Source organism: Bufo gargarizans, chromosome 2, assembly GCF_014858855.1.
Source record: "Bufo gargarizans isolate SCDJY-AF-19 chromosome 2, ASM1485885v1, whole genome shotgun sequence".
In the NCBI taxonomy this organism is placed as follows: domain Eukaryota; kingdom Metazoa; phylum Chordata; class Amphibia; order Anura; family Bufonidae; genus Bufo; species Bufo gargarizans.
Genome location: NC_058081.1, coordinates 453686063 through 453758151, shown reverse-complemented (window position 1 = coordinate 453758151; position 72089 = coordinate 453686063).

Below are 72089 nucleotides of genomic sequence, written 5' to 3'. Positions count from 1 at the left end.
AGAGCTAGCCTTTTATGCCTTGGAGGTGCTGGCCTGCCCGGCGGCCAGCGTTTTGTCTGAACGTGTATTCAGCACGGCAGGGGGCGTCATTACAGACAAACGCAGCCGCCTGTCTACAGCCAATGTGGACAAGCTGACGTTCATAAAAATGAACCAGGCATGGATCCCACAGGACCTGTCCGTCCCTTGTCCAGATTAGACATTAACTACCTCCCCTTAACCATATATTATTGGACTCCAGGGCACTTCCTCATTCAATCCTATTTTTATTTTCATTTTACCATTATATTGCGAGGCTACCCAAAGTTGAATGAACCTCTCCTCTGTCTGGGTGCCAGGGCCTAAATATATGCCAATGGACTGTTCCAATGTTGGGTGACGTGAAGCCTGATTCTCTGCTATGACATGCAGACTAATTCTCTGCTGACATGAAGCCAGATCCTCTGTTACGGGACCTCTCTCCTCTGCCTGGGTGCTGGGCCTAAATATCTGACAATGGACTGTTGCAGTGGTGGCTGACGTGAAGCCTGATTTTCTGCTATGACATGCAGACTGATTCTCTGCTGACATGAAGCCAGATTGTCTGTTACGGGACCTCTCTCCTCTGCCTGGGTGCTGGGCCTAAATTATGACAATGGACTGTTGCAGTGGTGGGCTGACGTGAAGCCTGATTCTCTGCTATGACATGCAGACTAATTCTCTGCTGACATGAAGCCAGATTGTCTGTTACGGGACCTCTCTCCTCTGCCTGGGTGCTGGGCCTAAATTTATGAAAATGGACTGTTGCAGTGGTGGGTGACGTGAAGCCTGATTCTCTGCTATGACATGAAGACTGATTCTCTGCTGACATGAAGCCAGATTGTCTGTTACGGGACCTCTCTCCTCTGCCTGGGTGCTGGGCCTAAATTATGAAAATGGACTCTTACAGTGGTGGGTGACGTGAAGCCTGATTCTCTGCTATGACATGCAGACTAATTCTCTGCTGACATGAAGCCAGATTGTCTGTTACGGGACCTCTCTCCTCTGCCTGGGTGCTGGGCCTAAATTTATGAAAATGGACTGTTGCAGTGGTGGGTGACGTGAAGCCTGATTCTCTGCTATGATATGAAGACTGATTCTCTGCTGACATGAAGCCAGATCCTCTGTTACGGGACCTCTCTCCTCTGCCTGGGTGCTGGGCCTAAATATCTGACAATGGACTATTGCATTGGTGGCTGACGTGAAGCCTGATTCTCTGCTATGACATGAAGACTGAATCTCTGCTGACATGAAGCCAGATTGTCTGTTACGGGACCTCTCTCCTCTGCCTGGGTGCTGGGCCTAAATTTATGAAAATGGACTCTTACAGTGGTGGGTGACGTGAAGCCTGATTCTCTGCTATGACATGAAGACTGATTCTCTGCTGACATGAAGCCAGATTGTCTGTTACAGGACCTCTCTCCTCTGCCTGGATGCTGGGCCTAAATTTATGAAAATGGACTGTTGCAGTGGTGGGTGACGTGAAGCCTGATTCTCTGCTATGATATGAAGACTGATTCTTTGCTGACATGAAGCCAGATCCTCTGTTACGGGACCTCTCTCCTCTGCCTGGGTACTGGGCCTAAAAATCTGACAATGGACTGTTGCATTGGTGGCTGACGTGAAGCCTGATTCTCTGCTATGACATGCAGACTAATTCTCTGCTGACATGAAGCCAGATTGTCTGTTACGGGACCTCTCTCCTCTGCCTGGGTGCTGGGCCTAAATTTATGACAATGGACTGTTGCAGTGGTGGCTGACTGTGAAGCCTGATTCTCTGCTATGACATGCAGACTGATTCTCTGCTGACATGAAGCCAGATCCTCTGTTACGGGACCTCTCTCCTCTGCCTGGGTGCTGGGCCTAAATTTATGAAAATGGACTGTTGCAGTGGTGGGTGACGTGAAGCCTGATTCTCTGCTATGACATGAAGACTGATTCTCTGCTGACATGAAGCCAGATTCTCTGTTACGGGACCTCTCTCCTCTGCCTGGGTGCCGGGGCCTAAATATCTGAGAATGGACTGTTCCAGTGGTGGGTGATGGGAAGCCAGATTCTCTGCTATGGGACCTCTCTCCAATTGATTTTGGTTAATTTTTATTTATTTAATTTTTATTTTAATTCATTTCCCTATCCACATTTGTTTGCAGGGGATTTACCTACATGTTGCTGCCTTTTGTAGCCCTCTAGCCCGTTCCTGGGCTGTTTTACAGCCGTTTTAGTGCCGAAAAGTTCGGGTCCCCATTGACTTCAATGGGGTTCGGGTTGAAGTTCGGATCGGGTTCGGATCCTGAACCCGAACATTTTCGGGAAGTTCGGCCGAACTTCTCGAACCCGAACATCCAGGTGTTCGCTCAACTCTATTTATAAGTACTATCATGCATTGTACACATGAATTAGCATATACTCTGTGTTCAATGCATGATTCTATGTACATATGCATGTGCATCTGACCTTCTGCACCCATATTGCTGTACACTTGCTATGATATAGTATTCATGTACACATTGTTGTTTATATACTTATTTACTGCATTGTGTCTCTATACTTTATTACTTATTGTTTGTGCCCATGCATGTTTAAATATCATCTGGCTGTAGTGCATGCACAAACAGATACACACATTTATTTAGATCTTGCCCTTTAATACTACACTGCTCCCACTTTCTAAGACCTCCCCCACCCCCTCAAATTTGCTGCTGTGCCTCCAGCCCCTTTGGCCGTATGCTGGGCGCATCGTCTGCTTCACTATTCTCTGTGGAGCGCACTATGCGTTCCACCATGCGTTCCATTGCGGCACCTGACTTCCGGTCACGTGCCTCCCACTTCCGGTTATCCAATATCGTCCTCACTGCTCACCAGATGGTCTGGGACTGCCATTGTGGCCCTATAGAATTGTATTACTATACATCCTTTCAACAGAGCTTTGCCCCCCTCCTCCTATCATGCCAGAAGGCTGTGATTTGGCTGGTGGAACGCATATGCATTCCACCCGCCGATCATGTGACGTCCACACTTCCGGTTTCCGGTTTTAACTACTGGACTCGCCTCCACACCGCCCACAGCATCCTGACTGCACAGGTGAACAAAATTATACTTTGATTAATACCCTATATAATGTGACACTTTAACACACAGCTCTTTACCCCTGAGGAAGCCGGATTGCTCCGGCGATACGCGTTGGGCGCTTCTCATGTTTCCAGGTCCACTGTACCAGCAGGCTATGTAGGTTTGGCTCTTGATATTTGACCTTATTTTGGTCTGTCTTTATCCTCATCTCTAGTGGTCTTACCTTACCTTACATTTGCTTTATGGGATTCATTGTATTGCTATTTATGCTGGTTGATAACACATATATTTATTTGTGGTAACCCAGTGGACCTGTGTGTGTTACATTGATCTTATTGCATACCGCACTTTGTTCTATATTGTATACAATTTTTTAATGCGTGTCTGTTGTTGTGTCTAATAAACTTTATATATATTTTTAATATTCTCTTATTGTTGGATGTGCATCTATGGGGTGGTTCTTTTCGACTCTCTCTCGGGTCAGGTTATGTGTTACATGCAGTTGCACTACCCCTTGCACTCCCTGAACTATTTGGTGTGCCCCCTATCTCTTTAAATCAACTGTTGTGCGACGTGAGCACACGCTGGAACTCTACGTTCTATACATTGGCCAGGCTTTGTGAGCAGCAGAGTGCCACTATTCACAAGCGAGGAGTGGGCAGTGGGCATTGATGTCAGACCCGTGTGAGGTTTTAAAAAACTGTGGCGATAACGCTATTATCAGCGTAACCATCCCACTGCTGTGTCTACTCAAACGATCGCTGCTCACAATTAAGGATGACGCTCTGAATGTGGCAGACGAGAAACTGGAGGAGGACATCTCACAGGATGATACCGAGACCACCCACAGTTCGTCTTCTCAGCATGAATTGGACCATGAAGAGGAGGAGGAGGAGGAGGAGGAGGAGATGGAGACTGTTACCTCTGCTACTGAGGCTAGTACCCATGTAACTTTAATTCCATCTGTTCAGCGTGGATGGGTCGAAGAGGGGGAGGAAGAGGAGATGGAGAGTCATCCTGATGTCGACATCATGCCTGTTGGTACTCTGGCACACATGGCTGAATTTATGTTAGGCTGCCTTACCCGCGACCCTCGCGTTATACACATTTTAGATAACACAGATTACTGGGTGGTCACCCTTCTCCTGGCGGCAGAGTCCGTACTTCCTTAGGCAACCGGTGAAGGGAGACAATGGGAACACACAGCAGTTCCAACAAAGGCAGGGCCAGCTTCCTAAATGATCCCTCTGTGCCTTACAACTACTGGGTGTCCAAGCTGGACACGTTGCACGAACTTGTGCTCTACGCTTTGGAGGTGCTGGCCTGCCCTGCCGCCAGCGTTTTGTCTGAGCGTGTATTTAGTGCTGCTGGTGGCATCATAACATATAAGCGTATCCGCTTGTCCACTGGCAATGCTGACAGGTTGACTCAGATAAAAATGAACAAGGCCTGGAATGCCCCTGACTTCTCCACTCCACCAGAGGAACGCTGATCTAATGAGGAACAAACACACAATTTAAATGTATGCTTTACAATGTACTCAATCCACAAGATTCAGATGCACCCTTTTCACCTCCAAAAAAGGGTATATGTTGGAATCTTGTTTACTCATCCTCCTCCTGTTCCATACAGTATATATGCCCTCAGTACAATGTTTCATATAAATATATAGTTTTATAGGAAAAGATTCAGTATAAATTTTAGTTCATTCATTTAAATTGCTGCTCATTCTGGGCTTTGATGTCAAGGAGGCGGTCCTGTCAGTGATTGACAGCCTTCCCTCTATGGATGTGTATACAGAGATGGCTGTCAATCACTGATAGGACCACCAACTTGACCTCAAATCCCAGAATGAGCAGGAATTTCAATGAATGAAATACAAGATATTCTATTCTGGCCAACATGTCAGATTGGAACAATAGTGACAGCGAATTTCAGAGAGCAATTTTGACATTGCATTATTTTGGTTCCACTATCAAGTTAAGTTTTCTGACGTACAGTACAGACCAAAAGTTTGGACACACCTTCTCATTCAAAGAGTTTTCTTTATTTTCATGACTATGAAAATTGTAGATTCACACTAAAAGCATCAAAACTATGAATTAACACATGTGGAATTATATACATAACAAAAAAGTGTGAAACAACTGAAAATATGTCATATTCTAGGTTCTTCAAAGTAGCCACCTTTTGCTTTGATTACTGCTTTACACACTCTTGGCATTCTCATGATGAGCTTCAAGAGGTAGTCACCTGAAATGGTCTTCCAACAGTCTTGAAGGAGTTCCCAGAGATGCTTAGCACTTGTTGGCCCTTTTGCCTTCACTCTGCGGTCCAGCTCACCCCAAACCATCTTGATTGGGTTCAGGTCCGGTGACTGTGGAGGCCAGGTCATCTGGCGCAGCACCCCATCACTCTCCTTCATGGTCAAATAGCCCTTACATGGCCTGGAGGGGTGTTTGGGGTCATTGTCCTGTTTAAAAATAAATGATGGTTCAACTAAATTCAAACCGGATGGAATAGCATGCCGCTGCAAGATGCTGTGGTAGCAATGCTGGTTCAGTATGCCTTCAATTTTGAATAAATCCCCAACAGTGTCACCAGCAAAGCACCCCCACACCATCACACCTCCTCCTCCATGCTTCACGGTGGGAACCAGGCATGTAGAGTCCATCCATTCACCTTTTCTGCGTCGCACAAAGACACAGTGGTTGGAACCAAAGATCTCAAATTTGGACTCATCAGACTAAAGCACAGATTTCCACTGGTCTAAAGTCCATTCCTTGTGTTCTTTAGCACAAACAAGTCTCTTCTGCTTGTTGCCTGTCCTTATCAGTGGTTTCCTAGCACTGATTCACACAGTCTCCTCTTAACAGTTGTTCTAGAGATGTGTCTGCTGCTAGAACTCTGTGTGGCATGTTAACCTGCGATTTCTGAGGCTGGTGACTCAGGCTTATCCTCCGCAGCAGAGGTGAGCCAGTTTCTTTGTAGCGCTTGATGGTTTTTGTGACTCCGGAATGGCATAGAGAAGTGAAGACAGCTATCTGTGTAGGAATATCTAGCTCACCAATCCCTTGGCCCTAAACATTCACTGGTAAATGACGTAGGTCTAAAGGAGCATTTATTCCATGTGTTTATCATTAGAGAGTAGAGCACTAATACAATGCAATATACAATACAATATAACACAAATGGAACAATAAATCACCGCCATGATTTTGCTCCATACAAATGATTATTCTTAAGTGTTTGCAAGCTGTCATTTTAGTCAATGAGAATCAGAGTTGCTTGTGCCGCTATAGCTTTCTTTATTCAGCTAGAAAATGAGTTTTTTTTTTTCTATTCTCTTATTCGCATGTGTTTGTTTGTGTTCGCATTGAGCAGAAGCTCAAATTTGCCATAGAGCTCTACAGAGAGGGTGCAACACACTGTGATGCATTTGCTGTGTGAATGCGCATTGAAAAAACAATAACATTTGGCAGAATAATAGGAAAGTGTCCTCACAGAATTGATCTAAATTACGACTTGATTGGAAACAGATGTGAGACCTGAATTCCATAGTACAAACTACCTGAGACGCAGGATGGAAATGCCTCTAGTATCATCATAGAGGTGCAGATTTCACAGTGACCTCTTTATGTAGATAGGGTTTGCTTCTAACATAGTGATTTATAGGCATACCAATTTTGTTGTACTTGTAAAGGCACATTTAGGCGCTCGGAGAGAATCTGCATTTACTTGGATGGGACTGTTCCTTCCTGATAAATGCCTGCTCTTCAGTGGAGGTGAAAAGCTGCTTTTACATGCAGCAATCTCCTCCACTCTATGGGGACGAGTAATTGCTGCTGCAATGGCTCATCTTTAGAGATAAGCAAATTTCTAAAAAATTTTACTCACCAGTTTGCCAAATTTTCTGAAAAGTTTTGATCCAAATTTATTTGCGGCAAATTACGTTAAAAAACAGCTATTTCCTGGCTGCAGAGAGCCTTTCTAGTGGTGTAGAACACTGTGCCTTGCAATAACACGCATAAGGAGTATGATTTGGTAGTGAAACAATACTGTCAGTCAGTATGACATGCACATGACAGGCGTCACTCTTATAATCACTGCACATTTCACTTATTTGGGAAGTTACAGGGCCAAAAATGACTAAATGAACTCAGCCTTACAGGTCAATGTTAGAGCCAGGTATAAAGAACCATGCAGAGGCCCAAGATCCTACTATAGTGTCAAAGAGAGCACTCCTTTTACACAGTCGGTAGCTGATTCCTCATAGATGTCTACAGAACCTGTTCTATTAAAACACTTATACAAGTAGAGCCCCCTACAGTGGAGAGGGTGTCAGCAGTAAGTTTGTGTTGATGTCACTGATTATTTTGCCCTTCCTTTGATCCGTCAGAACAACAACCCCCAAAAAACGGATCTTGTCTGTTGAGTATCAGCATTCACTCGGTCAGCATTTGGTCAGTAATCCATCAGTATTGCTAAAGCAAAAAAAAAAAACAGTAGTGGATCCAAAACAGAGATGACAAGTGAATGGAATATTTGCATGTATTCTGTGTTTTGTATCCACTCCTGCTTTTGGCTACCAAATCATAAGCCAATTCTGATGGGATCATAAAGATCTTACAGCTGCTACATAGACAGGATCCATTTTATGTCTCCTTTTTCCTTCCTTCTGACATTTCAGAAGAAAGGTCAAATAAATGATGATGTCAACAAAGCCAAACAGGGACATTAGTGGCCCAGTCACAGAGTGAGGAGGGTGGGAACAGCATGAGAAGTCCACAGAGTGGCTCAATGACATAGTGCTGAGGTGGCAGCAGCATAAAGAGACCACAGAGTGACCCAGTGACATAGTGGTAAGGTGGCAGCAGCATGAGGAGACCACAGAGTTGCCCAGTGACATAGTGTTGAGGTAGCAGCAGCATGAGGAGACCACAGAGTGGTGAAGTGGCAGCAACATGAGGACACCACAGAGTGGAGGTGGCAGCAGCAGCATGAGGAGACCACAGTGACACAATGACAAAGTGTAGAGGTGGCAGCAGCAGAATGAGGAGACCATAGAGTGGTCCAGAGACAGAGTTGGGAGTTGGTAGCAGCAGCATGAGGAGACCACCGAGTAGTGATGTGGCAGCAGCATGAGGAGACTACAGAGTAGTGATGTGGCAGCAGCATGAGGAGACCACAGAGTGGTGATGTGGTAGCAGCATAAGGAAACCAGAGTGGTGAAGTGGCAGCTGTATGAGGAGACCACAGAGTGGTGAAGTGGCAGCAGTATGAGGAGATCACAGAGTAGCACAATAACAGAGTGTAGAGGTGGCAGCAGCAGCATGAGGAGGCCACACAGGGGTGGGATTCAAAGTTTTAACAACAGGTTCCATACTCAATGGCAGACACGCATCGTCATGACACATGTTTACATATATATATACACCATATACAGTACAGACCAAAAGTTTGGACACACCTTCTCATTCAAAGAGTTTTCTTTATTTTCATGACTATGAAAATTGTAGATTCACACTGAAGGCATCAAAACGAAGTAAAGAAAACCGAGTGGCCATCATTACTTTAATAAATGAAGGTCAGTCAGTCCGAAAAATTGGGAAAACTTTGAAAGTGTCCCCAAGTGCAGTCACAAAAACCATCAAGCGCTACAAAGAAACTGGCTCACATGCAGACCGCCCCAGGAAAGGAAGACCAAGAGTCACCTCTGCTGCGGAGGATAAGTTCACTTGAGTCACCAGCCTCAGAAATCGTAGGTTAACAGCAGCTCAGATTAGAGACCAGGTCAATGCCACACAGAGTTCTAGCAGCAGACACATCTCTAGAACAACTGTTAAGAGGAGACTGTGTGAATCAGGCCTTCATGGTAGAATATCTGCTAGGAAACCACTGATAAGGACAGGCAACGAGCAGAAGAGACTTGTTTGGGCTAAAGAACACAAGGAATGGACATTAGACCAGTGGAAATCTGTGCTTTGGTCTGATGAGTCCAAATTGGGGATCTTTGGTTCCAACCAATGTGTCTTTGTGCGACGCAGAAAAGGTGAACGGATGGACTCTACATGCCTGGTTCCCACCGTGAAGCATGGAGGAGGAGGTGTGATGGTGTGGGGGTGCTTTGCTGGTGACACTGTTTGGGATTTATTCAAAATTGAAGACATACTGCGTTTGCGTTTAGTTTGACCATCATTCATTTTTCAACAGGACAATGACCCCAAACACACCTCCAGCCTGTGTAAGGGCTATTTGACCATGAAGGAGAGTGATGGAGTGCTGCGCCAGATGACCTGGCCTTCACATTCACTGGACCTGAACCCAATCGAGATGGTTTGGGGTGAGCTGGACCGCAGAGTGAAGGCAAAAGGGCCAACAAGTGCTAAGCATCTCTGGGAACTCATTCAAGACTGTTAAAAGACTATTTCAGGTGACTACCTCTTGAAGTTCATCAAGAGAATGCCAAGAGTGTGCAAAGTAGTAATCAAAGCAAAAGGTGGCTAGCGCTTGATGGTTTTTGTGACTGCACTTGGGGACACTTTCAAAGTTTTCCCAATTTTTCGGACTGACTGACTGTCTTAAAGTAATGATGGCCACTTGTTTTTCTTTACTTAGCTGCTTTTTTCTTGCCATAATACAAATTCCAACAGTCTATTCCATGGATGTCAAACTCATGACCCTCCAGATGTTGCAAAACTACAACTCCCATCATTCCCTGATAGCTGTAGTATGCCCAGGCATGATGGGAGTTGTAGTTTTGCAACAGCTGGAGGGCCACGAGTTTGACTTCCCTGGTCTATTCAGTAGGACTATCAGCTGTGTATCCACCTGACTTCTCCACAACGCAACTGATGGTCCCAACCCCATTTATAAGGCAAGAAATCCCACTTATTAAACCTGACAGGGCACACCTGTGAAGTGAAAACCATTTCAGGTGACTACCTCTTGAAGCTCATCAAGAGAATGTCAAGAGTGTGCAAAGCAGTAATCAAAGTAAAAGGTGGCTACTTTGAAGAACCTAGAATATGACATATTTTCAGTTGTTTCACACTTTTTTGTTATGTATATAATTCCACATGTGTTAATTCATAGTTTTGATGCCTTCAGTGAGAATCTACAATTTTCATAGTCATGAAAATAAAGAAAACTCTTTTAATGAGAAGGTGTGTCCAAACTTTTGGTACTGTACTGTATATGCCACACACATACACATAAATACACTAAATACATGGTATACATACATACATACATAAATACACCATATATACGCTACACACACATACCACCCAACTTTTAAAAAGCCTAAGGACCCAAACAAGTTTTTTAAGATGCTGACCCACATCTCTAACTCCACCCAATGTTTATCTGCACATGTCCAAACCCTGCCTAGTCTCTATTGTGTCCCCCACACAGTAGCTATGCCAGATCTGGGATGGTTGGAAGGTATGCATACATACATAAACAGAGTATATAGACACTACACTCACATAGTCACATATACAATATACACCCATACATGATAGATACAGTATATAAATTACACATAGGCTACACTTACAGTAGATTTACCTACTCCATATACATTTTATACACATTTGTACCTGTCACACTTCGGCGTGGGAGGGAAACACCACACCAAGCATAGGAGGGAAGGAAGGGAATAGGGAATCAAGCCTGAGAACTAGGGAATTAAGATGGATACCTCCTAGAGAAAACCCTTACCAAAATCCTGACTGACTACCAGTATGAACAGACCCCAAAGGTAGGCGAGTTCATACGCAGGAATACCTACAGTCCTATCTAGCTGTTCCTCAAAAAGGAAGAACGAACAGGAGTCTTCTACAGGCCTAATACAAACAATAGAGAAAAGCAACACACAGAACCAAAGCAAAATACAAACGGGAAAGTAAAGACCTAACTTCAAAGGGGCTATGGAAGCACCAGGAAATCAGCCAAGATCCAACCAAAAACTATCCACAGGCACAGAAGCTATAAACTGGACAGCATTGTGGGAAAAGAAACTATAAATAAGGAAGGTTTAATGACCACATTAGGAACACCTAGAGGCAAGGGGTGTGGCCATTACCAGAAACAACACAGATGCTTATTGATCCACAAGGAAAGCCCATCAGATCAAACCACGTGTTGCCAGTCTCACAGATCTTCTGCCAATCACTATCGCCGGTACGTCCGTACAGTACCTAGCATTAAAGACTTATTTGCATACATATATTCAGTGCTATCCAGAATACAGTGTCACATACCTCTTACATCCAGTGACGTCGCCTCTGATGTAGATGTTCTCTTTCCTCATCTTCTCCTTTCAGACCAGACCCCCATGATGATTTTTCACCCATATCTTGTCTCTGCAGTTTGACAAAAAGACATCTTAGGTTCCTACTTTTCCATCATCCTATCTTCTGAACAACTCATCCTGCCACCTCCAATACTGTGCCCGCTGTGCTGCCCAATACTATACTACAGAAACAGATAATCTTTGTGATAATACTAGTACCACACAGATAGTGCCCCAATACTGTGCCCGCTGTGCTCCCAGTACTATATTATAGAAACAGATAATCCCCCTGATAACACTAGTAACACACAGATTGTGCCACTTCAATAATTATTGGCACACACTGTCCTAAAGTAACTGCAACTAGAAAATAGTGCCACTCACACTAATAGTGTAAACATTATGTCCCCCAATTACTACTGGGGGACTATGGGGAACATAATTACTATTATGGGCACTATGGGAGCATTTTTACCTATTTGGCACAGCGGGAACATTAATACTGTTGGGGGCACTGTAGGGGCACTATTACTACTAAGTGCACTCTGGCATATAACTACCGTACAACTATTGGTGGGACTTTGGGGAGCACTATTACTGCGAGGGGCAAACTGGACACTTAAAATGAGCACCAGTACAAAGAACTTTTCTTATAATGTGCGCCAGTAGAAAAAATGCCCTCTAATAATGTGCACAAGTTCAAAAATGCTCCCTTTTTGTGTGCCAGTACAAAAAAAACTCCCCCTCTTAGTGCCCCCATATTGTGTGCAAGTATAAAATACCCCTATAGTAAATGTCCACATAGTGCTCCTCTCCCCTTCCCAATAGTGTCCCCATAATGTGCCAGTATAAAATACCCTCATAGCTCTCCTTCCTCTTCACCATAGTACCCACATAATGTGCCTATATAATATGCCCCCATTGTGTTCTCCCCCCAACTCCATAGTGCCCCAATAATGTGCCAGAATAAGATTCCGCCATAGTGTCCCCCATAATGCGCCAGTATAAATGCCCCTTCATAGTGCCCCATAATGTGCCTATATAATATGCTCCCATAGTGTTCTTTCCCCCCTCCAACACCATAGTGCCCCATAGAGTGCCAGTAAAGGATGTCCCCATAGTGCCCCCACTGATGTGCCAGTATAAATGCCCCCATAGTGTCCCCATGATGTGCCAGTGTAAATGCCCCAGATATGCCAGTATAAATGCCCCCATAGTCCCCCACGATGTGCCAGTAGATGCCACATAGTGCACAGAGTGTCCCCATGATGTTCCAGTAATGCACCCAGTAGATGCCCCCATAGAGTCCCCCATGATGTGCCAGTAGATGCGCACATTGTGCCCCCATAATGTGCTAATAATTCCCCTAGTAGATGTCCCCGTAGATGTCCCCCATGATGTGCCTGTTGATGCCCTCCTAGTGTCCCCCATGATGTGCCAGCAATGCCCCCAGTAGATGCCCCTACAGTGTCCATAATGTGCCAGAAATGCCCCCCAGGTAGATGCCCCCATAGTGACCCCCATGATGTGCCAGTAGAAACCCCATAGTGCCCCCCATGATGTGCCAGTAATTCCCCCAGTAAATGCCCCTATAGTGACCCCTATGATGTGTCAGTAATGCCCCTATAGTGTCCCCCATGATGTGCCAGTAGATGCCCCAATAGTTTCCCCCATTATGTGCCAGTAATGCTCCCATAGTGTCCTCCATGATGTGCCAGTAATGCCCCCATAGTGTCCCCATGATGTGCCAATAGATACCCCTATAGTGTCCCCCATGATGTGCCAGTAATGCCCCAGTAGATGTTCCCATAGTGTCCCCATGATGTGCCAGTAGATGCCCCCGTAGTGTCCCCCATGATGTGCTTTTAATGCCCCCATAGTGTCCTCCATGATGTGCCAGTAATGCCCCTATAGTGTCCTCATGATGTGCCAGTAGATGCCCCCATAGTGTCCCCCATGATGTGCCAGTAATGCCCCAGTAGATGCCGAAATAGTGTCCCCCATGATGTGCCAGTAGATGCCCCCATAGTGTCCCCCATGATGTGCCAGTAATGCCCCCAGTAGATGCCCCCATAGTGTCCCCATGATGTGCCAGTAATGCTCCAATAGTGTCCTACATGATGTGACAGTAATGCCCCCATAGTGTCCCCCATAATGTGCCAATAGATGCCCCCATAGTGTCCCCCATGATGTGCCAGTAATGCCCCAGTAGATGCCCTCATAGTGTCCCCATTATGTGCCAGTAATGCCCCCAGTAGATGCCCCCACAGTGTCCTCATGATGTGCAAGTAGATGCCCCCATAGTGTTCCCCATGATGTGCCAGAAATGCCCCAGTAGATGCCCCCATAGTGTCCCCCATGATGTGCCAGTAGATGCCCCATAGTGTCCCCATGATGTGCTAGTACTGCCCCAGTAGATGCCCCCATAGTGTCCCCATGATGTGCCAGAAATGCTCCCATAGTGTCCTACATGATGTGCCAGTAATGCCCCCATAGTGTCCCCCATGATGTGCCAATAGATGCCCCCGTAGTGTCCCCCATGATGTGCCAGTAATGCCCCAGTAGATTCCCTCATAGTGTCCCCCATTATGTGCCAGTAATGCCCCCAGTAGATGCCCCACAGTGTCCCCCATGATGTGCCAGTAATGCCCCCCAGGAAGATGCCCCCATAGTGTTCCCCAAGATATGCCAGTAGATGCCCCCATAGTGTGCCCAATGATGTGCCAGTAATGCCCCTATAGTGTCCCCCATGATGTGCCAGTATCGCCCCAGTAGATGTTCCCATAGTGTCCCCCATGATGTACCAGTAATGCCCCCAGTAGATGCCCCTATAGTGTCCCCCATGATGTGCCAGTAATGCTCCCATAGTGTCCTCCATGATGTGCCAGTAATGCCCCCATAGTGTCCCCATGATGTGCCAGTAGATGCCCCATAGTGTCCCCCATGATGTGCCAGTAATGCCCCAGTAATGCTCCCATAGTGTCCTACATGATGTGCCAGTAATGCCCCCTTAGTGTCCCCCATGATGTCCTAGTAATACCCCAATAGATGCCCTCATAGTGTCCCCCATGATGTGCCAGTAATGCCCTCAGTAGATGCCCCCACAGTGTCCCCCATGATGTGCCAGTAATGCCCCCCAGGAAGATGCCCCCATAGTGTTCCCCAAGATTTGCCAGTAGATGCCCCCATAGTGTGCCCCATGATGTGCCAGTCATGCCCCTATAGTGTCCCCCATGCTGTGCCAGTAGATGCCCCCATAGTGTCCCCTATGATGTGCCAGTAGATGTTCCTATAGTGTCCCCCATGATGTGCCAATAATGCCCCAGTAGATGCCCCCATAGAGTCCCCCATGATGTGCCAGTAATGCCCCAATAGTGCCCTCCTTCATGTACCAGTAATGCCCCATAGAGTTCCCCATCATGTGCCAGTAATGGCCCCATAGTATTCCTCATCATGTGTCAGTAATGCCCCCATAGTATCCCCCATCATGTGCTGGTAATGCCCCATCATGTGCCAGTAATGCCCCTATAGTGTCCACCATCATGTACCAGTAAAGCTCCCATAGTATCCCCCATCCTGTGCCAGTAATGCTCCCCATAGTGTCCCCTATCATGTGCCAGTAATGCCCCTATATTGTCCCCCATCATGTGCCAGTAAAGTGCCAGTGCCTGTGTCCCGTGCAGTACAAATGCTACACTACTGGTTGGCAGGACAGCTTTTCCACGGCAAACTTGGCCAGTTGCTGCCACAAATCCAGTTTGGCTGCCCAGTAGTTCAGCAGATTTTCAATGTGGGGTAGCAAAGTATGCCACCACCTGCTGGTTCAGGTTCTTCTCTAGGTCTAGCTGCTGGTGAGTAGTTTCTTTACTAAGCGGGTGAAGAAAGCTGCTCATTAGCAACTCTAGACTCAAGTTGCATCTGATGGAGCTGGAAATGTTTTCTGAAATATTACCTGTACCACGAGCCACACAAAAAAGACAGCGGCAGATTCAGGAGGTTAACAAGTGGCTCAAGAACTGGTGTAGGAAGGAAAGGTTTGGGTTCCTGGAGAACTGGGCTGACTTCTCTGTCGGCTACAGGCTCTATCGTAGGGATTGGCTGCATCTCAATAGGGAAGTGGCAGCTCTGTTGGGGGAGAAGATGGCTAGAAGGTTGGAGGAGTGTTTAACCTAGGGACTGAAGGAGAGGGAAATTACATTATAGGAGGGAAAGATAGTGCAGATAGAGACCGGGGGCAAGGTAAAGGGACTGGGGGAAGAATGAAAGGAGGAACTAGAACAATTCAGAAGGAAAGGTGTAGGGTAAAAAATATACATAAACCTCTTAATTGTATGTATACTAATGCCAGAAGCCTGGCCAATAAAACTGGTGAACTGGAATTAGTGATATGTGAGGAGGACTATGACTTAGTGGGAATAACTGAGATATGGCTGGATGATAGCTTTGACTGGGCAGTTAGCATACAGCATTACAATCTGTTTAGAAATGATTCCAAAAAAAGGAGAGGGGGAGGGGTCTGACTTTATGTAAAGTCCTGTCTAAAGCCCATAGTCCGAGAAGATATAAAGAGGGAAATGAACATGTGGAGTCACTGTGGGTAGAAATACATGGAGGCAAAAGCAATAATAAAATACTAATAGGAGTTTATTATAAATCACCTAATATACCAGAGACCACAGAAAATCTGCTACGAAACAAGGTGGCAGATCATAATGAGGTCATTATTATGGGGGACTTTAACTACCCAGATATAGACTGGGAAACTGAAGTCTATATCTCATAAAGGAAACAGGTTCTTGACAATAACCAAATACAATAACCTTTCCCAACTGGTTCAGGACCCGAATAGAGGGACAGCCATACTGGACTTATTATTAACCAATAACCAATAAACCTGACAGAACAACAAATGTGCAGGTTGGGGGACGCCTGGGAAATAGTCAGCATAAAGTAATAACCTTCCAATTGTCATTCAAAAGAATGTTTCTTCAGGGAGAAAAAAAAATACCAAACTTCAAAAAAGCTACATTTAGCCAACTAAGAGAGGCCATAGGCCTAATTAACTGGGACAAAGTTCTCAAAAATCAAAATATAGCCACAAAATGGGATATTTATAAAAGCATCCTAAAATCTAATTGTGAGAGGTACATACCTTAAGGGAATAAAAGGTTAAAGAACAAGAAAAAACCGAGAGATTAATTGCCAAAGAGAGCAAAACTAACCCTAATATGTTCTACAATTATATAAATGGTAAAAAGTATAAATCTGAAGGTGTCAGCCCTCTAAAGAGCAATGAGGGGGGAGTTGCAGAGAGCAACGAGGAGAAAGCAAAGCTAATAAATATTTTTTTTTCTCCACTGTATTCACTGAGGAAAATAAACTGTCAGATGAAATGCAGAACACAAAAGTAAATTCCCCATTAAAAGTTCTCTGTTTGACCCAGGAATAAGTACAGCGGCATCTTATAAAGATTAAAATAGACAAATCGCCAGGACCAGATGGCATAAACCCCCATGCTAAGTAATGTCATAGCCAGACCCTTATTTCTGATATTTATGGACTCTATACTGACAGGGATTGTTCCACATGATTGACACATAGCAAATGTGGTGCCAATATTCAAAAAGGGTCCAAAAACAGAGCCTGGAAACTATAGGCCGGTAAGTTTAAAATCTGTTGTGGGTAAACAGTTTGAAGGTTTTCTAAGAGTTGCTATTTTGGAGTACCTCAATGAAAATAAGCAAATAACAGCATGGCTTCATGAGAGACCAGTCATGTCAAACTAATTTAATCAGTTTCTATGAGGAGGTAAGTTCTAGACTTGACAGCGGCGAATCAATGGATGTCATATATCTTGAATTCTCCAAAGCATTTGACACTGTACAGCATGAAAGGTTAGTATATAAAATGAGAATGCTTGGATTGGGAGAAAATGTCTGTATGTGGGTAAGTAACTGGCTCAGTGAAAACAAAGATTGGGTCACTGTCACTAGTGGAGTATCTCAGGGGTCAGTATTGGGCCCTATTCTCTTCAATATATTTATTAATTATCTTGTAGAAGGCTTGCACAGTAAAATATCATTTTTTGCAGATGACTCTAAACTGTGTAAAGTAATTAACATAAAAGAAGACAATATACTGCTACAGAGGGATCTGGATAGATTGGAGGCTTGGGCAGATAAGTGGCAGATGAGGTTTAACACTGACAAATGTACATAAGCTTATGCACATGGGAAGGAATAATGCAAGTCACCCGTACATACTAAATGGTAAAACACTGTGGATCACTGACATGGAAAAGGACCTAGGAATTTTAGTGAACAGCAAACTAAGCTGTAGAAACCAGTGTCAGGCAGCTGCTGCCAAGGCCAATAAGATAATGGGTTGCATCAAAGGGCATAGATGTCCGTCATGAGAACATAGTCCTGTCACTTTACAAATCACTAGTCAGTCCACACATGAAGTACTGTGTACAATTCTGGGCTCCTGTGAACAAGGCAGACAAAGCAGAGCTGGAGAAGGTTCAGAGGAGGGCAACTAAAGTAATAACTGGAATGGGGGGAATACAGTACCCTGAAAGATTATCACAATTTGGGTTATTCACTTTAGAAAAAAATCGACTGAGGGGAGATCTAATAACTATGTATAAATATATCAGGGGTCAGTACAGAGATCTCTCCCATCATCTATTTATCCCCAGGACTGTTACTGTGACTAGGGGACACCCTCTGCATCTGGAGGAAAGAAGGTTTGTACACAAACATAGAAAAGGATTCTTTATGGTAAGAGCAGTGAGACTATGGAACTCTCTGCCTGAGGAGGTGGTGATGGTGAGTTTGCTAAAAGAGTTCAAAAGGGGCCTGGATGTATTTCTGGAGCGTAATAATATTACATATTATAGCTACTAGAGAGGAGTCGTTGATCCAGGAAGACATTCTAATTGCCTGATTGGAGTCAGGAAGGAATTTTTTTCCCCTTAAGTGGGGAAAATTGGCTTCTACCTCACATGTTTTTTTTTTTTTTGCCTTCCTCTGGATCAATTTGCAGGATAACAAGCCGAAATGGGTGGACAGGTGTCTTCTTTTGGCCTTATAAATGATGTTACTATGTTACTGCTTCTACCCCCCCCCCCACCCCACCACAGCAGCCATGGCAGTGGAACATGAGCGCAGAGGGCCCCCCGGTCAGACCTGCACACCGGTTGCGAGGGTCAAACAACAAACAAGGTGGAGAGCCATCCCTCTGCCAAATGGTGACAATTCGGCTGTCACTACGCAAGCAAGTGAGCATGCAGTGGGCCATTTGCGCAAGTGACTCGGAGGGACTCCCTGCCTCCATCTCCACTGTATACTAGTGATGAGCGGCATAGGCAATATTTGTTTTCATGATATTTCAAAAGAAATTCGCATAATATTCACAATAAATTCGCAAATTTTAGAATTCGTAATCTCCAGCAATTATTTTCCCAATTGCGCAAATCGGCACTAATAATGGGCATATTTTTTGCACAATACATGCAACTTCACATTTTATCAGGTCTGAGTAGATATTACTGGTCGGTGCACTAAGTATTGTTGTGACATCACAGCACTCTGTCACTATCTAACCTACTGACTATTTCCCACTAACTATCTGTACTATATATATGAGCTAACTAACTAACTATCTAGTGTAATTGGATAAGGGATATGATCCAGATGAAAGCACAGAGCACAGCAATGTCACTGCTTTCTCTCTTAGAACTGCAAAAAAACTGCAGAAAATGGCTGCTGGGGAGTTTCTTATATAGTAAAGGGGGCAACTTTCCGATTAATTGCTAGGGATGTTGCAAAGCTCTGACAAAGATATTGCAGCCTTCTCATTGGCCCACAAGCAAGAAGGGAGGTTACTGATAAAAAAAAAATCTAGAATACTCTCGATTACGTATATATAGCACTATATTCTACATCTTCGCAAATTCTCGAAGTGCAGATATTCACAATAAAAATTAGTGATTAGAATATTTGTGCTCCATGTTTAAAAGAACTAAAAATATAAAATGTGATTAAAAACATGGCTAACAAAATCCCCCCTCTTGAATAAACCCCAAATGATAACAGGTTGCATTCGATAACACGTGGTCGTCACAGGTGTTGAATTCCTCCGAGGCCCCAACAATTAGGCATTCACCGTACAGAACAAATCAAGTGATTATGTGGCTGGAGGTATATTAGACGGTCAATGGATATCAATTTTATAGCAGGCCAGTGGATTACAGGTCCCAAAAATTATTTATTCACTGTACAGAAGAAAACAATTGATGATGTGGCTGGAGGTACATTAGGCGTTCACAGTATAACAATTTTACTGTTGGCAAGTTAGATTACAGGCCCCAAAAATGATGCATTCACCGTACATAAAAGATCAAGTAATTATGTGGCCGAATGTATATTAGACGGTCAATGGATATCAATTTTACTACAGGCCAGTGGACTTCAGGCCCCAAAAACTAGGCATTCAGCGTACATAAAAGAACAAGTAAGTATGTATCTGTAGGTCTATTAGACGGTCAATGGATATCAATTTTACTGAAAGCCAGTACAAATACAGGTCAAATACATATGTTTAAAATAACTAAAAATAAAAAAAATGGTATGAAAACATGGCTAGCGAAATCCCCCCTCTTGAAAAAAACCCTAATGATAATATTTGAAACACTTGGTCGTCACAGGTGTTGAATTCCTGAGAGGCCCAAAACATTAGGCATTCACCAGACAGAAAAGGCTTTTTATGTCGCTGTATTAACCTAAGACAGGGACCAATATTTGTTCTGGGTGGTGGCGGATAGTTGTGGGCTGGCATGAGGAAATTCAATTAAATGTGGTCGTCACAGGTGTTGAATTCCTCCGAGATCCATGCCTCATTCATTTTTAGAAATGTGAGGTAGTTCACACTGTCGTGAGCTAGGCGAGTGCGCTTATTGGTCACAATCCCCCCTGCTGCGCTGAACATCCTTTCGGACAGGACACTGGACGAAGGGCAAGCCAACAGTTCTATGGCAAATTGTGCCAGCTCTGGCCATAGGTCAAACCTGCACACCCAGTAGTCCAGGAGTTCCTTGCTTCTCAGAGCGTCCACATCGGCTGTTAACCCGATCTAGTCGGACAACTGTCGGTCTAGGCGTTCCGGGAGGCTGGATCTGGAAGGCGGCTATTGATGGTTGGCTTCAAGAGTGATCTCATCTCCGAAGTGACCAACACATCTTCAAACCGCCCTCTTCTTGCATGCATTGTTGGATTGGTACCTGTTTCTCTGTGAGTGGAAATTCCTCTGCCAGCACCTGCAAAAGCAGAATGCAGCATTTCTCAAAGCAAGGCATGGAAATTCTACATTCTGACAGCCCTCTGTTATGCTGGTAGCATGTCCGCCATTTTCTGTTTGTACCGTGGGTCTAAGTACGTTGCCACCTAGTACTGGTCCTTGCCCTTTATGCTTTTTATACGGGGGTCCCTCTTCAAACACTGAACCATGAAGGCCCCCATTTGCACTAAACTGGAAGTGGCCTGGCTCCTGCTCATCGTCTAGGAGAATGTCGTCTTCAGTCTCCACCCCCCAGCCACGGACAACACCAGGGATCCCAGAAACGTTTAAAGCCTGCTCTTCTTGCTCCTCCTCCCCCCATGCACCATCCTCCTCAGACTCCTCTTCAGACTCCTGTTTACTTGTCTCAGATGGAGTAGCACCCACTGGTAATTCATCCAGCATTGCGACTCCCTCATCTTCCAGCTCCTGCTTCTCGACAGCTTGATCAATGACACGACGCAATGCACGATCCAGGCGTAATGTACGATGTCACTGATGGAGCCCTGCTGCGACTGATCAGTTTGGTGATCTCATCAAATGGCCGCAGAAGTCTGCATGGGTCGCGCATGAGCAGCCACTGGCGCGGTGAAAAAAAACAAACTCCCGAGAACCTGTCCTGCAGCAGAGTTCGTAGAGGTAGTCATTAACTGCCCGTTACTGCTGGAGCAGCCTATTAAGCATATACAAGGTGGAGTTCGGAGTTCCATCACGTCGGGTAGTCAAAAATCAGACGTCTGACGGGCAGGTGGTCTGAACATCAGAAAGGCGAGCCAAGGCCGTGTAAGATCTTCTAAAATGGCCATAGATTTTCCTGGCCTGCCGCAAGACGTCCTGGACTCCGGGGTATTTGGCAACAAATTGCTGCATGATGCGTGCCATATCATTTAGCCCTTTTTCAGCACGCTCAGCAGATTGGCACAGTTGTCGCACACCGCTTTACCAACTGTCAAATTGAGCGGGGTTAGCCACTGATAAGCCTGTGACAGCAGAGCTGAAATAAGTGCAGGACCGGTGTGGCTCTTGGCTTCCAGGCACAACAGCCACAGCACAGCATGGCAATGTCTCACCTGGCACGTCAGATAGGTTCTGAGGAGCTTGGGGGGTGCAGCGGAAGAGGCGGTAGCAGTGGAAAAGGAGGAGTCAGCCAAGGAGGAGACGGAGGAACGAGTAACATAGTAACATAGTACATAAGGCCGAAAAAATACATTTGTCCATCCAGTTCGGCCTGTTATCCTGCAAGTTAAACCAGAGGAAGGCAAAAAAAAAACCTGTGAGGTAGAAGCCAATTTTCTCCACTTTAGGGGAATAAAAAATTCCTTCCCGACTCCAATCAGGCAATCAGAATAACTCCCTGGATCAAAGACCCCTCTCTAGTAGCTATAGCCTGTAATATTATTAAGCTCCAGAAATACGTCCAGGCCCCTCTTGAATTCCTTTATTGTACTCACCATCACCACCTCCTCAGGCAGAGAGTTCCAGAGTCTCACTGCTCTTACCGTAAAGAATCCTTTTCTATGTTTGTGTACAAACCTTCTTTCCTCCAGACGCAGAGGATGTCCGCTTGTCACAGTCACAGTCCTGGGGATAAATAGCTGATGGGATAGATCTCTGTACTGACCCCCGATATATTTATACATATAAATTAGATCTCCCCTCAGTCGTCTTTTTTCTAAAGTGAATAACCCTAATTTTGATAATCTTTCAGGGTACTGTAGTTGCCCCATTCCAGTTATTACTTTAGATGCCCTCCTCTGGACCTTCTCCAGCTCTGCTATGTCTGCCTTGTTTACAGGAGACCAGAACTGTACACAGTACTCCATGTGTGGTCTGACTAGCGATTTGTAAAGTGGTAGGACTATGTTCTTATCACGGGAATCTATGCCCCTTCTGATGCAACCCATTATCTTGTTGGCCTTGGCAGCAGCTGCCTGACACAGGTTTTTGCAGCTTAGTTTGCTGTTTATTAAAATTCCTAGATCCTTTTCCATGTCAGTGTTACTGAGTGTTTTACCATTTAGTATGTACGGGTGACTTGCATTTTTCCTTCCCATGTGCATAACTTTACATTTATCAGTGTTAAACCTCATCTGCCACTTATCTGCCCAAGCCTCCAATCTATCCAGATCCCTCTGTAGTAGTATACTGTCCTCATCAGTGTAAATTACTTTACACAGTTTAGTGTCATCTGCGAAAATTTATACTTTACTATGCAAGCCTTCTACAAGATCATTAATAAATATATTGAAGAGAATAGGGCCCAATACTGACCCCTGAGGTACCCCACTAGTGACAGTGACCCAATCTGAGTGTGTACCATTAATAACCACCCTCTGTTTTCTATCACTGAGCCAGTTACTTACCCACTTACAGACGTTTTCTCCCAGTCCGAGCATTCTCATTTTATATACTAACCTTTTATGTGGTACAGTGTCAAATGCTTTGGAGAAGTCCAGATATACGACATCCATTGATTCGCCGCTGTCAAGTCTAGAACTTACCTCCTTATAGAAACTGATTAAATTAGTCTGACATGACCGATCCCTCACAAAGCCATGGTGATATGGCGTTATTTGCTTATTTCCGTTGAGATGCTGTAATATAGAATCTCTCAGAAAACCTTCAAACAGTTTACCCACAACAGATGTTAAACTTACCGGCCTATAGTTTCCAGGCTCTGTTTTTGGACCCTTTTTGAATATTGGCACCACATTTGCCATGCGCCAATCCTGTGGGACATTCCCTGTCAGTATAGAGTCTGCAAATATCAGAAATAAGGGTCTGGCTATGACATTACTTAATTCCTTTAGGATACGGGGTGTATGTCATCAGGTCCTGGCGATTTGTCTATTTTAATCTTTTTATGTCGCTGATGTACTTCTTCCTGGGTCAGACAGGACACTTTTAATGGGGGATTTATTTTTGCATTCTGCATATCATCTGACAATTTATTTTCCTCAGTGAATACATTGGAGAAAAAAATATTTAACAGCTTTGCTTTCTCCTCGTCGCTCTCTGCGACTTCCCCCTCATTACTCTTTAAAGGGCCGACACCTTCAGATTTATACTTTTTAACATTTATATAATTGAAGAACATTTTAGGGTTAGTTTTACTCTCTTTGGCAATTAATCTCTCGGTCTCTAGTTTGGCCGCTTTTATTTGTTTTTTACATGTTCTATTTTTTTCCTTATAGTTTTTCAGTGCTTCCGTGCTCCCCTCCTGTTTCAGTGAATTATATGCTTTTTGTCATTTATTGCTTTCTTTACAGTTCTATTTATCCACATTGGTAGGAGGAGAAGAAGAGGCAGGCCTGCATTCAATCCGTGGTGGTAACATCAAATCCACACGGGTGCCACGGGTTACATGCTTGATGGCCGTCAGAAGGTTCCCCCAGCGTGCAGTAAAAGTTATGTACCTTCCCTGTTCGTGTTTGCTAGAACATGTGTCTGTGATCAGATGTATCTGAGCACCGACACTGCGTGCCAGAGATATATTAACTTGCCGCTGAATGTGGCCATATAGTTCAGGGATGCCTTTCTGGGAGAAATATTTCCTTCTGGGGACCTTTAATTGCAGTGTTCCAATGGCCACAAACGGCCTCCGAGTCCACCAGTTTATATGGCGGTAGTTGGCAGGTTAGCAGTTCCGACAAGCCAGCAGTCAGCCTTTGGGCAGGAGGATTATATGGCGTCATCATTTTTTACGCTCAAACATTTGGGCCAACGAAGCCTGCCTTGTGCCAGATGAACGTGACGACGGTACGGTGGAAGGTGGAGTGGAGTACAAATGGGAGGAGAGAGGAGAAGTAGAAGAGGCAGAAAGTGGAGTGCCGGGAGTTAGGCTTTGTAGGTTCTGACAGCGTTTCTCCCAATGGGCTCGGTGATGGGAGGCCAGGTGCCTTCTTAAGGCGGTTGTCCCTAGGTGAGTGTTGGGCTTAGCGCGACTTATTCGTTGACAGCACAGGCTGCATATGGCAGCACTATTGTCAGGAGCTGACACGTTAAAAAAAGCCCACACTGTGGAGCCATGTGCCGGCATCCTGGGAGCGCCGGATGTGACCGTGCATGGTGGATGGCTCGCTCCAGTTACATTTGCAGTCTGCTTTTTGCCTCCTGTGCACAGTGAGTTCTACCTGATTCTCCTTCTCCTCCCTATCTGCTGCTCCATCTACTCACATTAGAGATTAGGCAGCGACAGCGGGGACCACCCAGCTTGGGCTGATCTGGGTACTGTTATCAGACAGCTGGGTGATGGCCGTTGCTACCTCTTCTTCCTCATCCGATGCCAAAAATGGCTGCACATCGGTAAGGTCTGGGAATGGATGGGAAAATAATTCCTCTGACTCGAGTGGAGGGTCTATGGTGATGGTGGTGGTTGTTTTGGTGGTGTCTTTGGGGGTGTCCACAGCAGAGAGTGAGAAGGGTGCAGATACAGAGGATGAGGAGGGTGCAGAAGAAGGCTGAGTGAGCCACTCAGCCAACTCTCGTGCATCCTTTGTCATAATCGCATGCACCTTCTCCAACTTCTCACTTAGGCTCCGGCCTGGTGCACCTGCCCGACCTCTACCAACCCTGTGGAACGGACTGCCTCTTCCTCTGCCTGTCATTTTCAAAATGACCCCGTTGCCAAAGTCCCTAGAGAAGAGTAGTATTTGTGAAAGCTGATATATGTCAGGTCTCAATCAGTTATTAGGTGAAGCAGGTATATGGAAAAACTCTATCACTATTTTGTGGAAGCTGATATGTGGAAGGCCTCAATCAGTTGTTAGTTGAAGCTGGTGTATCACCCTCAAGCAGTAATTTTGTGGATGTATGTATATGGAAAACCTCTATCACTATTTTGTGGAAGCTGATATATGGCAGTCCTCAGTCAGTTGTTAGTTGATGCAGGTATATCAAAACCTGCAATCTGTATTTTGTGGATGCAGGTATATGGAAAACATCTATCACTATTTTGTGGAAGCTGATATATAGCAGGCCTCAATCAGTTGTTAGTTGAAGCTGGTATATCACCCTCAAGCAGTAATTTTGTGGACGCAGGTATATGAAAAACCTCTATCATTATTTTGTGGAAGCTGATATATGGGAGGCCTCAATCAGTTGTTAGTTGAGCTGGTATATCACCCTCAAGCAGTAATTTTGTGGATGCAGGTATATGGAAAACCTCAATCACTATTTTGTGGAAGCTGATAGATTGCAGCCCTCAATCAGTATTTTCTGGAAGCATACAAATGCAGTATAATATACTTTCTATGTTAGAAAGTACAGTCGTGGCCAAAAGTTTTGAGAATTACACAAATATTAGTTTTCACAAAGTTTGCTGCTAAACTGCTTTTAGATCTTTGTTTCAGTTGTTTCTGTGATGTAGTGAAATATAATTACACGCACTTCATACATTTCAAAGGCTTTTATCGACAATTACATGACATTTATGCAAAGAGTCAGTATTTGCAGTGTTGGTCCTTCTTTTTCAGGACCTCTGCAATTCGACTGGGCATGCTCAATCAATTTCTGGGCCAATTCCTGACTGATAGCAACCCATTCTTTCATAATCACTTCTTGGAGTCAGAATTAGTGGGTTTTTGTTTGTCCACCCGCCTCTTGAGGATCGACCACAAGTTCTCAATGGGATTAAGATCTGGGGAGTTTCCAGGCCATGGACCCAAAATGTCAACGTTTTGGTCCCCGAGCCACTTAGTTATCACTTTTGCCTTATGGCACGGTGCTCCATCGTGCTGGAAAATGCATTGTTTTCACCAAACTGTTGTTGGATTGTTGGAAGAAGTTGCTGTTGGAGGGTGTTTTGGTACCATTCTTTATTCATGGCTGTGTTTTGGGGAAAAATTGTGAGTGAGCCCACTCCCTTGGATGAGAAGCAACACCACACATGAATGGTCTCGGGATGCTTTACTGTTGGCATGATACAGGGCTGATGGTAGCGCTTACCTTTTCTTCTCCGGACAAGCTTTTTTCCTGATGCCCCAAACAATTGGAAAAAGGGTTCATTGGAGAATATGACTTTGCCCCAGTCCTCAGCAGTCCATTCACCATATTTTCTGCAGAGATCAATCTGTACCTGATGTTTTTTTTTTTTTTTTTTAGAGAAGTGGCTTCTTTGCTGTCCTTCTTGACACCAGGCCATCTTCCAAAAGCCTTCGCCTCACTGTGCGTGCAGATGCGCTCACACCTTCCTGCTGCCATTTCTGAGCAAGCTCTGCACTGGTGGCACTCCGATCCCGCAGCTGAATCCTCTTTAGGAGACGATCCTGGCGCTTGCTGGACTTCCCTTAACAAGAATTGAACCTCTTTCCTTGAAGTTCTTGATGATCCTATAAATTGTTGATTGAGGTGCAATCTTAGTAGCCACAATATCCTTGCCTGTGAAGCCATTTTTATGCAACGCAATGATGGCTGCACGCGTTTCTTTGCAGGTCACCATGGTTAACAATGGAAGAACAATGATTTCAAGCATCACCCTCCTTTTAACAGGTCAAGTCTGCCATTTTAACCCAATCAGCCTGACATAATGATCTCCAGCCTTGTGCTCGTCAACATTCTCACCTGAGTTAACAAGACAATTACTGAAATGATCTCAGCAGGTCCTTTAATGATAGCAATGAAATGCAGTGGAAAGGTTTTTTGGGGATTAAGTTAATTTCCATGGCAAAGAAGGACTATGCAATTCATCTGATCACTCTTCATAACATTTTGGAGTATATGCAAATTGCTACTATAAAAACTTAAGCAGCAACTTTTCCAATTTCCAATATTTATGTAATTCTCAAAACTTTTGGCCACGACTGTATATTATAAGTTTATCACACCCTTCTGTGTATCGCAACTATTGATAGCACAATGTTACCAGTCCTTTAAAGGACTTTTGTGGCCCTATTAGCTAGCGTTTGGTGTCCCTAAGTTCCTAACAGCCTGTCCCTGCTCCAAAATGCAACCTCTCCCTACACTGGCAAAACACATAATATAAAATGGCTGATAGATCGGGTTCCGTTATAGGATTTGGGGGTGTGTCCATGTGCTGAAATGTCTCAATTGACTGTCCTGTCCCACCTGATGGATGTGTCATGGGTCAAAGTTCGGCGCAATGCAAAAGAATATGGCGCGCGCGGAAATTGCCATATGTTCGCATGTTCGGAAGATCGCAAATGAGCAAAGTTCGCCGCGAACCTGACCGCAGGACAAACCGCAAGGCCATCACTATTGTCAATGTCATCTCCTCTTGGTGACGGCTTAATATGTTCCATCTATTGAAAACTTATGCAATTAGACCTTCCTGCATGATCTTTCAGTGCATGTTGTGCTACCGGAGTATCATCCTGTTTGGTAATGTTGGACAGGCTTTCCCCTATCCGTCTTCTAAATTCCCTCTTGGTTTTCCCTACATATTGCTTTTAACAAATGCATGTGGCCACATACACCACACCTACCATTTTACAGTTCATAAAAGATCTAATACTGTAGTTGTGTCCCGTCACAGAACTGGTAACTGTATTGCCTTTTTTAGTAACTTTACATGCAATACAGCTGCCACACCTAAAGGTGCCACATGTTTTTTTCGGCTAGCTAGGTGTCATTGGTGGGGGTTCTGAATGTACTATGGACCAATCTGTCCCTCAGATTGCCCCCTCTCCGGTAGGTGATTTGTGGCTAGTCACCCACCAAATCTCCCACAACTGGGTCAGATTTCAGGATGCCCGATGAGTCCTGAAGTATCTCACGTGCCTCTTTATGTGCCAAGTCGAATGTTCCAATAATTCTCATTTGCTCAACCTCAGTGTCCCGTTTTTGGGGGTACAACAGACTCTTCCTATTGCAGCCAGCTGCATGCTGGTATGCCCTCTTAAGAGAGGATAAGGGATAGCCTCTTTGTGTGAACCTCCTCTGGAGATCACTTGCTGTCATCTTGAAATTTACCCATTCAGAGCAATTCCGTCTGGCCCTTAAATATTGGCCCTTGGGAATGCCCCGTTTGAGTGGGGTAGGATTTCCGCAATCCCATTGTAATAGGAAATTGGTAGCTGTGGATTTGTGGAACATCTTGGTGACTATTTTTCTGGACTGGTTAATACTGATGGAGAGGTCTAAAAATGTGAGGTGCTTATCGCTGATTTCATATGTGAAATATAATCCCAATTAATTCACATTAAGCGAAGAGACGAATCCCTCAAATTCAACCCTCGTACCTCTCCACAGAATGAATACATCATCAATGAACCTCATCCATAAAACAATGGGTGAGGCTCATTGATCCATCACTTCACCAAACACAATCTCATTCTCCCACCAGCCCAGGTACAAGTTGGCATAGGTTGGGGCACACGAGCTCCCCATTGCCACACCCCTGAGCTGGTGGTAAAGATTGTGGTCAAAGGAGAATATGTTATGCCCCAGGATGAAGTCCAGCAGCGCCACCACAAATTCATTGTACAGCGACATATATATGCCTCTTTCCACCATAAAGGCTCTGATCACCTCACATCCTTTACGGGGGATCAAACTGTATAGAGCCTCAACATCTAAACTGGCTAGCAATACATCTTCACAATGTATATCAGTAAGGCATCTCAGCCCATCCATGGTGTGCCATACATAAGACAGCAAACCAACTACAAATGGTCTCAAAATCCTGTGCACATAAATGCTAATCCTTTCTGTCAGACTCCAAATCCCCAATACAATTGTTCTCCCTTTCAAAGGTGAAACCCCCTTGTGTATCTTGGGTTAACTGTAAAAGATGGCAATACCGGATGTTTTGGCAACAAAAATACATATCCAGCTTCACTAATCAAACACTGTCGCCTATCCCTGTCAAAAATTTGTGTCAACTCCTTTTTGAAGACCTCAGTTGGATTGTTATTCAGTCTTTTATAACATGCCTTGTCATCTAAGATGCATTTACACATCTCTATATATCCTCCACTCTCAAGCACCACTCTATATCCCCAGTCAGAGGGTTTAATAACAATGGTCTGGTCATTTTGCATTGTGACAAGAGCCTCATATTCAGTCTGAGTCAGGTTTGATATATTTGAACCCCTCACATCCAATGCTCTAAACCTTTCAGTAATAACTGTCAAAAAAGCATCCGACGACGATTAGTCGCTAATAGGAGAGTTTTTTCTAGAGAGTAATCGTAGTTTCAATGAAAGGTCCCGTTCCTATGTCCCTTTCACCCTCCTCCATTAGCCCGGCTAAAAGTTTTACATCTGGTAGCTTTTCCTGCGTAATACCCAGTTTCAAACACTGGTTCTGATCATGCGTCAGGAAGAACTTACGCAGGGGCGGACTGACTGGTCGGGCACTTCGGACATGGTCCGAGGGCCCGGCCAGGATGTGGGCCCCGCTCACTGTAATACTAATATTCATATGGCAGTTGGCAGGGTTGAGGAAGGAAAAGTTGCCTCCCCACCATGAGTCTTTGTCTGCACTATTTTCCTGTAACCATTTGTCTCATGGCTTTCACTTTTTCTATTCCAGATTTTACCTATAGGTTATTGGGGATCTATATAATGGCAAAAAGCAGGTCCTAAACCTGACACATGCCTCCTTCCTTTGCTGTCAGGTAGTCTAAAACCAAGGTGTGTTGATTGGTGACAATGATTATCTGGTTCTGGACAATGTTATAGGTGTTCATGAGTCTTAACACCTCCCATATCTGATCATCCAAATAATCAGTTGCCACCACTAGCTTGTCCCACATCTGAATTACCATGGGGTACAAGAACAAGGTACTGAGAATCTTTTTGGAGATGCTCATATCTACTACGTCAGTGAGAAGTGTGTATCCAGATGGGTTTTCCTTCAACTTTTACAGCGGTGTGGGTGGTCAACAGTGTATGTTCAAGCCGTTTTGTGAGGGCTTGTACATACCCTGCGAGATTGTCATTGTTCATCTGTAACTGCTGGGGGAAGTATAACCCAAGTCTGGGAGCGCACCCAAACAAAATCTCAAAAGGAGACAGTCCTGTTTTTCAGTTGGGAGTGGTCCTAACAGAATATAGGGCGAGGGGCAGGCATTCTGGCCAAGGTCTTTTGGTTTCCTGCATGGCTGTCTGGATCTTTAACTTCAATGTTGAGGCATTCAACTCGGCCACTACTTTGGGGATGGTAGGCTGTGTGAAACACTTAAGTGACCCCTAGCGCCTGCATGACCTCCCTCGTTACTTCTCCTGTGAAATGGGACCTCCTATCTGATTCAATGACTTTAGAAACACCGTACCTGCATATCAGTTTTTCTGATATTTCAGGTATTCTTTGCATTTGCCTTTGCTACTGGAAAGGCTTCTGGCCATCCTGAAAAGAAATCAACACACACAAGAACAAACTCATACACAGCTACCTGTGTATAGTCTATTTGCAATCTCTGAAATGGGTAAAATTGCCTCGGGGTGTGCTTGCTTGGAGTCTTCAACACTTGGCCGGGATTATTCAATGCACAAATCATGCACCTTTGTACAAACCGAGCTACTACTGTGGAAAACCCTGGTTTAATCCAACCAGCATTTACAACACTTATGATAGCAGCTTTAGACAGTCTTGATAAGAACACCTGCTCTGAGAAAATAATCTATTTGGCTGGACACTGCTATTTCCTGAGCGTGACTCAATGGGTACTGACAACTGGGCTTTAGAGACACCATTACAGGGGACATAGGCAATTTGCTAAATACGGTGGTGATTGTGGACTAAATTGGCCACCGTTGTCTCTACAGGTAGAGTCCTACAGGTCTGTGGGGTCGGGGGGCACCACAGGTTTGGCACACATTGGCCCAATCTGGATTCTGATTGCCCCAGATATTACAAGTCCATCCCTCTGGTCCATTCCCTCTTGGAGGTCTAGGGGCAGTTGGGTATGGGGGAGGTCATTCGTCAGCGTCATTGTCTTTTGATTTCTGAGTATACAACAGTCTACCTCTGACTACTTCTTCTTGCCACCCCTCAGTTTCAACTTCCCCTTCCACTTTAACCCAGGTATTAACTACTTCTTCACATCCATGATCCTTTATCTAACCACAATGTGTCCTTCTGAATCTTACCCAAGTATCCACATTCAAATTTCCACGCTCCATTCCCACTTTCTTCAACACCCTGTCAATATTTTTCAAACCTTCTTTTCCTTCCCTCTCTTCGACTAAAGTCTTAGCTGTTTTGTAACCCTCTAGTAAAATGAAATTGTACCCCATTTTGTATGTCAATATTTTTCCACAGAAAGTTAAACAATTATTCAGACGTCTATTTTCCCTCAGTTTCCTCAGAATTTCTCCACTACATTTACCTAGTGTATTCTGTTACTGAGTTTCTTAACCAATCAAAACCTCACAAACCGGACATTGGAGTCCAAGGACTTTGATTACCCTTCCTGTAATTCTCTAAGATTTTCCACATACAATAAAGAACAAATAAGGCATATACCAAAACTCCCAAAACTAAACCAATGACTTTCCAATGGAAACTATCCATCTTAGGTCTCAAAATCCAACAATCATAGTCATATTCAGGTTCTTACCAAAAATAGGCTCACCTATAAAAGGACATATACGTACATTCAATCACCAGATCCTCGAACCGGACGTACCACTCAGGGAGACACAGATATAGTGTAAGATAAAGTTTCTTACCTTTTAGCGCTATTTCTCATATCTGCAAATCCCGGACCGGAATGTCCAATTTGTCAGAGACCAGATAAACTGTCCTTTAGTTGAGCCCCGTGTTGGGCGCCAATATTTTGTTAGGGAAATATCCCTTCAGCTATGATTGTTGGAATCCAAATTAAAAGGGATTCGACTGCTCAGTAAACTGACACAAAAACTCCATGTGAATCAGATTTCTCTTTATTCAAAGACAAGCTCACAATAATATAGGCTTTAAACAGAGGGGGGAAAAAAACATCACATGAGAAACATGAGATTTACAGTTATAAGATATAGATCATAAGACCTTACATAGGTTTACATTAATCTCTCCTCCCCCCTCCCCCACACACTTCCTGAGACTCAGACTGATAGCTGTCCTAAGGAGGAAACTGTGGGGAGGGTTGTGTGGGTGCGATCAACACAGATAAACTGACTTTTGACCTTGTTTTTAGACATTATTGTCTGCCTATTTAACCCTGTCAGCTCCATTTAGGACCTGACCTAAATCTTCCATATACACAAGATGGAGGACATGGTTATACAAAATGGATTCTCATCGCTCACAGAGATTTGCTTCTATCAATATATGGAAACTAATTAATTTTCTGAAAGGGATAGAGCTCAAAGTCAAAAATAATCAAAAGAAAACCCCAAAAACTTAATTAAGATCTCTAATTAAAATATCAGTTTCAAATGGCTGTCTGCCTATTTTATAAACAATAGTGGCAAAACTTAATATAACCCCAAACCTACAATCACACCCTATTAATATCAGGTGTAGGTTGGTGGCTTGATTCTTGTGAGTCCCACTTTTGTGAAGGCAAGGTATAGTTGGCACACCTAGCCAGTGTACGGCCAGACACTTAGTGCTCGCCCACTTATGATCACCTGTGCCTAAACCTTGTCCACACTTAAATCAATGGCTGCATGGGTTTGCTATTTATAATAGGTGTGCCCTGCATTCAATCCCTATGTAATATAGCCCTTAATACATACTAAAGCTACATATGAAGCTAGTTTCCTAACTCGTGTCCTACTCAACACATCACTGGACATCGCCAGTGGTTCATCAGAAGTCCGCAAATATAGTGAAACAAAATTACAAATCATAAAAGGCGCTGCATGCCTCAGATGTGGTGAATGCAGCTGAGTGTAGCGGCCGCTGTATGCAGCTCCTTATAAGCAAGTAGCCACACTCTCCAGGCGGAGCTCCACTTCAGACCGTACAATTGGACAAGGAGGTGTGTGACAGTGCTCCGCGTCCTGCTGCCTTTGTAAATGTTAGGTTCGGGAAAGTAAGAACAAATGTGAACGTTATACAGTGATAAAAACTGCAGCTGTATAATGTATTATTTGGGGACATTGATCAGCCGGGTAATCTGATCGATCTTAGTCTTGATCACTAGAAAGCATGCTTCCCAGTAAATAAGGTGACAATTAGTTACATATGATGCCTGCCTAATGAAGGGGAAAGCATTAAAAATTACACTGTGTAAACATCTAGCATGATATATGCATATAGTGTATTTCCCATGTTAGCCTAGTCAGAATATGACCGTACACACCTATAAAGTAATCACTAAAGTAGATGAAATAAATCAAAGACAGAGCTATATCCTTTCAGAAAGCTAATTAGTTTCCATATATTGATAGAAGCAACTCTACATATCACTTTTCTAGTTAATTGTTTTGTATTTGGTCGTGCACAAGTGATGGCAGGCTTTTTGTCAGGGGACATTAGTTCAGATAAATGGCTGGGTAATCCAAAGGAAGTATTCTCAGAGAAAGATTTACCTGTGCAATCTAACCTCTTAAGTATAGCATCAGTGTTTAAGAATCTCACCAGGGTCTATAAAAATAAAGTCCGATCGTGGTGGGAGGTGCAGACACTAGAGGTTTATTTAAAGAACAAGATAGTACCGCGAGGGCTCAGAACTCTAGTATTGCCAACAGCAAGAGTGAGATCTGATGAATTTATGAAGAAGTGGGAAAAATAATCAATAGAGTCTTCCTTAAGATTAATGAAACTCCTGGAAATAGAGATATAAGCAAGGAACTCCACAGAATTGCATGAGTGTGTAGAGGCAGCGAAAAAGTTCTCCACTGCCTCGGATTTTGAAAGAAAAGGGGTCGCACTACAACAAGCAGTAGAAAGATTCACTAGTTTTTTGAAGGAAAGAAAACACTTTCGATTTGTCAGAGATACTAAAGCCTTTTGTGGCGTGTATTAGTGGAAAAAGAAAAAATATATTTGCCGTTCAGCGGTGCAGTTAGATATTCTAAAACCCTTTGTGCCCTGCATTAGTGGCAAAAGAAAAATACATTTGCAGTTCAGCATTGCACTTATATGTTGAAAAGCCTTTTGTGTGGTGTAAAAGTGGAAAGAAATTATGGCCTAATTGCCGTTCAGCGGTGCAGTTATATATTCTAAAGCCATTTTTGCCCTCTATTTGAGGCAAAAGAAAAATATATTCGTCTTTCAGCGTTGCACTTATATTTTGAAAAGATTTGTGTAGTGTAAAAGTGGAAAAAAAATTGCCGTTCAGCGGGGCCGTTATATGTGGCAAAGCCCTTTTTGCTGTATGGACCGAATTACTTAGTGGTGAAATTTTTTATGTGAAACAGGCTTTTTTTAGGGAAAGTTGGGTGATTGTAAACTTTGTGCTGTATGAACCGAATTCCATTATCCTTTCATTGCTGAAATGTTTTATATCAAACATTTTTTTTTTCCGGGAAAATTGATGGGTGATTGCATACCTCCTTTTGCTGTATGGGCTGAGTTACGTCATCATGGGTCTGCAGTAAACATAATGAAGACTTTAATGACAACACACCAGCAGAATTTGCCTTTACCATCTATTCACAATTAAATCAAGCAGCTTTAGTAAGTTGAAAATATTCATGTGTCTTTATCTGCTCCATCTGCATTCGATCTCCACAGCACACAAGACATGACAGGAGAGCCTCTGCTTTGGAGTCCAAGTCCAGTTTCTTAAGATCAGAAGTTCCGTCAGAATTGTGCGTAACATTCTTGCTCCCTGTGCAAAGCCATAACAAAAGTACTCCGTAGGCATACACATCAGAGGAAGCTGAAGCTGGTTTCCGCAATTTTAATTTAGGAGTAGTAAACAGCGGGAAGCAAATAGAGGTGGCTGAACTCCTCAGCTCTGTATCTTTTGTGAAGTCAATGTCTTCAACTATGCCACTCTTGAGATATAAAGCAAATACATTATTTTCATGTAGAGATCCAAGAATTATGTTGGAGGCATGTAGTGTATGCAAGCCATATGCGACCCCTCTCATCACTCTCACGCTGTTATGCACCTGGCTTTCCTAGGCAAACGGAGTCACACAGGAGAGGAACTGCTACATGTCATTCAGCAAGAAATCAAATCCTGGTTTTCTCTGCGACAACTCAAAATCGGAACTATGGTGACTGACAACGGGAAGAACATGGTGTCAGCGCTGCTTTTAGGAGGGCTGAGCCATGCGCCCTGCATGGCAGATGTATTTAATCAAGAGGTTCCTGCGCTTCCACCTATCTGCAAGACATCCTAAAAATGGCCAGGAAACTTTGCATGCACTTCAGCCACTCGTACACTGCAAAGCACACCCTCCTTGAGCAAATATTTAGTTCACGAGTCATCTGCTGACACCCTCTCCACTCTGTCAGAGGGCTCTACTTGTATAAGCGTTTATTAGAACAGGTTCTGTAGACATCTATGTGGAATCATCTGACGATGGTGTAAAAGGAGTGCGCTTCTTCTTGGCGCTAACATTGACCTGTAAGGCTGAGTTCATACTTGAGTTATTTAAGTGTTCTACACCACTATAAAAGCTCTCTGCAGCCAGGAAATAGCTGTTTTTTAGCGTGATTTGCCGTGAATAGATTCAGAATGAACCAAATTATTATTTTTTTTTTTTCGGCAAACCGGCGAATCAAATTTTTGAAAAATTCGCTTATCTCTAGTGTTCACCATACTTTCAGTATTGGGCCGCATTAATATCTGTCTAAATGTATACACATACAGTATTGGCATATGTCATGGTAGATGTATACATAGTGTCATTCTCAATGATGTCTGATTTATTTCTTGTACTTTAGTGTTTAGTTTATATGTGTATCTGGTCAAATTCTGACTAGGCTAACATGGATAATACACCATATGCCTATATCATGCTAGATGTTTACACAGTGTCATTTTTAATGCTTTCCCTTTTGTTAGGGAGGCATCATATGTAACTATGTCACCAAAGTATATATTGATCATTCACTGGGCGGCATGCTTTCTACTGATGAATACTAAGATCGATCAGATTACCTGCAGATCATTGTCCCCAAATAATACATTATACAGCCGCAGTTTTTGTCACTGTATAACTTTCACATTTGTTCTTACTCTCCTCCGCCTAGCCTTTACAAAGACAGCAGGAGGAGGAGCACTGTCACACACCTCCTCGTCCAGTTGGTCGGTCTGCAGTGGAGCTCTGCCTGGAGGGTGTGGCTACTTGCTTATAAGGAGCGGCATACGACAGCTGACTCTACGGCCGTCAGAGTGCCGTTGGCTACACTCAGCTGCACGCACCACATCTGAGTCGTGCAGCGCCTTTATGATTTGTAGTTTTGTCTCACTATATGCGCCAACTCCTGATGAACCACTGGCAATTTCCATATTCGTTTACATCGAATATTCGCCATTATTCTATTTGTCGCGGATAATATGCGATTTAATTATTTACGTATTGTGAGTTTAACTGTATAAGGCAACTTTCCTATTGGTTGGCTATCTAGAATTAACGAAGATAATGAATATAGCGCTATATTCTCTATATTCGTTAATTCTAGCAAGCCAATAGGAAAGTTGCCTATGGACAGCTCTAAGTTGGATTCACAATGCGAGAATATTACTACTATTTTCTTTTTGCAATAAATATAATAATGACTCAGTATTCTATGTATTGCCAAAAATAGGCAAAGTAATATTCTCGCATTGCGAATCCAACTTATAGCTCTCCATAGGCAACTTTCCTATTTGCTTGCTAGAATTAACGAATATAGAGAATATAGCGCTATATTCGTTATCTTTGTTAATTCTAGCAAGCCAACCATTAGGAAAGTTGGCTATACACTAAATTGGATGCGCAATGCGAGTAATTTAAGTCAGTTTACTCGCATTGCGCATCCAACTTAATTCTGTGTATAGGCAACGTTCCTAATTGTTGGCTTACTAGAATTAACTAATGTAACAAATACAAATATAGCACTATATTCTCTATATTTGTTATTCTAGCAAGCCAACCATTAGGAACGTTGCCTATACACAAAATTAAGTTGGATGCTCAATGCGTAATTTTACTCGCATTGCACATCCAGCTTTGAGCGTGGTCTAGGTGACCGTGATTCTCACATCCAACAGTACATTCTAGCATGGAGGCGTTCCCATGGTGATGGGGACACTCCATGCGCACAGGAAGTCGGCACTCTGCAGACGCCCCAATGGGCACTGACTGGAGCAGGCAAGAACTGCTGGAAAAAAAATAAAAATATATGAATATTCAAATTAGCGAATATATAGCACGATATTCGAAATATTCGCAAATTAGTAAAGTGCTGATATTCGAGATTAAAATTCGCTAATTGAATTTTCACACTCAACACTACCCCTGATGGTTTTTGGAAGGCAAATATTGCGGGACTGGTTTATTTACACCATGTCCCATTTGAAGCCCCCCTGATGCACCCCTAGAGTAGAAACTGCATAAAAGTGATCGCATCTAAGATCCTACGCCCCTCAAGGTATTCAAAACTGATTTTACAAACTTTGTTAACCCTTTAAGTGTTGCACAAGAGTTATTGGCAAATAGAGATGAAATTTGGGAATTTCAATTTTTGGGCAAATCTTCCATTTTAATCCATTTTTTTCAGTAACAAAGCAAGGGTTAACAGCCATACAAAATGCTATATTTATTGCCCTCATTCTGCAGTTTACAGAAACACCCCATATGTGGCCATAAACTACTGTATGTGCACACGGTAGGACGTAGAGGGAAAGGTGTGCCGTGTGGTTTTTGGAAGGCAGATTTTGCTGGACTGGTTTATTTACACCATGTCCCATTTGAAGCCCCCCCCTGATGCACCCCTAGAGTAGAAACTCCATAAAAGTGTCCCCATTTTGGAAACTACGGGATAAGGTGTCAGTTTTGTTGGGACTATTTTTAGGGTACATATGATGTTTGGTTGCTCTATATTATATTTTTGTGAGGCAAGGTTACCAAAATTCGAAATTCTGAAATGTCATCTATATTTGCCATAAACTGTTGAGGAACACCTAAAGGGTTAATAAAGTTTATGAGTTTTGAATACCTTGAGGGGTGTAATTTCTTAGATGGGGTCGCTTTTATGGAGTTTTTACTCTAGGAGTGCATCAGGGGGGCTTCAAATGGGACATGGTGCCAAAAAAAAAAAGGCCATCAAAATCTGCCTTCCAGAAACCATACAGCGTTTCTTTCCTTCTGCGCCCTTCCGTTTGGTCATACAGCAGTTTATGACCACATATGGGGTGTTTCTGTAAACTGCAGAATCAGGGTAAAAAAAAAAAAATACATTTTAGTATCTCCATAGTCTAAGAGTCTTTTTTTTGTTTTTAGCCGATTATCTTAGATAGGGGCAATTTTTCTGCGGGATGAGAGGATGGTTTTATTTGCACTATTTTGGGGTGCATATGACTTTTTGATCGCTTGCTGTTACAATTTTTGTGATGTAAGGTGACCAAAAAAATTTGCACCGTTTTTTTTTTTTTTTTTTTTTTTTACCTTGTTCATCTGAGGGTGATTATCTGAGGGTTCATCTGAGGGTTAGGTCATGGGGAATTTTTATAGAGCAGATTCTTACGGCCGCGGCGATACCTAATATGTCAACTTTTTTATAAATTTTAGTTTTACAAAATAATATTTTTGAAAAAAAAATATTTTTTGTTTTAGTGTCTCAAGTCTGAGAACCATAGTTTTTTTTCATCCAAATGTCAGTGGCTAAATTGGGGAAGGGGAACATAAATTTAGTACTCCATGAAAGTGTGGTACTCCCTGATGCAACCAATAATGCAGAGGCCCGGATGATCAGGGCACGTGTCACATTGAGTAGTGGTGTCCTTCCGTATCCCCCTCCTGTGACACACTCTGCCCCCTTTTTTTGGGGGGGGGGTCTGTCCCTTCTTTCCAGTATGGGGGACCACACCTGGAAAGTGTTGGCCAGGGACAATCCAGGCGCCTCCAGTTCCCGAGGTACTCCGGCCTGCTCTTTCCTGGTCAGAAAAGATCAGGTCCTTGAGGAATGCCTCATAGAACTGAAGGAATGTCCCTGTGTTGCCAGCGCTCCGGGACAGCACAAAAAAGTTGTACAAGGCAACCTGTACCAAGTAGACCGCAACTTTTTTGTACCATGCCCGGGTTTTCCACATGGCATTATGTGGCTTGAGGACTTGTTCAGAGAGATCAACTCCTCCCATATACCGATTGTAGTCGGCGATACAATTGCGCTTGAGGACAGTTGCAGCGGTACCTTGCACAGGGACAGGGGTGATGCTGTTACCATGAATTGTGGACCGTCAAGGACATCCCTCTTGTCCTTATATCTGACCAGCAACAGGTTTCCACTCGTAAGGGCACGGGTCGCACCCCTAGGGATAGGTACCTGGAGGGGGTGGGTAGGGAGGCCGCACTGATTTTCTTGCACGGTCCCACAAGCAGACGTGGATCTGGCAGCGAGGGACTGGAACAAGGGGATACTAGTATAAAAGTTATCCACGTACAGGTGGTAACCGTTATCTAGCAGTGGGTGCATAAGGTCCCACACAAGTTTCCCTCTAACACCCAGAGTGGGGGGACATTCTGGGGGTTGAATACGGGAATCTCGCCCCTCGTTCACACAAAACTTGTAAGTGTACCCTGAGGTACTCTCACAAAGTTTGTACAGCTTCACGCTATACCTCGACCGCTTAGAGGGAACATACTGGCGGAAAATGAGTCTCCCCTTGAAAGCAATGAGAGACTCATCAACCACGACCTCCCTTCCAGGTACATAGGCCTGCACAAATTTGGCCCCAAAGTGATCGATGACCGGCCTGATTTTGTACAGGCGGTCATATCCAGGATCACCTTGAGGGGGACATGCTGCATTATCTGCATAATGCAGGCATTTCCGGATGGCCTCAAAAAGGGAGCGTGTGATGGCCGTACTGTAAAGTGGGGTCTGGTAGAGGATGTCCCCACTCCAGTAATGCAACGCTAGGTTTCTTGACTAGGCCCATGTGCAGCACCAGGCCCCAAAACGTCCTCATCTCGGCTGCACTGACCGGAGTCCAGCCATCGGGCCTAGCCAAAAAGGAGCCAGGTGTTGGGTGTACAGGTTTGTTTGCTCCACCATTAGATTTACAAAGTGGTCACTGAAAAAAATACTAAAAGTAGTCATATTCAGTTAAGCCCACTGTACAAATCTGGATTCCTGGTTGGCCTACAAAATCAGGAATCACAGGCTCAAAACGCTCTGGGTTACACCAGACAAGTTCACTGGCAGTGGGCTCTGGTGCACTTAACTGGTGGGCCAGAAAACTAGTACGAGCCCCAGAGCTGCTCGTACTAGTGTGGGCCACAGGATACCTAGCATGGTGGTCCACTTGCTCCACCTGGCGGCATCTCTGCCGCCTTGGGGGCTCATCATCATCACTAGATGATGAGGAGGATGCGGATTACAAAAGGAAAGAGGGGTCATCCTCGTCCTCACTGGGGCTCTCGAACTCAGGAGGCAAGCTGGGCGTATGCCTCCTCGGCCGAGAACATCCGGCGGGCTATAGGGGAGTGTGTGTGTGCGTGTGTGTGCGTGATAAACTTTATTTGGTGTGCGTGTGTGTGGGGGGCACTGGGTTTGCGAACTTACCCTAAACCTAACAGACAAAAATAAATAAAAAAAATAACAAAAAAAGGGCAAAAAATGTGGAAAAAATCAATAATAAATTTCAAAATCGCTGATCAACCGTCCAAAGTTGATCAGCGGTGGGGTGTGCGATGCACTAACAGTGGCCAGATGCTAAGAGTGCCATACACAGTCAGCGTACACAGAAAAATAAATAAAATGCTTGCGCCCCAAGGGGGAGAGGGGCAGGGGGGCAAGCTGCAGCACCTGTGGACCCCAGACACCCGATTTAGGGTGATGCAACAGAAATTTGTATTTATTTTTTTCTCACTAACTTTCCCTGAATATCCCTGCCTAACCTAACCTTTCCCTAACCTTTCCCTAACCTTTCCCTAAATACCTGTGTGCACAGATGGGGGTGCTGGGGCACAGATGGGGTGCTGGCTGATGATTCCTGCACAGATAGGGGTGCTGGCTCTGAGATCCGACTTGCAGTAATTTGAACTGCCTGCCCCTGCAGCCAACCGATGAGAGGCAATCCTGAGAGGTGATGTCACCATCACCTCTCAGGATCGCAGGATGGTGATTGGTGATGTATTATCACAGCACCGATCACCATCCTGTTCCGGGTTATCGGGTCCCCAGTGACCCGAATAACCCATAAACAGAGCAAACTGCTTCAATTGCCGACACGGGTGGTCACAGGACCCAAAGTGCCTACTCAATGATGTGAGCAGGCACCGAGTTCCGATCACCGCTCGCCGGTGATCGGAACTGTACATGACGTACCTGTACGTCATGTGTCCTTAAGTACCGGGACAACATGCTGTACCGGTACGTCATGTGTCCGGAATAGGTTAAGGAAGTGCTTCAAAAAACCAGCAGCAAGCATGCTGTGGCCAGGGCTGAGATGAAACTGTGGAGCGGATCCTCAGAACCACAGCTCCTACACAAACAGAGCCCAGAGCTGCAGCGGTGAATGGGAAGCTCTGGCCACAGATCACCACTGAGCACGTTACTGAGGACCGCGGTGGTAAGCAGGCAAACAGCGGCAGTCAGAGCCCCTAGTGTGCTGCAGTTAGGTAACAGTTCTTGGAAGAAGAGACACTGCCAGGCTCCTGAGTGACCAGAAGAAGATGCTGAGATGGGGATACTCTGCCACAGACCCTGGATCACCAGCCTTGGACCAGGGTACCAGCCTTCTAAAATAGAGAGAGAGGGACAACTAGCTCAGGCCTTTATTCAGCATCAAACCCTTCTTCTGCCAGGGAGGAGACTGGAGAAGCCAGCCCTATGCATTGCCTGTATTGCTTTGCACCTGAATCCCTCCAGTAAAGAAGCACTCTGGTTTACTGCAGACCATGACTCTCTGGACTTATTTCTCATAAGTGTGCATTACGCCTTACCATCCCTTCAAGAGAGCAGCAAGATGTGGTGACATCTCAACGGTGTCCGGGGGACCCAGCGTAGCATTGTGGCTACCCCAAACCTGGCCACTGCAAATACACCCCAAAACTGGCTGTATCAGGCTACAAATTCCCCCCCAGAAGAAAGGAAAAATGGAAGTATTTATATATCAACTAATTACACCCGAAACGGTTTGTATCAGACCACACTTTTAGTACAGAAGCAATGGTGAATGGAAGTACTGTAGTTATATATTAAGTAAATACACCCCAAAACTGGTTGCATCAAGCCACAAATTAACCTTAGAATCAAGGGTGAATGAGTTACTTTTATATATTTAAAATAAACACACCCCAAAACTGGTTGTATCAGGCTGCAAATTAACCCAAGAAGCAAGAATGAATTGAAATACTTTTATATATTTAAAATAAATGTATCCCCAAACTGGTTGTATCAGACTGCAAATTCACCCCAGAAGCAAGGATGAATGGAAGTACTTTTATATATTTAAAATAAATACACCCCAAACCTGGTTGTATCAGACTGCAAATTCACCCCAGAAGCAAGGGTAATTGGAAGTACTTATATATATGTGAAATAAATACACCCCAAAACAATTTGTATCAGTCTGCAAATTCACCCCAGAAGCAAGGATGAATGGACAAACTTATATGATTAAAATAAATAAACCTCAAACTGGTTGTATCACCCCTGAAAAAAGGAAGAATGGAAGTGTTTGTATCAGACTACACTTTTAATACAGAAGCAAGGGTTAATGGAAGTAGTTATATATCTATTAAATACACCACAAAACTGGTTGTACCAGACAGCACTTTCAACCCAATAACAGATGCTAGGATTATGGCAATTACTGTTTAAAACAACCTAAAATCTCTAGCAATAGATCTCTTTTAGTAACCCAAATTAGTGCAGCAAGGTGTAATAGAATTGCTCCTATAACCCAGGATTTACACTCTTCTATTGGTCCCTACTCTCTCCCTATAGTGTGGATAATGCCTCCCTATTCTTTCCCTACACTATAAATAATCTTTCCTTGAACAGCTTTTTTTTTTTTTTATAAAGTCTTTTCTAAATACTGTCCCTAGTGTCTGTAACGGCTCTCCCTGCACTAAGTTCACTGTAAAATAGTAGACACCGGGAAGGAGGAGGCTTTTTATAGGGCTGTGACATCACAGGGGCTGACTGTAACGGATCTCCTAGCACCCCGACCGGGTACCTCCGTTGATGGATGCTTCCAGTGCTTCCCGAGGACTCCAAGCACTCCTCTCTACACAAAAACCACTACAGGAGCCAGGCACAGGAACAGCTCTTACAAGAGCTAGAAGTAATAGCCAGGGGAGTATACACGTATAGCAATCCCCACACACATGAGACGAGGGTCTATGTTGAATGTAAAACAGCAACTCTTTAATGGGTTATTTTCCAGCCTTTTATGCAGGTCTCCTAGCAAGGGACACTCCCCCTGGAGCCCTTGTAGAAGACTGTGACAGTTTATATTTTAGCCAATCACATGCATTAACAGTATTGAAACCTTCCCAGCAATTGTACACAAAACCCTCTTCCCTCTGTCTGTAACGCAATCAACAAAATACAATGAGCATTGTCTTTGATGCAATTAACTAACACACTGGCATTTTCTGAGACACAATCAACAAAATACAATTACCAATAACACAAAGGCTACAACCCACATACAGTTGTGTTCAAAATTATTCAACCCCCAATGCTGTAAAGGGTTTTAGGGAATTTAGTGTACATTTGTAATTGTGTTCAGAATGAAATCTTACAAGGACTTTTTAAAGGGCTTCTGTCACCCCACTAAAGTAATTTTTTTTTTTTGTTGGCTAGTTACATTCCTTATAGCGCGATATATGAGAATATAATGTTGTCACTTACTTTCATTCGGCCGTTTCTTGAGAAAACGAAGTTTTATAATATGCAAATCCGGTCTCTACCAGCAAGTAGGGCGTCTACTTGCTGGTAGCCGCCGCAAAAAACCGCCCCCTCGTCATGTTGATTGACAGAGCCAGCCGTGATCTCCTCCTCCGGCCGGCCCTGTCAGCATTTTAAAAATCGCGCGCCTCTATTCATTCGGCGCAGGCGCTCTGAGATGAGGAGGCTCGTCTCCTCAGAACTCCCTCAGTGCGCCTGCGCCGATGACATCAGCGAAAGAGAAGACGTCATCGGCGCAGGCGCACTGAGGGAGTTCTGAGGAGACGAGCCTCCTCATCTCAGAGCGCCTGCGCCGAATGAACAGAGGCGCGCAATTTTTAAAATGCTGACAGGGCCGGCCGGAGGAGGAGATCATGGCTGGCACTGTCAATCAACACGACAATGGGGCGGTTTTTTGCGGCGGCTACCAGCAAGTAGACGCCCTACTTGCTGGTAGAGACCGGATTTGCATATTATAAAACTTTGTTTTCTCAAGAAACAGCCGAATGAAAGTAAGTGACAACATTATATTCTCATATATCGCGCTATAAGGAATGTAACTAGCCCAAAAAAAAAATAATTACTTTAGTGGGGTGACAGAAGCCCTTTAACCCCTTAAGGACCAGGCTCATTTTCACCTTAAGGACCAGGCCATTTTTTGCAAATCTGACCAGTGTCACTTTAAGTGCTGATAACTTTAAAACGCTTTTACTTATACAGGCCATTCTGAGATTGTTTTTTCGTCACATATTGTACTTCATGACACTGGTAAAATAAAGTCAAAAAAATTAATTTTTTTGCATAATAAAATACCTAATTTACCCAAAATTTGGAAAAATTTGCAAATTTCAAAGTTTCAGTTTCTCTACTTCTGTAATACATAGTAATACCCCCAAAAATTGTGATGACTTAACATTCCCCATATGTCTACTTCATGTTTGAATTATTTTGGGAATGATATTTTATTTTTTGGGGATGTTACAAGGCTTAGAAGTTTAGAAGCAAATCTTGAAATTTTTCAGAAATTTACAAAAACCCAATTTTTAGGGACCACTACAGCTCTGAAGTCACTTTGCGAGGCTTACATAATAGAAACTGCCCAAAAATGACCCCATTCTATAAACTACACCTCTCAAGGTATTCAAAACTGATTTTACAAACTCTGTTAACCCTTTAGGTGTTGCACAAGAGTTATTGGCAAATGGGGATGAAATTTGAGAATTTCATTTTTTTGCCTAATTTTCCATTTTAACCCATTTTTTCCACTAACAAAGCAAGGGTTAACAGCCAAACAAGACTGTATCTTTATTGCCCTGACTCTGCCGTTTACAGAAACACCCCATATGTGGCCGTAAACTACTATGCGGCCACACAGCGGAGCGTAGAGTGAAAGGTGCGCCGTATGGTTTTTGGAAGCCAGATTTTGCTGGACAGTTTTTTTGACACCATGTCCCATTTGAAGCCCCCCTGATGCACCCCTAGAGTAGAAACTCCATAAAAGTGACCCCATCTAAGAAACTACACCCCTCAAGGTATTCAAAACTGATTTTACAAACTTTGTTAACCCTTTAGGTGTTGCACAAGATTTAATGGAAAATAGAGATACAATTTCAAAATTTCACTTTTTTGGCAGATTTTCCATTTTAATATTTTTTTTCCAGTTACAAAGCAAGGGTTAACAGCCAAAAAAAAACTCATTATTTATGGCCCTGATTCTGTAGTTTACAGAAACACCTCATATGTGGTTGTAGACCGCTGTACGGGCACACGGCAGGGCGCAGAAGGAAAGGAATGCCACATGTTTTTTGGAAGGCAGATTTTGCTGGACTGGTTTTTTGACACAATGTCCCATTTGAAGCCCCCCTGATGCACCCCTAGAGTAGAAACTCCAAAAAAGTGACCCCATTTTAGAAAGTACGGAATAGGGTGGCAGTATTGTTGGTACTAGTTCAGGGTAGATATGATTTTTGGTTGCTCTATATTACACTTTTTGTGCGGCAAGGTAACAAGAAATAGCTTTTTTGGTACTTTTTTTTGTTTGTTATTTACAACATTCATCTGACAGGTTAGATCATGTGGTAATTTTATAGAGCAGGTTGTCACGGACGCAGCGATACCTAATATGTATACAATTTTTTTTTATTAATGTAAGTTTTATACAATAACTTCATTTTTAAAACCCAAAAATTGTTTAGTGTCTCCATAGTCTGAGAGCCATAGTTTTTTCAGTTTATGGGCGATTATCTTGAGTAGGGTCTAATTTTTTGCGGGATAAGATGACAGTTTGATTGGCACTATTTTGGGGTGCATATGACTTTTTGATCGCTTGCAATTACACTTTTTGTGACATAAGATGGCAAAAAATAGCTTTTTTTACACCGTTTTTTTTTTACGGTGGTCACCTGAGGGGTTAGGTCATGTGATATTTATATAGAGCCGGTCGATACGGACGCGGCAATACCTAATATGTATACTTTACTTTTATTTATGTAGGTTTTACACAATGATTTTATTTTTGAAACAAAAAAATGATGTTTTAGTGTCTCCATAGTCTGAGAGCCATAGTTTTTTCAGTTTCTGGGCGATTATCTTGAGTAGGGTCTCATTTTTTGCGGGATGAGATGACGGTTTGATTGGTACTATTTTGGCGTACATGCGACTTTTTTGATCACTTTTATTACCTTTTTTTGGGAAGTAAGGTGGGCAAAATTTCAATTTTCTCATAGTTTTTATTTTTTTATTTTTATGGCGTTCACTGTGCGGGGAAAGTAACATGACCGTTTTATAGATCAGGTCGTTACGGACGCGGCGATACCTAATATGTGTAGTTTATTTTATTTTTTTAATTTTTATTCAGTGATAAATGTTTTTTTTTTTTTATCTTAACTTTTTTCACTTATTCTTTTTATTTTTTGACCCAGACCCACTTGGTTCTTGAAGATCCAGTGGGTCTGATGTCTGTAAAATACAGTACAGAACCTATATAGGTTTCTGTACTGTATTTTACTTACACTGAACAGATCTATGCTTTCAGCACAGATCTGTTCAGCACCATGGACAGCAGGACGCCTGAGCAGGCGTCCTGTTGCCATGGGAACCTTCCCCGTCTGCTCAGTTATGGTCAGAACTTCGCAGACGGGGAAGGGTAAGGACGGGGCTCTGGGGGGCTGTCTGGGGGCTCTCTCCCTCTCCCATCAGGGGGCTGCAAAGGCACAGCAGCCCCCCGATCGGAGAGGGAGGGAGCTCCCTCTTACTGTTAACCTTTTCCATACAGCGGTCCGTACGGACCGCTGTATGGAAAGGGTTAAACGGCTGACATCGCATCAACGATGTCAGCCGTTTATACCAGGGTGCCAGCAATGTGCTGGCACCCTGGTATACCCACTGTACACCAACGATTATGCAATGGGAGGCGGGCGGGGGATCGCGATCCCGCCTGCCGCACCGCCCGCCTCCCGCAACGCCCCCACCGCCTGCGTCACCCCCCCTGCACCACCCGCCGCCATCAAATCATGCAGGGGTGCAGGGGGGGGTGTACTATATTGATTTTAGGCACTCTAAAGTTTCTGATCCCCGCGGTCAGGGACCGCGGGGATCAGAAACTGCAAAAAGCGCAGCAAACCGCAGGTCTGAATTGACCTGCGGTTTGCTGCGATCGCCGACACGGGGGGGGGTCAAATGACCCCCCCTGGCATTTTAACAGGATGCCGGCTGAATGATTTCAGCCGGCATCCTGTTCAAATTAACCCCTGCGGCGCCGGAATGCCGATTTTAAAGTCAGGACGTACCGGTACGTTCTTGGTCCTTAAGGACTCGGGAAATAGGGCGTACCGGTACGTCCTATGTCCTTAAGGGGTTAAAGAACCAAATGCAATTAAAATTACAACAATTGTTTTTGTAATACAGTATTAAATGTTTTTTTTTTGTGATTTCTTCATTGAAACAATTATTCAACCCTTTAAAGACTACCACTCTTAAGAACAGAGGTTCATTCAAGTGTTTTCGATCAGGTATTGAAAACACCTGTGGATGTCAAGGAGCAGCAATCAAGCATAATAAGCACCAATTAGGCAGATTTAAAAGGACTGTGATACTCAGCTCCTTCTAGACATTTACTGGTGTGTTTACAAACATGGTGAAGTCAAGAGAATGGTTGTAAGATCCTCACCTGCTTTGCACTCCAGGGGAACCAAGAGGGGTCCTCGTGGAGTTGCGGGACAGGTTATGCGTGTCTCTGATGCACCAGCGCTGACCCCTTTGCGAGCCAGTGCGGAGATGCGTTCACGTGGACATCGGAGGGGAGGACCGTCGGAGTCCCGGGGACAGAGTGGCCAGGCGAGTGACAAGACGCCGCGGCCAGGGTTGTCTCCGGTGTCTCCTGCGACTTCCGTTTCCGCATCTGGGTCCACGCGCTCGCATACTCGCGCTGAGTCAATCATGCGTCCGTGCGTACGCACGAGGGCAGGTTCGCAAAGGGATACACAGTCGCGAGTACGCGCTTCTTATGCACTTCGTCGACCAGTGGCGCATATTATACTGACTCACAAGAGCAAAGTGGATTAGGGAGCTAGCCATGGGTTAATCAACTTGTGATTGCCTTAGGCCTTGTACTCAGGTGCAGGGCAATTTGTTCACCTATGGTAGTGGACACTTGTCACCCTGGGATTGGTCAGCAGGCATTTAAAAGGAGGTCTCTCAGGGTGATCAGTGCCCACTGTTATTTTCCCTCAACCAGGTATAGGTCACAACTCCTAGTGACTGAAGACTGCCAGGAACTTTGTCCTTACAGCGGACCCAAGATCTGGAGTGACTCGACCGCCAAGTGCACAGCATCATTCAGCACTGGTTGGGACTATTCCTGGAATCTCCTTGCCTGTTTTTTTTGTTATTATTAATTGTTACCAGCAAGTGTCCTGGACGTTTATGTTTCTGGTGAATAAACACCTTTTTGCTTTCATCACTGGTCTGTTTGTTGGTGCCTTGCATTACAGAACAGTGGGCCCAACTAAAAGTTGCCATGGACAAAATCCAGCAGCAGCTGAATGAATTAACGGGAGCCGTTAACCTGCTGTTCCAACGACGCCCAAATATACCAGCAGCCGCTGCAGCGCAAATCCAAGAGCAACTGACAACTGTGATGGAGGAGGTTCAGCAGCTTATCCAGGGAGCCTCAGCACTACCAGTCACTATCGCAAGGCATCAAACAGAACCTAAGATCCCTCTGCCTGACCCCTTCACAGGAGAGCGACAGGAGTTCTTAAACTTCAGGGACTCCTGTCTCCTTTATTTCCAGTTACGACCGATGGCTTCTGGCACTCTCAGGCAGAGAATTGGGATTGTAATGTCACTGCTACGTGGAGACCCCCAACGTTGGGCATTTAACTTGCCTCAAGACCATACAGCTTTTTCGTCAGTGGATGCCTTCTTCGAGGCTATGGCTGTGATTTACGATGACCCGGATCGTACTCGCACCGCAGAGACCAATCTTGAGCATATTCAACAAGGCCGCCGCCCAGCTGAAGAATACGCTGCAGAATTCAGGCGATGGGCAGCTTTCACCACCTGGGGCGACGCAGCCCTACGCCATCGCTTCCGTTTGGGACTTTCGGATGCGGTCCGGGATCTTCTTTTGGCCTTGCCTACCCCCTTCTCGTTGGAAATGGCTATCTCTCAGGCAATCGATGCCGACAGGCGAATCCGTGAGAGGCGAGTGGAACGGTCGTCTCGGTTTTCATCCCCTCGACCACATCCAGGGCCTCTAAAATCGGCCGAAGAGCCAATGGAGGTTGGATCCTCCCATCTCACACAGGCAGAACGAGCTCGTCGCCAACAGAAAGGCCTGTGCCTGTTTTGCGGGAAGTCTGGACACCTCGTTAAAACCTGTCCCCTCCTGCCGGCGGGAAACGAATGAACCTAGGGGGCATAGAGGAGAACCCCCTAGGTGCTATTATCCCTTCTCCAAGCCGGGTGATGGTATCCATATCCTTACGGTGGCAAGACAAGGTCCATGAGTTGTCAGCACTAATCGATTCTGGGGCCTCTGGGAATTTTGTGGACTCAACCTTGGTTCGTCGACTTGGCATCCCGTTGATCCAGCCGAAAACCACCATGTCAGTGACCGCGATGATGGTTCCCCTCTTCAAGATGGTCGTGCAGTGTGGATGACTCCGGGAATACAGGTAACGGTGGGGGCTGATCATCGGGAGACCTTAAGCCTTTTTGTCCTTGACATGCCATCCACTCCCGTGATTTTGGGTCTCCCTTGGTTAAGGCTCCATAATCCAGTAGTGGACTGGCGCTCGGGTCTTATCTGTCAGTGGAGTACGGAATGCCTTACTAAGTGCATTCGTCCCGACCTGTCACTAGCCTCCATGGAAGTATTAAGTACTTTACCACAGCAGTATCATAATTTCCGAGATGTGTTCAGTCCTCAGGGGGCTGATGTATTACCTCCCCACAGGTCATATGATTGTCCCATAGACCTGTTGCCAGGCACCATGCCACCACGAGGGCATCTTTATAATCTCACTGGGCCTGAGGTTCAGGCTCAGCGGGAGTATATTAAAGAGAACCTTGAGAAGAATTTCATTCGTCCATCCACTTCCCCTGCTGGAGCTGGATTCTTCTTTGTGGAGAAGAAGGATGGAGGCTTGAGACCCTGCATCGATTATCGTGCCCTTAATCGGATTACGGTGAAGAATCGGTATCCACTGCCTCTGATTGATGATCTGTTTTCTCAGGTGGCAGGGGCCCGAGTCTTCACCAAACTCGATTTAAGGGGTGCTTACAATTTAGTTCGCATTAGAGAGGGTGACGAATGGAAGACCGCATTTAATACCAGAGACGGGCATTACGAGTATCTCGTGATGCCTTTCGGTCTCTGTAATGCTCCCGCGGTCTTCCAGGAGTTCATCAACGATGTTCTCAGAGATTTCTTGGATAGATGTGTTGTTGTCTATCTAGATGACACTACTAATCTACTCCTCGGATCTGGTCTCTCATCGGAGACACGTGTGTCAGGTTTTCCAGAAGCTGAGGGAGAACCGCCTCTATGCCAAACTTGAGAAGTGTCTGTTTGAGGTGAAGGAGTTGCCTTTCCTGGGGTACATTATCTCAGAAAAGGGATTGGCTATGGACCCATCCAAACTTTCTGCTGTCTTGGATTGGCCTCAACCTAAGGATCTTAAGGGGTTGCAGCGTTTCTTAGGCTTTGCCAACTTCTACCGCAAGTTTATTAAGAATTTTTCTGCGATAGTAGTACCTCTCACCAACCTCACTAAGAAGGGAGCTAATCCTTCTAAGTGGACGAGAGAGGCAGTCAGAGCCTTTGAGACGCTGAAACAGGCCTTTTGCACAGCACCAATTCTTACTCATCCAGACACCTCCAGACCTTTTGTTCTCGAGGTCGATGCCTCAGAGGTCAGTGTAGGGGCAGTTCTCTCACAGTATTCTGGGGACCCCGAGAGTTTACATCCCTGTGCCTTCTTCTCTCGGAAGCTCTCTCCAGCCGAGTGTAATTATGATATCGGCAATAGAGAGCTTCTGGGAGTAAGATTGGCTTTTCAAGAGTGGAGACATTGGCTAGAGGGTGCAGAACATCCCATCACGGTTTACACTGACCACAAAAATTTGGAGTATCTAGAGAGTGCCAAAATACTCAACTCCCGACAAGCCAGGTGGGCATTGTTTTTCACCCGCTTCAATTTACGCCTCACTTATAAACCAGGTTCCAAAAACGTGAAGGCAGATGCCCTGTCCGCTGCTTCCCTGAGGCTGCTTCCGTCCTGGACTCTGAGCCAGAAACCATTCTCCCAACTAAATGTTTTCTTGCTGCCCTGGGGGCCGCAGAAGTAATGGAGGACTTGTCCTCTCTTCTTGAGCCCTCACAGGCAGAGAGTCCACCTGACAAACCCGAGGGTCGATGGTTCGTACCCATTAACCTTCGATTGGAGGTCATCCGACAGCTTCATGACTCAAAGTCTGCCGGGCATTTGGGTGTTAAAAAAACACTTGCCCTTGTTAAACGTCACATGTGGTGGCCCAACATGTCCGTGGATGTTAAGGCCTATATCCAGGCATGTACTGTTTGCGCCAGATGTAAACCGTCCCGGTCTGCCCCTTCTGGGACTTTACTCCCACTGCCTATTCCCCAGGCTCCATGGACTCACATTTCCATGGATTTCATCACAGATTTGCCAAGGTCCTCTGGAAGTACGGTAATCTGGGTAGTGGTGGACCGTTTTAGTAAAATGGCCCATTTTATCCCACTCCCTGGATTGCGCTCGGCCAGAGAATTGGCAGATCTGTTCTTGAATCATGTCTTTCGATTACACGGAGCGCCGGATGACATTGTTTCAGACAGAGGACTGCAATTAATCTCCCGCTTCTGGCGTTCTTTCTGCTCCCGATTGGGTATTAATTTGTCTTTTTCTTCTGGTTTTCACCCAGAGACCAACGGTCAGACGGAAAGGACTAACCAGACCCTGGAGCAATATCTCCGGTGCTTCGTCTCAGACTGCCAGGAGGAATGGGCAGCGTATCTACCCTTTGCGGAGGCATATTATACTGACTCACAAGAGCAAAGTGGATTAGGGAGCCAGCCATGGGTTAATCAACTTGTGATTGCCTTAGGCCTTGTACTCAGGTGCAGGGCAATTTGTTCACCTATGGTAGTGGACACTTGTCACCCTGGGATTGGTCAGCAGGCATTTAAAAGGAGGTCTCTCAGGGTGATCAGTGCCCACTGTTATTTTCCCTCAACCAGGTATAGGTCACAACTCCTAGTGACTGAAGACTGCCAGGAACTTTGTCCTTACAGCGGACCCAAGATCTGGAGTGACTCGACTGCCAAGTGCACAGCATCATTCAGCACTGGTTGGGACTATTCCTGGAATCTCCTTGCCTGTTTTTTTTGTTATTATTCCTTGTTACCAGCAAGTGTCCTGGACGTTTATGTTTCTGGTGAATAAACACCTTTTTGCTTTCATCACTGGTCTGTTTGTTGGTGCCTTGCATTACAATGGTCCAGGAAGACTAGAGAAGAGGTGATTTCTCTTCACTGGAAGGGCAATGGCTATAAGAAGATGTTAAACATACCAAGAGACACCATAGGAAGCATCATTCGCAAATTCAAGGCAAAGGGCACTGTTGAAACGCTACCTAGTCGTGGCAGAAAGAAGATGCTGACTTTGACTGCTGTGCGCTACCTGAAGGGCAAAGTGGAGAAAAGTCCCAGTGTGACTGCTGAGGAACTGAAAAAAGATTTGTCAGATGTGGGTACTGAAGTTTCAGCTCAGACAATAAGGCGCACACTGCGTAATGAAGGCCTCCATGCCAGAACTCCCAGGCGCACCTCCTTGCTGTCTCCAAAGAATAAGAAGAGTCGACTGCAGTATTCCAAAAGTCATGTGGACAAACCACAAAAGTTTTGGGATAGTGTTCTGTGGACTGATGAAACAAAATTAGAACTGTTTTGGCCCATGGATCAACGCTATGTTTGGAGGAGGAAGAACAAGGCCTATGAAGAAAAGAACACCTTGCCTACTGTGAAGCATGGCGGGGGGTCAATCATGCTTTGGGGCTGTTTTGTTTCTACAGGTACAGGGAAGCTTCAGCGTGTGCAAGGTACCATGAATTCTCTTCAGTACCAGGAGATATTGGATGAAAATGTGATGCAGTCCATCACAAACCTGAGGCTTGGGAGACGTTGGACCTTTCAACAGGACAATGATCCCAAGCATACCTCCAAGTCCACTAGAGCATGGTTGCAGATTAAAGGCTGGAACATTTTGAAGTGGCCATCGCAGTCACCAGACTTAAATCCGATTGAGAACCTCTGGTGGGACTTAAAGAAAGCAGTTGCAGCACGCAAGCCTAAGAATGTGACTTAACTGGAGGCTTTTGCCCATGAAGATCGCTGCAAGACACTTGTGTCAAGCTATGCTTCACGTTTAAAAGCTGTTATAACTGGAAAAGAATGTTGTACTAAGTACTAAGATTGAATGTCACTTGGGGGTTGAATAAAACTGATAATGATGTGAGCACAGAAAAGACATTTGTGGTTATTTCATTATAAATGTTATGTTATATTTGTCTGACTTACAAGTGCCTCTTTGATTTAATTGTAAACAAGATGACTGAAATGATCAAAATCAATGTCAAACTGGCCAAAACACTCAATTTCAGTGGGAGTTGAATAATTTTGATCACAACTTTAGAATCCTCCCCTCTGCCTATGATATAATCATGGTACACCATGGTTAACATAATCATCACAGGCAGGAGAATACACAATGTCCTCTGTCCGAGAGACAACCGAGTTGTAATTCGATTATCTCTCAGGACAGAGGGCAATCGCCAATACACACAGAGAGACAATGGAACAGACCTCACTACTCAACGTATACAATGTCCCACCCTTAACATCCCAACATAGCACAAATTAGTTGTAAAAGTCTCTTGGGCCTGGCTGTAATCATGGCTTTTCTGTCCAAAACAGTTCCACAGATTTAGGCTGTGCGGCCGGTCTGTCTTCTCCTTCAAAGTTAGTATGGGCCATAATCCTGGGGCAAGAGGCTGGCAACCAGGCCCCTCCAAAACCCAGTGGTGAGGTTGGTTTCGCCACACTATCTGCTGATTGGCTGTCTGCATGGGATTATAGGTGCTCCCTGATTACCGGGCTTCTTACTTTGTAACACGTGCAGCAGCCATTTTAGAAAAATTGATTCAATGTGATTCATTACCAAGAAGCATGAGGAAATTTGACTTTGGGACAAATATAATTTTTTCTGAATTTCAGATCAAATTCCACTTTGTCAACTTCTATTCAATCACCTCTACTAACTACTCAAATGGTATCTATAGTGAATTTTTAAAATCTGGTGATGTACTGTATATATGTGCTGCACACGGTTCAGGTGCTGTATTCATTCAGTGAACAAGGTTATGGTGCTGTAATCATACAGTGAACATGGTTCTGGTGTTGTATTTGACCTGTAGACTTGGTTCTGTAGTGATCTTGGTTCTTGCTTTGTATTTGTGTGTTAAACGTGCATCTAATGCTATACTTCATTCACCTTTATATGGTAGACTGTTAAATAGGGCCACTACACATGGGCTAGTGCTCTGTTTTTGCTCCCCAGGCTAAAATTTGCCAGCCAGCCCCCCCATGGCTCGCTTATTTAGGTGGTAATTATCATTATCTTACAGCTCACAGTAAATTCTGGTAATGAGTTCTTTTTTTTCCCCATAAATCACTTTTGATTGAAAATAACACAATAAATACAAAAGTAAGTCGCACGCAGGCGACATATGAACTTTCAAATTATAAATCACCTCCAATCCCAACAGTTGAAAGAAATTCCTGAAGACGACACTTTGTCCAATTGATGGTAATGTTACTTGTTGATGACTAGGACATTCAAAGAGAATATCTATCTCCGTTGCGGGAGTAAGGGAAATCAAGTATGACTTATCAGCATGACATGCTCACTAGCTGTAAACCAAATCATTGGCACCACAAAGGACGCCATTGCAGGGACCCCTGGGCGGCGGGGGAGGTTGGACACACGTAAACAAAGAAAGAATTGTGACCTATATAATAAATAATAAGTATACAGATAATATAAGTTGATAAAATAGTATCATCAGGTATACTGAACAAGGTAGTTACAAAAGCGTGTCATCACAGTTTGCGGTAAACCTTCCAGGGCAACCAGACTCGCAAGAAGCATTCATGTCTGTGTTCAATCCAAGAGGTAAGTTCCTCAAGCCTAGATATTTGGTCAACCCTATTTAGCCACTCTTGATTTGAGGGAGGAGGGGCTCAACCAATGTAATGGTATTAACAGTTTAGCTTCCAAGATGATAAATGTAGGGGTGTCCTGCCAAAAGAGTACTAGATTTGGAGTTAGTGACAGGGGATCAGGACAACAAGTTGATTATCTCCTCTATTTTATCCCAAAAAAGCTGGATCCCATCACAGAACCACCATATACGTCATATTGTGCCTGAAGCGGAGTTACATCTCCAGCATATGTCTCTTTCCACCACCCCCTTCATACGTATATAAGTATGCAGGCATTCTTTACCATCTAGAAATCATCTTATACAAATTTTCCTGCAAACGAAAGCACCTAGAGAAACCATGGGACCTAGATAGGATCTGTTGAGCTTCTATGTCAGAAAAGTTGATGTGCATTTCCTTTTCCCATTCCATCAAGAACGCAGGAACCGCAGGAGAGGCTGGAATTAGCAGTGGCTTATATCATTTCAACATTGCCTTCGGTAATGGTTGAGTGGAGAAAAGAGCCTTCTCAAAGTCTGTGACTTGTCGATTGACTGGGCTAGAGGCGAGAAACTGCTGACATACTTGATGGAAATGGGAATATTGCAGAATATGTAAAGAGGCCCCAGTAGTTTCTGTGATAGTGAAGTATATGGTGGGATTATCCTGTTATGAAGTAGGACTGAGATTGGACATGAGCATAGTTGGTCCCATAAGTCCCTGGCATGTTGCGGAGGCGGGGAATCTCCAAACAGATATGGCAAGTAGTATGCTGGTGTTTGAGGAGAGGGGAATGGCGCAATAGATGGATGGTTGTGTACCCTATGCCAGGTCTGTAAAAGGCCTTTGGTCAGGATATTAGAGATGCTGTCACGGACGTTCCCACGACAGGTGGCAAGAGATCAGTGAGACTGGCAACACGTGGTTTTATCTGACATGTTTTCCATTTGGATCAAATGATATCTGTGTTGTTTCTGGTGCTTGCCACATCTTTCCCCAGGTGTGGCTATTATGGTAATTTACCCTCTCTGTTTATTGTTGTTTCTCCCACTATGCTATGCGGTTTATAGCTTTTGTTGGAGTTGTGGATAGCTGTTGTGTGGATATCATCTGAGTTCCTGGTGCTGAAATAGCCACTTGAAGTTACGTGTTTTCTTTCCCTTTTGTATTTTGTTTGGGTTATTTTATGTGTTGCATTTCCCTGTCATTTATATTAAGGCCTGAGGGAGAATTCTGTTCCTCCTTCCTTTTGGAGGAACAGGTTGTCTGAATCCTGACATTAGTACCATGGTCCTATAGGGTCAGTTAGGACACTAGGTATTCTGGTGTATGAACTCACCTACCTCTGGGGTCTGTTCATACTGGTGTTTAGTCAGGACTTTGATTAGGGTTTTAATTGGAGTTGTCCATCTCCTTTCCCTAGTTTCCAGGTTTTATTCCCTCACCCCTTTCCCTCCTATGTTCGGTGTGGTGTTTCCCTCCTACACCCGAACGTGACATTATAAACCGCCAAAACCATTATTTTTTTGTGCTTGTTTGAGTACAGCCAAGGATCCTATTGCTGCACTGGCCGGACAGTTGCAGGGGCTGTCTTTGGAGGTAGCTCACCTCTGCACGACTGTCTTGCATATCCAGAGACCACAGACCACGGTCTGCAGACCGGATCGCAGTCTCTCCAGTTGGTGGATGAATTGTTCAAAGCTCTGGGTCTCATCTATGATGACTCGGATCATACCTCCCTGGCAAAGAACAAGCTATGTGGCCTTTGTCAGGAAGAGCTTTCGGCTGAGATCTATTTCTCTGAATTTAGGAGGTGGGCTACAGATACTGAGTGGAATGACCCCGCTCTCTGTAGTCAGTTTTGTCAGGGATTAGCAGAGAGGCTAAAGGATGCTTTGGCCTTTCATGAGAATCCTGAGTCTCTGGAAGCTGCTTTGTCTCTTGCAGTCTGCATTGATAGACGCCTGAGAGAGACGCCTGAGTTAGCATTTGAGGAGTGGCGTCATTGGTTGAAAGGGGCGATTCATCTGATCACAGTGTTCACAGATCACAAAAATCTGGCTTACCTAAAGTCAGCGAAACGACTGAAACTGAGGCAGGCCAGATGGTCTTTGTTTTTCACCTAGTGGTGACAGTGTTAGAGGCTCAGGGAGATGCATCAGTCTTGCCCCTATGGGAAATTGTTCCATCAGAATTGCGTCAACTCATAATATGTTTGAGGAACATCACTGTACAGGTTCTTACAGGAGACCCTGGGAGTAGATCCACTGCCGACCTCATCTCTCATAGATTCTGGTGGCTGGGGTTGTGTAAGTGTGTTGAGGACTATGTGTCAGCCTGTAGTATCTGCGCATGTGCTAACTAAGGTGACACATACTCGACCTTCTGGATCTCAACGGACTGACTTGTATATGGATTTTATTACTGATCTGCCTAATTCGTCTGGAAAGACAGTTATTCTGGTGGTACTTGATCGTTTTAGTAAAATGGTACATTGCCTGGCCTACCCATTGCTAGAAAACTTGCGCAAGTGTTGGTTGACAACATTGTGAAACTTCATGGCATTCCCTCTGATGTAGTCTCGGATCAGTTTGTGTCCAGATTCTGGAAGGAGTTTTGTACTCGGCTGAGGGTACTACTGTCTTTTTCTTCTGCTTTTCATCCTCAAACGAATAGACAGACGGACCGCACTAATCAGAGTCTGGAGACTTTTGCATCTCCCTTTCATTTGTATTAAGGCCTGAGGGAGACTCCTGTTCGTCCTTCCTTTTGGAGGAAAAGGTTGTCTCAGTCCTAACATTGGTACCAGGGTCCTATAGGGTCAGTTAGGACACTAGGTATTCTGGTGTACTCACCTACCTCTGGGGTCTGTTCATACTGGTATTTAGTCTGGACTTTGATTAGGGTTTTACTAGGAGTTGTCCATCTCCTTTCTCTAGTTTCCAGGTCTTATTCCCTCACCACTTTCCATCCTATGTTTGGTGTGGTGTTTCTCTTCCACACCCGAACGTGACAGCTACCTGGGTTTATAGTAGCGGTTTAGACCACATAAAAGGCATGAATGAGCGATCTAGCCTGTCTCTCTCCAACAAAAGCAGATAGATAATTCTGAGACTGAACAGTACCCCAGACTGAACTTTTCTTCTCCAGTCAGAGATATGAAACTGAAGTTTTTCACCATATTTTTTGTATGGCCCTTATATATATTTGTTTATATCCAGCCAACATTGTAATTGTATATTTGTATAGTATAGCTTAAGGCCAATACTTTCCCGGTGTTTTGCATTAAGTATAGGAACTTGTTAAGTATATATGTAATAAGATAATATTTCCTCCCTATCCATGAGAGAATGGGAGATGATCCCTGGATAGTTGTGCACTTGCTTGGTTGAGTAGAGGGCAATAATTCAGCTCATAAACCTTGGAAATATCGTCAGGCACTTTCATACCCAAGTAAATCAGGGAGGAAGTTTGCCATACGAAAGGGGTAGTGGCTTTCAGCAATGCTGTTTCACCCTGTCTAAAGTGATGTTGAGGACCTCAGACTTTCCAAGATTTACTTTGAAATTTGACAGCCGTCCAAAATCCTGGGGTAGGGATAAAAATGAGGGAAAACTTAAGTAGGGTTTGTGATGAATATAAGCAAATCATCCACATAGGCTGCTGCAGTATGAGTTCCTGATGGGGCTTGCAATCCTCTTATATGAGGGTGTTGTCTTATTGCCTGAATCAGAGTCTCCATGCACAGAACAAAGAGGCTAGGGGAAAGAGGGCATACCTGTCGTGTGCCATTAGCAATGCTAAACGCTGGTAAAAAGAAGTTATTAACCTTAACTCTGGCATATGGAGAAGTATATAGGGAGAAAATTGCAGTAAGAAAGGGGAGGGGAAGGACTAACCTAAGCAGAGTCTCTTTCAAAAAGATCCAATCTATTCTATCGAAGGCCTTCTTGGCATCTGTGCCGAGAAGAACCATTTGGATCTTGAAAGACTTGGCAAAATGTATAGCATTTAACACCCTTTTAGCATTGTCTTTACCTTCTCTAGATGGAACAAATCCTGTCTGTTCTTTATGTATCAGGGAGGGGAGAAATGCATGCAAACGGCGGGCCAGAATTTTGGGCCAGAATTTGACATCACAATTAAGAAGTGAGATGGGAAGGTAGCTACTGCATAACATCAGATCTTTACCCTCTTTTGGTAATACTGCAATGTGTGCCTCCAGAGCCTGTCTGGGAAGACCCCACTTCCCAATTAGTGCCTGACAAAGGGACTGAAAATGTGGTAGCAGAATATGCTGAAATTTTCTATAATAAATCATGGACAGGCCATCAGGGCCTAGGCTTTTCCCCACTGGAGTTGAGGATGGCGCTTGATGTATTTCCTTCATGATGATTGGCTCTAATAATAGTGATGAATCACTGGGGGAGAGCATAGGAAGGTATAGGGAGTCCAAGAACACCCTGACATCCTTTAATCCTGAGTCTCTCTCCACCAGAGATTCTTGTGTGTTTAGGTTATATAGTTGGCCATAAAATTTGACAAATTGAGAGGCAATCTCCTCAGTTTGGTGCAATAAAGTATTTGAGGAGGAGCGAATGGAAGAGATATGAGCGCGGCAAAGGGGATCTTTAAGAAGAGCAGACATCATCTTCCCTCCTCTGTCAGTGAATGTATATACATTGCTTGGAGTACAATAAACTTTTCGTGAATCTGGTGCCCAAGAGGTCTTTAAGTTGACTTCTCAGGATGGTTAGTTCAGCGAGCTGTGAGACTGCGAGTGAGCGTTTGTGTGTTTTCTCAATGGACGAGATTTTAAAAAGAGTCAATCTCCTGTGATCTCTTATTTTTTACTGTCGAGCCTAAGGCTATCAATCTCACTCTGATATAGGCTTTATGAGTCTTCCATACTATAGGGAATGAGATATCCGGAGTGATGTTGGAGGTAAAGTAATAATTTCTCACCCAATAATGAGATTGTGAAGTCATCCCTCAAAAGGGTTTAATTGAGCCTCCATGTCTAAGCTTACGGCAGGGCATCGTCAGTTGCAAAAAATTATTGATCGGTGCATGGTCTGAAACAAAGATTGACTCTATACCAGTGGATCTCACCCCAGACAGTGAAGCCTGAGAAATAAAAAAATATATTCAATAAGTTGATAGGATTGGTGTACATGTAAAAGAAGGAGAAATCTTTAGCATCAGGGTGTAATGTTCTACAAGCATCTACTAAGTGGAGACTTTCCAGTGAGGTCTTCAGCTTACTCAGATTTGCTAAGGAAATAGCGGAGCGAGAGGAGGAGGAATCCTCAAAGGGATTAAGGGTTACATTAAAGTCCCCTCCAAGCAATACCATGCCCTCTGCAAACAGGCGCAATTGCTGAATGGTATCTGTAAGTTTTACCTGACCTGTGTTGGGGCATACATATTCGCCAAAGTCGGTATATCATCTAATTTGCCCTTTTTTAAAGATAAACCTGCCACTGGGGTCGGATTTAAATTGTAGGCTGGTAAATGCTACTCCATTTTTAAGAGCAATGCTAACTCCCATAGATGCCTAGACCCCATTTCAGCTGTGGAACTAATGGTCAAATGGAGAGTACTGGAGTTTGCCGATTTTGTGTGCCTTAAAATGCATCTTCTGTAAGAAGATTATTGAAGGTGAGCTCTTGCGCAGCAGTGCAAATACGCCCGCCTGACCTATATGGGCCAGTTAGTATGCCAATTTGAGGAACCACCACATTCCTAATTCCTATAGGGGCAATAACCTCTGTGTACAAATACTACTTGCAAGAGTCCTGTATGATCAGGTAGCAGAGTCCTTTAGCAAGGATCTCTTTGCCTTCTGCAACTGTTTCCTTTCCTTCCAAGATGGTGGAAGTCCGCTCTGATATCTTTGAGTTCCCTTATGATAGACAGCATGGCCTGTGCGATTGTTTTCTTCAAAAATCCAGGGGTAATTGGCTCTCAGTCCTTAAGTACTATAGACTCGGGTCCTCCAGCCATGCTATCTGCATCCGAGTCTAACACTGATATTTCTCAATCTCCGCTTGTTGTTTCAGCGGTTGCAAAAACGGATCCATTACAATAATACAACCGCATGCATCCGTCATGAACAGATCCGTTTTTATTATCTGTAACATAGCCAAGACGGATTTTTCATGAACTCCGTTGAAAGTCAAAGGCAGATGGATCCGTTTTCTATTGTGCCAGACTGTGTCAGAGAAAACAGATCCAGTCCCCATTGACTTACATTGTGTGCCAGGATCCGTTTGGCTCAGTTTCGTCAAGCGGACAGCAATTTTGGTGTCCGCTTCCAGAGCGGAATGGATACTGATCGGAGGCGAACTGATGCATTCTGAGCAGATACTTTTCCGTTCAGAATACATTAGGGCAAAACTGATCAGTTTCGGACCGCTTGTGAGAGCCCATGACGGACCCCACAAACAGAAAGCCAAAACCTGAGTGTGAAAGTAGCCTTACCGCATGTAAACAGGTATGTCATTATGTTTACGGGAATTTATGGAATGTGCTATTACAGTGAGCTCACTCCATTCATGATGGGTGCCGGCTATATAATATAGCAGGTATCTAAGCACAAAGGCTGGGATCGTCGAAGATGCCAACTCCAGCCATTTAACCCCCTCAGATGCTGCGTTCAATAGCGATTGTGGCATCTATTAGGTTAAGCATAGGGAGGGGGATTTCTTTACCTTTTGACTGGATCCCCCACTGTGATATTGTAGGGCTCCAAATGGTTACCAGATATGTCATGAATAACTGCCTGGAGGCCTGTGTGCAAGGCTCAGCAGGCAGAGTGTCAGTAACCCATAGACTGCAATAGTCTTCTATTGTGGTCTATGGGACAGTTGATCAGAAGGTTACATGTTCTAGCCCCCAAAAATGTCTGAACTATAAAAATATTTTTCCCACACTGTCAACACCGTAATGGGAAAAAAAAAATGTGATTCACTATTTTTTGGTCCCCTTGTCCTCCAAAAAATGATTAACAGTGATTTAAAAGTTCTACATAACCCGAAAATAGTACCAATAAATACTACAGTTTATCTCGCAAAAAAGCCAGTTCTGAAATATAAAAAAGGTTTTCTTTTTTTAAAACTAGCAAAAAACAAAAATTAAAAGGTTTGATATTGCGTCAGTTGTTGTGAATTAAAAATAACATGCCGTCCTAAATCTGCAGGTCAATATTATTATGCTGATACTAAACTTGAAGTATCACCATAATCATATTGACCTGCAGAATCAGGATGGCATGTTATGTTTAATTCACAACAACTGATGTAATATCAAACCTTTGCAGAATAGAGGTTTTTTTTTTTTTTTCAATTTCATGCCAAAATATTTTTTTCCATTTTGCAATATAAAACTGTCACAAGGGTGTCACGACCTATCGCTGACCCTGTTGTGCCTGGGGTCAGAAGGTCTCAGCAGGTGGCTACTTGCTCGGTTTCAAGAGATCACTCCATGACCTAGTGGTGGGAATGGATTCCGGTCCAGGTTTTCCTGCTTAGGTTTGCGATCCTTTTTGTCCCATTTTGGAATCTGTAGCTTTCCTTTCAGCTGTTCTATGTCAGCCACTCCCAGCTACTATATATTCTCCCTTTCTGCTTCTCTTGTTGCCAGATATAGACCTTCTTTCCAGATCTTCTATTCTGATCTCTGGTGAAGCTGTAGGAACTGGTGCTGTCAGATCTCTGGTTCTCTTCTGTTTGTTGTCTCCCTTCTGGGATTGTTTGTGGTGTTTGTGTTGTTTGTCTTTTCCCTGTTGTTACCCTAGGTGTCAGTGGTGACGACCAGTGATGGTTAGTTCATAGTGTTCGCCAGCGAACACATGCGGGCTGCCATCTTTAGTAAGGTACACTCAGCTGTCTGGCGATGCACAGGAAAGCCCTTACCTGTGCCTGTGCCGAGAGCTGGTCTGAAATCAAATAAAGTCACAGGGGCCAGGCAAGTCCGAGAACAGCCACCAGGGGCCTTCATCGGGCTGTTCCCAGAACTGCCTGCTCCCGGTGACCGCATCTGATTTCAGATCGGCTCGCGGCACAGGTAAGGGCTTACCTGGGGCATCGCTGGATGGGTGAGTCTACCTTACTAAAGATAGTAGCCCGCATGTGTTCGCTGGCGATCACTGCGAACTGACCATCACTGGTGAGGACTAGTGCTCCCACCTCCCTACTCACTACCAGGGGATTATTTCAGGGTAAGCCAAGGACAAGTTATGTGATCGGCGTAAGGGTTAGCAGCCCGTCTAGGGATGTCAGGGCAGCCAGGTGCCAGTGCTAGGTGAGTCAAGGGTCACCACTCCTCCCTCTCCCTAGTCAAAGGGTACTGCCCTTCCCTCCCCTCTGCACCACACATCTGTTACCTGCCAAATCAGACGTGATAAATAGATGGCTACTTAAATGGGGCCATTAAAAATATATAACTTGTCCTGCAAATAATAAGCCCTCAGAGTCATATGGCTATGTGAACGGAAAATCTAAAATATTATGGCTCTTAGAATGTGGGGAGGAAAAAACAAAAATGCAAAAATGAAAATGGGCCCAGTGTTTAAGAGGTTAAAGAACATTTGGCTATTATTGCAATAACAAAAGAAACTTTCTTTAAAAACTTTCCTATAACTTACCACTTCACAGTTATCTTGTCAAATTCTCTATCAAGGGCCCTATTGATTAGAAATAATAGTACGTCCGTGATTACATCTGAAAAAAACATCAACAAGATTGAAACATTCCTTATTTCTAAGATAGCGTAAGATACAACCCTTCTTGTTTGTTACAAAGATACCCAATTACACAGTTGTTTATGCAATTGGAATGCATTTTTTGCAGATGAAGGAACATTTGATTACAGTGTTACTGATGGCGCTGACTTAGGTAATTACAATATAACAAGAGAGTGCAAATTAAATAGTAGTTTTCTTTTGTTCCAAACACAGAGTGGTTGCTGCGATGCATGGGATAGAGTTTCACTATCACTATAGGTCTTTGTTATTGGGGATATCGTGGGAGAGTTGATAACTGATGCTAATTGTAATAGCCTATGAAGATAACAGGTTAGTTGTTACTATGGAGACATGAACATTTATTGGACAATAAAGATGTAATGCATTTAAAAAGTATATTCTTAAACGGCATCTGTCAGCAGATTTGTAGCTATGAAACTGACTGCCCTGTTGTGCACTTGACAGCTGAAGGCATCTGTGTTGGTTTAGAATGAAAAAAGCACAGTGGCTCTGCCAACCTAGGAAACAATGGCACTGTACACAATCCCACGACACACCCACCGTGCAAATGAACTTAAATTGAAAGTGAATATATTCTGGGAGCACTCAGATATCTGGTAAATGCATGAATGGACAGATGTGAAAAAATAAACATGTTTATTTAGGTACCTATAAAAATACTTATAAGATATAAGAACACAAAACTCAGTCCATTATAAATCCAAAACATTCTTAAACCCCAAAAATATTAGTTGATCAACAAAAAATAAAATAAAAAATAAAATATGAAAAAGGTTGTATATGTCCACAGTAGAAAAGACAGCAGTCCAATAATCCAATAACCTATATGATATATATATATATATATATATATATATATATATATATATATACACACATACACACACACACACACATATACACACACAGACACACACACACACACACAATGAAACACGATGGCGGCACCGGACAGGTGAAAATGATGGGTGCTAGGTCCAAGGGTATAGCTGCTTACCCAATATCATAGACAGGAAACCGGACAGCACTCCAGATAAAAAAATAGTGTTTTTTTCACCCATGTGGTGTAGGCAACATGCAACATTTCAGCTCATATAAAGAGCCTTTCTCGCTTGAAAAAGGCTCTTTGTATGAGCTGAAACATTGCCTACACCACATGGGTGAATAAACCATTATTTTTTATCTGGAAAGCTGTCCGGGTTCCTGATATATATATATTTATTTATATATATCCACACAAGTTTTTATGATAGGGTCTTTCTGATATATAATATTAGGATCTTACTGATATATTACACTGATCAGTCTTGTCTGCACAGCATATATGATAAGATGCAGTGTAATCGATTTGACATAATACAGAATCCTTTCCCGTTAGCAGTAATCGATATAACTGCAATGTAATGTGTTGCCAATCGAATAGTCGATGTAGCAAAATGACTGTTACTTTACTTATTAGCAACAAACAATGTAGCCGCAAAGGATTACGTTACCAATCCTGTAGATGGTGGCGTTTCGATGGGATCGCTGAATGACAATCATGCTGTATATATATGTATGGCTCCTCGTGTAGTCAGTAGGGCATTTGTACAGAAGCTGGCATTTCAGAACCGTAACTCTGCTCCCAGTTGCGCTGTATCTGTATTGGTATGCACGCTGACTCCCTGTGTGGTGTCCCACGTGGTCAGGAGATATCGCGCTTAATAACCACAGAAGGATTGGTGCACAGGTATCGGGTGAGAACAGCTCTAGATTCTCCGAGCTGTCACGGGTTGCGATACCCCTAAAGAACATAGTCAATGTCAATTCACTGCAATTAACTTGTATCAAAAGAGTTTTGGAACTACGTGTTCCTTCTTCAGAGGCCTTCAGTTAATAGATGAATGCCTCCATTTTGAGCAGTGTTCCATCATTGAGGGGAGGTGTCCTTCTGAATCCCGAGATTAGGGATGTTGTTTCCTATATCTATAATTCAAAGGCACATAGTTGCAATTCGCACTATAACTTCATATATTAAAAATATCAATAAAAATAAAAGTACACAATTGGTTATATCTATATAATAATATTTACAAAATAATTATCATTATTCTATATCCATTAATATAATACACCAACAAATAAGAAATAAAATATCTTTTCCCATTGTGTATTAATCCACATTATTGGTTTAAATTTAAAAGAGGCAGATCAATCTTAAGAGCATGCTGTGAGGACCAAATATTCCAATGTTCCAAAAAAAGCTAGAATGTTAATGATGCACTTTTGCTGCATTTTTTGTAGGATAATTTTTTATCATTTATTATTTATTCTGTTTCGCTTTCTGTCATAATAGAAGTCTATAGGCAAACATAATAGATCCATCTGGTTTCTGTTATGCAGAACGGAAAAAAAGTCCTGTCGACAGGACTTTGCTTTCCATCTTGCATATTGGAAAACAGACGGATCCGTTATGATTGCCCATAGATAGAGTTGAGCGAACACCTCGATGTTCGGGTTCGAGAAGTTCGGCCGAACTTCCCGGAAATGTTCGGGTTCGGGATCCAAACCCGACCCGAACTTCGTCCCGAACCCGAACACCATTGAAGTCAATGGGGACCCGAACTTTTCGGCACTAAAAAGGCTGTAAAACAGCCCATGGAAGAGCTAGAGGGCTGCAAAAGGCAGCAACATGTAGGTAAATCCCCAACAAACAAATGTGGATAGGGAAATGAATAAAAATAAAATAAATAAAAATTAACCAATATAAATTGGAGAGAGGTCCCATAGCAGAGAATCTGGCTTCACGTCACCCAACACTGTAACAGTCCATTGTCATATATTTAGGCCCAGGCACCCAGACAGAAAAGAGAGGTCCCATAACAGAGAATCTGGCATAATATCAGCAGAGAATCAGTCTGCATGTCATAGCAGAGAATCAGGCTTCACGTCACCCAACACTGGAACAGTCCATTGTCATATATTTAGGCCCCGGCACCCAGGCAGAGGAGAGGTCCCATAACAGAGAATCTGGCTTCATGTCAGCAGAGAATGAGTCTGCATGTCATAGAAGAGAATCAGGCTTCACGTCACCCACCACTGTAACAGTCCATTGTCAGATATTTAGGCCCAGGCACCCAGGCAGAGGAGAGAGGTCCCGTAACAGAGAATCTGGCTTCATGTCAGCAGAGAATCAGTCTTCATGTCATAGCAGAGAATCATGCTTCACGTCACCCAACACTGGAACAGTCCATTGTCAGATATGTAGGCCCCGGCACCCAGGCAGAGGAGAGAGGTCCCATAACAGAGAATCTGGCTTCATGTCAGCAGAGAATGAGTCTGCATGTCATAGAAGAGAATCAGGCTTCACGTCACCCACCACTGTAACAGTCCATTGTCAGATATTTAGGCCCAGGCACCCAGGCAGAGGAGAGAGGTCCCGTAACAGAGAATCTGGCTTCATGTCAGCAGAGAATCAGTCTTCATGTCATAGCAGAGAATCATGCTTCACGTCACCCAACACTGGAACAGTCCATTGTCAGATATTTAGGCCCAGGGACGCAGGCAGAGGAGAGAGGTCCCGTAACAGAGGATCTGGCTTCATGTCAGCAGAGAATCAGTCTTCATGTCATAGCAGAGAATCAAGCTTCACGTCACCAAACAGTGGAACAGTCCATTGTCATATATTTAGGCCCCGGCACCCAGACAGAGGAGAGGTTTATTCAACTTTGGGTTGCCCCGCAATATAATGGTAAAATGAAAATAAAAATAGGATTGAATGAGGAAGTGCCCTGGAGTACAATAATATATGGTTAAGGGGAGGTAGTTAATGTCTAATCTGCACATAGGATGGACAGGTCCTGTGGGATCCATACCTGGTTCATTTTTATGAACGTCAGCTTGTCCACATTGGCTGTAGACAGGCGGCTGCGTTTGTCTGTAATGATGCCCCCTGCCATGCTGAATAAACGTTCAGACAAAACGCTGGCCGCCGGGCAGGCCAGCACCTCCAAGGCATAAAAGGCTAGCTCTGGCCACGTGGACAATTTAGAGACCCAGAGGTTGAATGGGGCCGTACCATCAGTCAGTACGTGTAGGGGTGTGCACACGTACTGTTCCACCATGTTAGTGAAATGTTGCCTCCTGCTAACACGTTGCGTATCAGGTGGTGGTGCAGTTAGCTGTGGCGTGCTGACAAAACTTTTCCACATCTCTGCCATGCTAACCCTGCCCTCAGAGGAGCGGGCAGTGACACAGCTGCCTTGGCGACCTCTTGCTCCTCCTCTGCCTTGGCCTTGGGTTTCCACTTGTTCCCCTGTGACATTTGGGAATGCTCTCACTAGCGCGTCTACCAACGTGCGCTTGTACTCGCGCATCTTCCTATCATGCTCCAGTGCAGGAAGTAAGGTGGGCACATTGTCTTTGTACCGTGGATCCAGCAGGGTGGCAACCCAGTAGTCCGCACACGTTAAAATGTGGGCAACTCTGCTGTCATTGCGCAGGCACTGTAGCATGTAGTCGCTCATGTGTGCCAGGCTGCCCAGAGGTAAGGACAAGCTGTCCTCTGTGGGAGGCGTATCGTCATCGTCCTGCGTTTCCCCCCAGCCAAACACCAGTGATGGGCCCGAGCTGCATTGGGTGCCACCCCGCTGTGACCATGCTTCATCCTCATCCTTCTCCACCTCCTCCTCATCCTCGTCCTCCTCGTCCTCCAGTAGTGGGCCCTGGCTGGCCACATTTGTACCTGGCCTCTGCTGTTACAAAAAACCTCCCTCTGAGACACTTCAAAGAGACTGGCCTGAAAGTGCTAAAAATGACCCCTCTTCCTCCTCCTCCTCCTGGGCCACCTCCTCTTCCATCATCGCCCTAAGTGTTTTCTCAAGGAGACATTAGAAGTGGTATTGTAACGCTGATAACGGCGTCATTGCAGGAGGAGGAGGCAACAGGAGGCATAGAATGTTGCCCTGCGATTCTTGGCGGCGGAAGGACGTGCGCCAAACAGCTCTCCGCCTGGGGCCCAGCCGCCACTATATTTACCCAGTGTGCAGTTAGGGAGATATAGCGTCCCTGGCCGTGCTTACTGGTCCACGTATCTGTGGTTAGGTGGACCTTGCCACAGATGGCATTGCGCAGTGCACACTTGATTTTATCGGATACTTGGTTGTGCAGGGAAGGCACGGCTCTCTTGGAGAAGTAGTGCTGGCTGGGAACAACATACTGTGGGACAGCAAGCGACATGAGCTGTTTGAAGCTGTCTGTGTCCACCAGCCTAAATGTCAGCATTTCATAGGGCAATAGTTTAGAAATGCTGGCATTCAGGGCCAGGGATCGAGGGTTGCTAGGTGGGAATTTACGCTTTCTCTCAAATGTTTGTGAGATGGAGAGCTGAACGCTGCTGTGTGACAGATAAGGCCGAGGCGGCAGCAGCAGAAGAGGTAGCAGGGGGAGCCTGAGTGACTTCCTTGTTTTTAAGGTGTTTACTCCACTGCAGTTCATGCTTTGCATACAGGTGCCTGGTCATGCAGGTTGTGCTAAGGTTCAGAACGTTAATGCCTCGCTTCAGGCTCTGATGGCACAGCGTGCAAACCACTCGGGTCTTGTTGTCAGCACATTGTTTGAAGAAGTGCCATTCCAGGGAACTCCTTGAAGCTGCCTTTGAGGTGCTCGGTCCCAGATGGCGGCGGTCAGTAGCAGGCGGAGTCTCTTGGCGGCGGGTGTTCTGCTTTTGCCCACTGCTCCCTCTTTTGCTACGCTGTTGGCTTGGTCTCACCACTGCCTCTTCCTCCGAACTGTGAAAGTCAGTGGCACGACCTTCATTCCATGTGGGGTCTAGGACCTCATTGTTCCCTGCATCGTCTTCCACCCAGTCTTGATCCCTGACCTCCTGTTCAGTCTGCACACTGCAGAAAGACGCAGCAGTTGGCACCTGTGTTTCGTCATCATCAGAGACATGCTGAGGTGGTATTCCCATGTCCTCATCATCAGGAAACATAAGTGGTTGTGCGTCAGTGCATTCTATGTCTTTCACCGCTGGGGAAGGGCTAGGTGGATGCCCTTGGGAAAACCTGCCAGCGGAGTCTTCAAACAGCATAAGAGACTGCTGCATAACTTGAGGCTCAGACAGTTTCCCTGGTAGGCATGGGGGTGATGTGACAGACTGATGGGCTTGGTTTTCAGGCACCATCTATGCGCTTTCTGCAGAAGACTGGGTGGGAGATAATGTGAACGTGCTGGATCCACTGTCGGCCACCCAATTGACTAATGCCTGTACCTGCTCAGGCCTTACCATCCTTAGAACGGCATTGGGCCCAACCAAATATTGCTGTAAATTCTGGCTGCTACTGGGACCTGAGGTATTTGGTACACTAGGACGTGTGGCTGTGGCAGAACGGCCATATCCTCTCCTAGCACCAGAGGGTTCACTAACACCACCACGACCATGTCCGCATCCCTTACTAGATGTTTTCCTCATTGTTACCGTTCACCACAATAAGAAAAATATTATTTGGCCCAATGTATTGAATTCAAATTCAGGCCTTTTTTTACAGACACCTAACACTATATGGCTATCTATTTAGGTACCGTATTACACTAATAAAGGCACAGCAGTAACGACAGATTTAGCTGAATATAAATTTGAGGCCTATTATTTAGGTGCTGGATGACAGGTATACGTTTACGGACAGAATTAGACTTGGAATTGCACAGTAGTGTGTGTGTGAAGTTATTGAGAATGACCCTATCTGCACCTTGAATCTTATATACCCTTTTAGGGATAGATTTAAAGTAGGCCTGATACAGTAGAAACCACTAATTTAGAGAATTGCAAAATTGGGAATTGTATTTCAACCCAGAACAAAAACTGTGCTTTGACGGACACTAAATAACTTGACCAGCCACAGCAATAATGACAGATT